Source organism: Phyllobates terribilis, unplaced genomic scaffold, assembly GCF_046119375.1.
Source record: "Phyllobates terribilis strain yellow unplaced genomic scaffold, ASM4611937v1 Scaffold_11__3_contigs__length_659146591, whole genome shotgun sequence".
NCBI lineage: Eukaryota > Metazoa > Chordata > Amphibia > Anura > Dendrobatidae > Phyllobates > Phyllobates terribilis.
Window position 1 is genome coordinate 414,171,085 of NW_027362771.1, and position 54,409 is coordinate 414,225,493.

The 54,409-nt window shown below is 46.5% G+C and overlaps 2 protein-coding genes across 2 annotated transcripts; one reads left to right on the forward strand and one right to left on the reverse strand.

Annotated features, from left to right (window-relative positions):
- Nucleotides 1-207: 207 nt before the first annotated feature.
- On the reverse strand, nucleotides 208-34,224 carry SLC30A4 (solute carrier family 30 member 4). Its single transcript, XM_073653092.1, has 7 exons — nucleotides 33,356-34,224; nucleotides 29,364-29,510; nucleotides 21,164-21,317; nucleotides 20,093-20,294; nucleotides 19,044-19,149; nucleotides 12,822-12,956; nucleotides 208-691 (listed from the first exon to the last, which is right to left on the reverse strand). Exons 1-7 carry the CDS (start codon nucleotides 33,708-33,710, stop codon nucleotides 543-545), a joined length of 1,248 nt encoding a protein of 415 aa, XP_073509193.1. The 5' UTR covers nucleotides 33,711-34,224; the 3' UTR covers nucleotides 208-542.
- BLOC1S6 (biogenesis of lysosomal organelles complex 1 subunit 6) lies at nucleotides 33,915-53,992 on the forward strand. The gene is made up of 5 exons (XM_073653094.1): nucleotides 33,915-34,335; nucleotides 40,079-40,223; nucleotides 43,500-43,587; nucleotides 52,125-52,211; nucleotides 53,087-53,992. Exons 1-5 carry the CDS (start codon nucleotides 34,263-34,265, stop codon nucleotides 53,204-53,206), a joined length of 513 nt encoding a protein of 170 aa, XP_073509195.1. The 5' UTR covers nucleotides 33,915-34,262; the 3' UTR covers nucleotides 53,207-53,992.
- The last annotated feature ends 417 nt before the right edge of the window (nucleotides 53,993-54,409 follow it).

Genomic DNA, 54,409 nt, shown 5'->3' on the forward strand with positions numbered 1-54,409 from the left:
AAAGACTTTACAACTGCGGTCCTGAGGCTATAAAGATACATCATTAATCTCTTCTGTGTGGCGACATGTAGTATAGAAGTGCATGCTCTGCAATGAAGTCCCGATACATTTCCCCCCTTGATGTGTAAGTAGGGAGAGCTTATGGGTCAAATGGGTTGACCTTCTGTACTAACCTCTATTATGTCAGTTAAACAATATTGCATTAAGTAAAGTTAAACCACATTTATTAATAAAACTAGTGTCTGGATAGGATTACCACACAAGATACGTTGTGGTCTCAGGAAAGGGCTTCATTTTTGTCACCCTTTGTGCAAACTTGCTTAAATCTGTAAACAGCACTTCAGAATTGGTCTGAATGTCCACATTGGAGCATTTATCATTTCTTCTACGAACGTTAAGAATCACAGGTTCCCATAGAAAAAAAAAGTGTGCTTCGGCTGACGACACGTACTGCAACATACGCCATACCTCCTCAGATCGCTCCGAGGACATGTGTATTGCTGTATTGTGGAGGGTGTGTGGCATGGCGGCAATCCACAGGACTAGGCACTGGTACAATTAGCGCAGGTCAAGTTCTCTTCTTGTCTATAACTCTGCATCTGTATAAAGCACTTGTACATCCCGTATGTATTCAGCAGGATCTGCCTGGCTTTGCTTTGCACTTCTTCCCACTTTGATGAGGACCCTGGACCTACATGAATAGAAAGCGCACAAATTTCAGAATAAATGCAAACTTTTTTTTTTTATTAACTTACCAATCTAATTTTATAACTGTTGACTTAAAACTAAAGTGTAGTGATGAGCGAGCACTAAAACGCTCGGGTCGAGCAAATTGGAATACTCGGGTGCTCGACCCGAGCAACGAGCCCAATGTAAGTCTATGGGAAACTCGAGCATTTTTCAGGTGGCTCCCCCCGGTGGTCTGCAGAGGGTCTAAAAATTGCCCAAATCGATGGGAACAGTGCTCAAATGACATTGGGAAGACCCCTGGAAGTATTTCTGACTCCCAGGTCACTTCTCTCAACAACATTGTCAGAGGTATTACTCCACTTTTACGGACTCACAATAAAACATACAAAAACAAAACCAAAATGGATTTTCCTGGAAAATATGTTAAGGAACATCCTTTCCAGGGTAATGACTTGTATATAAGGCAAAATAAGTATACAAAAACAAAAAATGCTCCTCCAGACGTAGCATTTTTGATGCTTTTTTTTTTCACTTTTGCATGGCTTTCAACCGTGACAAATGCATTCACCAGGAAATGTCATTTTAACATTTTACAACCTTATCTGGCCATGTGGTGTGTGAGATCATCAGACACAGTGTTTCATTTATGAAGGAGGGACTCCGAAAGTCACAAAGCCTATTTTTATAGGGCCATCAGGCGGCCTTTACTATTCTTAAAGGGCCAGCAGTCGGCCCTCACTAGTCTTAGAGAGCCAGCCGCCTGCTATGTTTTATTGTTCCCATTACTAAAGAGTGGGTCTCCTATACTGTTATTGCAGATGCAGTGAGTGCCAGGGCTGCCCAAAATTTGGATGCACCCCAATACCCCTTTGAAGAGACTTAGAGGAGGGCCTCCTGAAAACAATGTTCCCATTATTAGGAAGTAGGCCTCCCATTGTGTTTGCCTACGCAGTGAATGCAAGGGTTGCCAAAAATTTGGACACTCTCCAATGCCACTTGGAAGAGACGTGGATTAGGGCCTCAAACTGTTCCCATTAGAAAGGAGCAGGCCTCCTATACTTGTAATGCCCATGCACTAAGTGTATGGGCTGACATTTATCCCTGGGGGGTATACATGCACATACTGTATACATTTTTTTTTTTTTTAACGGGCATTGTTCATTTTTATAAGAGTCAGCCTGTCAGGCGCATCCGCCTATCAACTGAAAATGCTATCGGTTATAATTCCACCGGCGGCACTAAAAACCCGCTCTGATAAAACGCTGGCGGCAGGGCAGGCCAGGACCTCCAAGACAGCCAGTTCATTCCACGTATCCAGCTTGGATACCCAATAATTATAAGGCACAGAGGAATCACGGAGGACGTTGGTGCGGTCGGCAAGGTACTCCCTCATTACTTAGCACTCCTTGTGAGAGTACCCCACGCCTCAGGGCTTGTGCAATGGGAGGAGCTGAGAAAATTCTCCCAGAACTTTGACAGTGTTCCCCTGCCTCTGCTGGATTGAAGTGTCTCTCTCACCTGTACTCCTTGGTTGTCCAACGAACTGTGCCCTCTGAAAACGCTGGCGGCAGATGGGAATTTTTTTTAATAGTTCCGCAACAAGGGCCTTCTGATACAGCCCCATTTTTGTAGACCTGTCCGCCTCAGGAATAAGAGATGGAAAGTTCTCCTTGTAGCGTGGGTCTAGAAGTGTCACCAACCAGTAATGACTGTCACCCAAAATTTTGAGAACGCGAGGGTCACGGGAAAGGCAGCGTAATAAACTCAGCCATGCGTGCCAGACTACTAACAGGCAAGACTTCCGTGTCCTCACCAAGAGGATGACTGACCATGTTCTCCTCCTCCTCTCTGTCCTCTGGCCATCCACGCTGAACAGACAGTATGACAGCTATGCAGGTAGTACCATCTATAGCTCATGAAACTAGCTCCTGTTCTTCTTCCTCCTCTTTCTCATTGTTCCCCAATCCACGTTGGGATGAGAGGAGGCTGGGCTGTGTGTAATCACCTGTATGGTTCCTTTCTCCATCTCATCGTGCTCCGCCTGCAATGCATCCTCTTTGATCATGCGCAGAGAGCGTTTCAGAAGATAGAAGCGGGATGGTGACGCTAATTAGGACATCATCGCCGCTCACCATCTTGGTGGAGTCCTCAAAGTTTTGGAGGATGGTACATATGTCTGACATCCATGTCCACTCCTGAGGTCTTATGTGTGGAGTCGGACCTGAATACCGACGACCTTGTTGATGCTGGTACTCAACAACTGCCCTCACAAATCCTTCCTAACATCTGCAGTGTAGAGTTCCAACGCGTGGGGACATCACACACCAGTCTGAGCTGGAAGCTGCAAACGCTGCTGAAACACAGGAAGGGCGGCGGAAGCTGTAGCTGACTTTCTAAAAAATGGGTACACAGGCGGCGTACTTTAGCAAGCAGATACGGCAGCTCCGGGTAGGATTTGAGAAACTGCTGAACCACGAGGTTAAGCACATGGGCCAGGCATGATACATTTGTGAGCTCGCCTCGCCTCAGAGCCGCCATCAGGTTCCGTCCATTGTCACAGACTACTATGCCTGGCTGTAGGTTCAGCGGTGTGAGCCACAGATCTGCCTGCTCTTTCAGCATTGTGTGGTTTGTCACCTAATCATATTGGCTTCAGCACAGCCTGTTGCCACTTGGCCGAGGCAGTGCTTCCAGCTTGTGACTGATGTGGTCATTTCGGAGATGGAGGCTGTAGAGGAGGAGGAGGAGGCTGAGGTGCAGGAGCTGTAGACCGTGGGGGCAACCCTGATTGACCTAGGGCCCGCAATCCTTGGCATCGGGAGGACGTGTTCCGTCTCAAGGTCCGACTGGGTCCCGGCTTCCACTATGTTAACCCAGTGTGCCGTCAGCGAGATGTACCGTCCCTGCCCACAAGCACTTGTCCATGTGTCCGTGTTTAGGTGGACTTTTCCCAGTAACTGCGTTGTTGAGGGCACAGCTAATGTTTTGGGACACGTGCTTGTGTAATGCGGGGACGGCACACCGGGAGAAATAGGGGCGGCTGGGGACAGAGTACCGAGGGACGGCCGCCCCCATCAGGTTGCGGAATGCTTCAGTCTCCACGAGCCTAGAAGGCAACATTTTGAGCGCAAGCAGTCGTGAAATGTGAGAATTTAGTAGTGTGGCCTGTGGGGCGTTGGCTGCATATTTGCGCTTGCAAGGACTGGGGTATGGACAACTGAATGCTGCGCTGGGACAAGGACGTGCTTCCTGATGCTGCTACTTGAGAGTGTGCAACGACATATGCAGGGCAGGAGGCATCTTCGCATGCACCATGGACAGGGGATTGGCTTGCATGCACAACAGCAGAAGCAGCAATGGTGCCACCTGCAGACACTGCTCCTGGACCCTGGGGTTCAGCCCACAAAGTCGGGTGCTTTGCTGCCATGTGCCTGATCATGCTGGTGGTGGTCAGGCTGGTCATTTTGCCACCCCTGCTGATGCTGGCCTGGCAGGTGGTGCAAATGGCCTTTTTGGTGTCTTTAAAAAAACAGACTCGGGAAGACCTAACAGTTGCACTGGCTACTTCCTTCGTGTTGGCGTTAGGGGGAACGGTTGCCTGCCTTCGGTCTGCGGCCACCACACTGCTTCTTTCCGCCTGTTGGGGTGCTCTGCTCTCCTTGCTCTGCATGTCCTCCTGCCAGTTTGGGTCAGTTACTATATCATCCACCAACTAGTCTTCCACTTCCGCCCCCGGGGCCTCCTCCTGACTTTCTGGCAATTGTGTCTCATCATCATCTACCTCGTGACACTTTCCCACCGTCGCCTTCATGTGACCGTGGCTGCTCAAATATTTGGGCATCGCTACATGCGATCTCCTTTTTGCCTCGCTTCAAGTGGACCGGACGAGAGGCCCGAATCTATAAATGGAAAAGTGAACAGCTCTTCAGAGTGTCCAAGTGTGGGATCATTTGTCTCCGGGGACTCGGCGTGGTGGGAGGAAGGAGGATCAGGGTGAGGAATATGCGGTCCAGACTCACGGCTACTGAGACTTGACCGTGTGGAAGACAGGGTGGTGGTGGTGGCTAAGTGACTGGAAGCATTATCCGCTATCCAACCAACAACCTTTTGACACTGCTCTGGGTTCAATAATGGTGGTGTACTGCAGTCCCCTAGGAATTGGGACAGGAAGGTCGGGCGAGAAGATGTGGGTGTTTGTTGTGGCACAATTTCAGCTTGCCCACGGCCTTGGCCTCCACCATCACGTGCAGTTCCTCGTCCCTTACCACGTGCCTTGCCCATTTTAAATGGAGGACAATATCTTCCACTCTCACTACAAATGACTGAATTTGGAGCGAACTTATATGTGATCCGTGTGACGGTTTTAAATATGTGGCCTGTAGGTAACTATTTTGAACAGCAATCTGGTGTCAATTGCTTCACTGACACACTGAAACAAATTTTTAATGGAGGCCAGAAATGGCAGTATTTTCTGAAAACTTATATGTGATCCGTGTGTTGGAGAAAACACAGTTTTACATAGCTGGATTTTTAGCGCTGTAATATGGAAAGGACCTGGCTGTATTTTGCAGTGCCAACAAGCAAATGGCGCAGAAAAACAGTGTTCTCTGGATTGCTTTTTAGGCAAATAATGAGGATTAAGATCTCAAAAAAATTATTCCTGGCCCCTGAGACCTGGGCCTTTGTATAGAAATATCTAACAGCAGCAGAAAGCAGAATTGGAATGGAGCCTCTTGTGCTATATACACTGCAGTCTGCTATATACACTGCCTGCCTGATATCTCTGCATATGGATTAGTCCTCAGAAGGACTGTTTGTTGAGATGGATATGTGTAATGTACGGTTTTTCTCCCTACACTACCTAATACACAACCAAATCTCTCCCCGACGCAGCAGCACCTCTCCCTACTCTGCCTGATTCCGGAGTGACTGACGAGCACAGCAGCGCCAGGTCAGATATAGACCTGATGGCGCTGTGCGGCCAGCCAATCACTGTAATGCCACAACCACCATGGCTGCGGCAATATAATGAGTGGCAGGCAATCGCTGCATGTTGATTGGCACTCTAAAGAGCACCAAACATGCAGGGAGGGGACCCGAGCATCTCGCAAGTACTCGGCGAGCTCTGAGCATCTCGAGTACTGAGATGCTCGGGCAAGTACCAAATATTTGCGAGTATGCTCGCTCATCACTACTAAAGTGTCAAAAATGTAGAAGAAAAAGAGTAGTTACTTACCGGTAACGAAATTTCTCGGAACCCATGACGGCACCACGGAGAGAGGGGATCCGCCCTTCAAGGACAGGAAACCTACAGATAAAAAGGGCGGCACCTCTCTCCCGCATCAGTTGGTTTACAGAGCACAGAGAGGACCGCCAGGTTAGTAACACCAAATATAAATAAAAATGCCATATGTGTAAGAAAAAAGGGGAGGGAATGTACGGGTGCCGTCATGGGTTCCGAGAAATTTTGTTACCGGTAAGTAACTACTCTTTCTCTTTCCCCATGACGGCACCACGGAGAGATTGCAGAGCAGTGAAGATTAGGGAGGGACCACCGCTTCCAGAACCCTTCTGCCAAAGGTAAGATCTGAAGACAATGTTCGATCCAGCCGGTAGTGTTTAAAGAACGTGGAGGGAGAAGACCAGGTCGCCGCTCTACATATCTGTTCGATTGAAGCTCCGGCCTTCTCCGCCCAGGAGGCTGCCACTGCCCTCGTCGAGTGAGCCCTTAAGCCCACCGGCGCTGTTTCCCCGCTTGAGGAATAAGCCAGGGAAATGGCTTCCCTTATCCACCTTGCCAGGGTTCCTTTGGAAGCTTTCTGTCCCTTCAGAGATCCCTGGAAGCACACAAAAAGAGCCCTGTCCTTCCTACACTCCCGTGTGGCCTCTAAATATTGCATAATGCACCTCCTGACGTCCAAGGTGTGAAGGGCCTCTTCCCCCTTGTTTTTTGGGGCTGCGCAGAAGGAAGGGAGGGTAACCTCCTGTGACCTGTGAAAAAGGGACCCCACCTTAGGAAGGTACGCAGGGTCGGTCCTAAGCGTCACTCTGTCGTCTAGTATTTGTGTAAAAGGGGGTGCTGCGGATAGTGCTTGGATGTCACTAATGCGGCGAGCCGAGGTGAGGGCTACCAGAAGGGACGTCTTAAGGGACAAGGTTTTAAAGGGACGCTTCCCCTAGAGGTTCAAAGGGGCCTCTGGTCAGGGCTGAAAGAACAAGATTTAAATCCCACGGAGGAGCCTTCCGGGAGGGGATGGGCCTGCATCTATGAGATGCTCTGATGAACCTGGAGACCCATCTATCCCTTGCCAGGTTGCAGTTATACAGGGCTCCCAGAGCTGCCACCTGAACCTTCAGCGTGCTCGTGGCCAACCCCAGCTCCAACCCCCTCTGAAGGAACTCCAGGATGGTAACCACGGGGGCCTCCCCCACTATATCCGTACCTGCAAAGGAAAGGAATTTCTTCCAAGTTTTCCCGTAGAGCCTAGTAGTTACAGGTTTCCTACTCTGCAGCAAGGTAGAGATTAGATTGGGGGAAAACCCTTTATCCCTCAAGAGTGACCTCTCAAATTCCAAGCTGTCAAGTGCAGGTTTGTTACCTGCGGGTGGAGTACTGGACCCTGAGACAGCAGGTCCGGAACTTCCGGAAGGACCCAGGGGTCGGAGACGGACATGATCCTCAGCCAGGAAAACCAAGGCCTTCTTGGCCAGAAAGGGGCGATCAGGATCGCATTCGCCTCGTCTTCCCTGATCTTCCTCAGAACTGCCGGAATGAGAGCAATCGGAGGAAAGGCATATACTAGCTGGTGGCCCCATGGAATCAAAAAAGCGTCTAGTGCTACTGGGTTCCCCCTGGGGTCGATCGAGCAAAACGTGTCCACCTTTTTGTTTTTCCAGTTGGCGAATAGGTCTATACATGGGATTCCCCAAGCCCTCGTGATTTTTTTGAACACTAGCTGGTTCAACTCCCACTCGCCCTGTCTCAACTGGGTCCGGCTTAGGAAGTCCGCCGTGACGTTCATTGACCCTTTTATGTGCAGAGCTGATAAGGACTCTAGATTCCTCTCTGCTACGTGGAGGATGGAGCTTGACGCCTGAAGAAGGGAGATGGACCGGGTACCCCCCTGGTGATTTAGATATGCCACCACTACTCGGTTGTCCGAGAACACTCTCACGTGGTGACCTTTTAACACGTTTAGAAATTCCAAGAGGCCATACTCCACCGCCAGAAGTTCTTTCATGTTGGAGGAAGAACCTTCCACCCCCTTTGCCCAGACTCCCTGAGCCACTCGGTCGTCTAGATGAGCCCCCCACCCCCTGGGGCTTGCATCTGTCGTCAGAATCTGGGGCGACGGTATTGTCCATGGGACGCCCCTGCCTAGATTTTCTTCTTTCTTTGTCCACCATGTTAGGGAAAGTCAAGTTTTTGAGGATAAGGTCAGTCGACCTTCTAAGTGCCCTCTTAAGAGATTTTTCCGCCCTCAAAATCTCCCATTGTAAGACCCTGGTGTGCAACTGAGCCCAGCGGACCCCCGGGATGCAGGCAGTCATAGAACCGAGGAGGGACATTGCTCCCCTTAGTGTCATAACCGGATGTTTCCTCACATAGGACACACGGGCTATCATATTTTGGACTTTCTCTTCCGGAAGATGGCATTCCTGACTTCTTGAATCTAACAGGATACCTAAGTATTCCTGTAGCTGAACTGGCTCCACTCTGGATTTTTTTAGATTTAGAAGCCATCCCAAACTTGTCAAAGAATCCATGACTACTGCTAGCTGGTCTTTGCAGTGGCTGAACGAGTTGCCTATAACCAGTAGATCGTCCAGGTATGGGACTATCAGGATGTTCCTCTCCCTCAGATGAGCCATGACTTCCGACATCACTTTCGTGAAGACTCTGGGGGCTATTGCTAACCCGAAGGGAAGGGCCCCATATTGGAAGTGTCTGATTGTGCCCCTTATTGGTATAGCTACCCTCAGGAATTTCTGGTAGTCCCTGTGAATGGGGACATGATAGTAGGCGTCTTTTAGGTCTAAGACCGTCATGAAACAGCCTGGAAACAGTAATTTCACACAAGTTTTTATTGACTCCATCTTGAAAGGTTGTATATTTAGAAACTTGTTTAATTTCTTCAGGTTTACGATAGTCCTGAGTGTACCATCCGGTTTTCTCCTGAGGAATAGTGGGGAGTAAAACCCCTCGCCTGCCTCCTGAGCTGAGACCTCCTGCAGGACTGCTCTGTCCACTAGGTCTAGGACTTCCTGTTCTAGAGCCAACTGCTCTACCGCTGAGGACCTTACGGGGGTTACTGTGAAATTTCCTCGGGGAGTGGAGAGGAACTGGAGTTTTAGCCCAGATTTTATCAGGCCCAAAATCCAGCCCACATTTGAAATCTTTTCCCAGGCTGGGAGGAAATTGAGCAGCCTTCCCCCCACCTGGGGCTGCGTTTCATTGGGCGGGCTTCTTGCTGTCACTAAGGGGCCTGTTGAACATAAACCCCTTGGCTTTCTTCTGTCTCCTATCTTCCCACCTGTCCTGATCTTTGGGGGGGCCTCTTTCGCATGAATTTTTTGCTCCGAAAACCCTTCCTGAATGATGAACCGGAGAGGACCGGAAATCGCTTTTGGTCATCCCCGGCTTTATCCAGGATGTCATCTAGGGTAGATGCGAACAAAAATTCCCCTTCACACGGGATGGAGCACAGTTTGGATTTTGTTTGGAGGTCGCCTGGCCAGCATTTGAGCCATAGGGCCCGTCTAGCTGCATTTGAAAAACTCCCTGCTCTGGCTGCCAGTCTGACGGAGTCGGCTGAGGCATCCGCCAGAAAAGCCGCTGCGCCTTTCATCACAGGGATGGCCCCTATAATATCCTCCCTTGAAGCCTTGTCTTTTAGTGGAGATTCCAGCTGGTCCAGCCAAACCATCAAGGATCTGGCTGTGCAAGTGGCTGCCACTGCAGGTTTTAACCCCCCCCTGCCGCTTCCCAGGCTCCTTTCAGAAAGGAGTCTGCTTTTTTGTCCATAGGGTCTTTGAGTACCCCCATGTCTTCAAACGGCAGGGAATATTTTTTAGAGGCTTTGGCTACCGCCACGTCAATTTTTGGTGCTTTATTCCAGAAAGAGCATACAGGGTCCTCAAAGGGGTATTTCCTTTTTGGGGTCAACAACCCTTTTCTCTCTGGCTTCTTCCATTCTCTCTTAATCAGGTCGTGTACCTGATCATTAAGAGGGAAGGATCTCTTTCTTTTCTGACCTAAGCCACTGAACATTATCTCTTGGATGGACTTTTTGGGATGAGGGTCTACAAACCCCATGGTGGACCTAACTGCTTTGATTAAGCCATCTGTTCCGTCTATAGGGAAACAGTTACGACCACCGTCCTCTGAAGATGAGGAAGCAGATGATGAACAGGATGATTCAGACCCCGCAACTTCCTCATCTGATTTACTAGACTGACTCCGGGGAAAGGTGCCTAGTTTTTTATGCTTCTTCCCCCCCTTTTGGAGGGATTTAAAGGTATCTTCGACTTGCGATTTTATCAGGGATCTGAGCTCGGTAGCAAACTTAGGGGTCTCCTCACAGATGGTTTGCTCGATGCATGAGCTACATATCCTCTTTTGCCATGTGGTGGGTAGATCTGCTGCGCAAAGTGCGCAGGCCCTGTTTTTAAACTTCCCCGTGCTCTTCCTTCCCTAAGAAGAAAAGAGAGGGGGGAGGGTCCGAATTACAAGTGAACTTTCACGAAGATCACTTACCGCCTATACGAAAGAGAGAGAGGGAATACCGCATTCGAAGAGGAACCTGCTCTGGTAGCTGGGTCTTTCGCCGAGGCCGATGCCGTGCCGGAATCTTTGCCACGCTGAGAAGACCTGCCGGACCGACCGCTTCCTCCATCACCTTGAATATGTTGACGCGGAGGGCCGCTGGAGGGTCCTTTCGTGCGTTTCCTCTGAGGTGATGGAGATGGTGAGTGGGGGCGCAGGGACTGCACCTCCTGGGTCTCCTGGTCACTCATACTGCTGATTTTCACGTATGCCAGGAAGCATTTTTCCTTTGCTTCCCTGGCAATTTAAGCTATGCAGGTGACCGCCCCCTCCAACACCGATGTGGGGAGCGCCCCCCTCTGGCCAGGGCACCGCTGTGTCCTCCATGTTAGGCCTTTCCCACGCGCGCGTTTGAACTCGCCGCTCCTGCGGCCGCGTCACTTCCGGGCGCCTCCCGCGTCACTTCCGGCGCGCGCTCTTGGGGGAGCGTCGGTGTGCGCGCGCACCCGCCCAAACGCCGAATCGCTATCCGGCAAGCATGCGGGGCGCGCGCTGCACAAGGCCCAGACCCTGACCCAGGGCTCAGGCCTACTCCCAACCTGAGCCCGACGCCACAGGAGACCGCGGCTTGCTTCGCGTCTCCCTGCCGCCCTAGAGGCCCACTGACCCCAGCTGTGGCGCTTCAGGACACCGCACCAGCCGAGGCAGGGAACCCCCGCTGCCTGAGCCGGACTGGTCGGGCCTGGTAAGTAAAATCTTCTTTCTTCTTTTCTTCAGGATTTCATCCGTAGGTCCCTGTCAAGGACAGGAAACCAACTGATGCGGGAGAGAGGTGCCGCCCTTTTTATCTGTAGGTTTCCTGTCCTTGAAGGGCGGATCCCCTCTCTCCGTGGTGCCGTCATGGGGAAAGAGAAAAATATTAATTCTGCAAATAAGTAGAAAATGGAGTCATGCACTTAAATTCCATGCAAGGTTAGTAGGTATGGGTTTATAGCAATTAGGACGTCTACCCCAAATCATGTCATCATTATAGGGGGAGCAGTTATCAAGGAACATCACATTACAAAGGGAAAGAAGGACAAATTTGGCATACACTCATTTTTTATGATGTAGCACATTCTATACCACATGGCACACTAGACCTCACTACCAGTGATGAGCGAGCGTGCTCGTTTAACCCTTTAAACTAGCACGCTTGGGTACTTGCGGAGTAGGGTCGGCGTGCTCGGCATTTCAGTTTCAGCCGCTGCATGTGTCGCGTCTGTTACGCATGTAGGGATTGCCTGTTTTTCACAGGCAATCATTGTGGAGCAATAGAGCCTTCAAGAAAGCATGTAGAAATTCTTATGCAACATTGAGCAGTCCTTTGTAATGGGATTTCATGAAATCTTTTAGTTTTGTAAAAATGTTTCTAGCACTGCTGTTGATCACCCAGAAAAGTGACGCACATCATAGGATTAAGCCAGGCAATCATGGCACAGCCCCGGAGGACATATGACAAGGCAGTGATATGTGTAACGGATGGCAAAAGGTTTTGCTACTGGAAAAAGACTAAATATATTCATTTTCACTTCAGAAGCTGGTATTCCCATAATCCACTTAGATTTTAGAAAACCTGTTAGTAACCTAGTGCACATTTCAGGCGTTTCCAGATTCAAGTCACTAAAAGACATCAAATCCAAAAACAAAAAGGCCCTGCTTACAAATACCTGGTCACAATAGCAATACACTGCATGACGTATACTCCTTTTATCATATAGGCCTGTCTGCATCCTACAGAATATAGGAATTGTGACCAGGTATTGGCAACTACGGCTGCTTTTTTCTGTGATGTTTTCCAGTTTCAGCAGGCAAGTTATGCAACATTCTTATACACTTTGTTACCCAGTAGTTCATTATTTTTAAGAGCTCTGCTTCTATGACCAAAACCTTAATTCTGGTCATGTGCCCACAATAGATTTTCATCCTCTCCAGGGCTCATGCAGACGTCTGTGCAACATGTCCGAGCAGGGACCACAATGCACAGACTGGCCGAGGGTCTCCTGATCTAAGCTTGACAGCCTCATAGAACTATATGTAGCCGTCACGCTCAGGTCAGGAGTCCGGGCTTGCACGGTGTTGCACGGATGTCTCCATGAGCCTTTAGAAAGTAAAGAATGCAGTTTCTCATTCAATGACTTGAGATTTTGAAAACCTGGAGTAATTGTTCCTAGGTGACCGGATTAAATAAAATGTTGCAGCTTTAATTAAGAAGTAAATACGCTTTATTTGCTGAAACTGAATTTTAATTTAGGGAGGGGGAGGGAATTTGGCAGATGTACTTTCCTGCATTCCTGGTAACGTTCTCCGCTAGGAGGGTACTTACTCAGTTGTAAACGGATTATGGCAGTGGACTTTCCTGTCGTCAGCGACCAGATATTGACGTCTTCCACTGAATGCACATCATCTATTTTCATTAAGTCGTCTTTGATTTGATCCACATTTAGGTGTTTTGGAACGCCTGGAAGGAATTATTCATGCCAAGAATTAGTATTCCGTGTGTCTGACAAAGTACTTGCAAAACTAGTTTCATCACAAACATAGCAACAAATCTCGTGCAAGGTTCCGGATGTCAATAAAAATTCAAGTTAAAAGGGGTTTTCCACTGCTTGGACAACCCCTTCTTACATCCTATATTTCCCAGTGTAAAACAGATACCTGTTGCAGGGTTGCCAGTGCCATTAGCGTGTGAATGTGCCACGTGATCCCTGCAGCCAATCACCAGTGGCTGATGGGCTGCTTCACTCGCACTTCCTTTGGAGGAAGCTCATATGTCCAAAAAAAAGTGTGAACTGCAGCACATTAGTGGCAGATGATTGGCTGCAGGGCTCACGTGGCATATCACGGGAGACACTGCGCCAGCATTGTTGGAATAGTGTTAATCTGGGAGTTGAGCAATTTATTTTTATTTTACACTATTATTTTTAAAAAGGGGTGGTCCACATGAAAAATCAGTTTAAATCTCTCATTTAGCAATTTATGGGCACAAACTGCAATACAAGAGACACTGAGAAGAGATGTTATTAGGAAAGGAAGAAAAAGTAATGGAGTTAAGAGTGGAGAAAACCAGAGTATGTCTTGTAATGATGGCATATTGATTGCTGGGACCACCACCTCAAATTAGAAGAGCAGTGGCACTGGTAAAGCACTGTGGCTTCTTGCACGTTTTTAGCCTGCATAGATCTACAACCCAGACCAGTTTACTTATATGGAGCAGTGTTGCATTTCCCAGTGCAGCAGGTAGTGTGAAAGAACATGTATCTTTACAGGTTAAAAATCCTGAAGTACAGACCCCCATTGATCAAAAGGTCATAGAACATCCCTGTGATATGCTATAACATTCCTATTAAAGAAGTTGTCCATGGTTAAAACATGTCCGCTTTCTTGCAAAAACAGCGCCTCACCTGTTGATAGGTTACATACTGTACTTCAGCCCAACCAAATTCACTTTAGACCAAGAGGCTTTTGTTATGTCGCTGAGTGCCATTGTAGCCTATCGGTAACCTACAATTTCATTGCAGAGTGCCAATGACCTGACAAAAGAAACCTCTCCCTTTGTACAACACCTCAGATGCTGTGATTGCTATTGACTATAGAATCTAAGGGGTGCAACTACTGGGATTTGAGCCAACTCCCATCCCGGGACACTTGCGGTAGGAACATGGCTTTGTTACAGCTGTAGTCCTGCAAAGTGACAGCAATCAGAGCGCTGTAAGTGTACAAAGAAGATCCTCTGAAGTCAAGATGCAATCATAAAAAAAGTTAATGATCTGAATGAAAAAGACAATCACTGAACAAAGCAATTACAGTACTTCTATGGGGCTAAAATAATCCATTTCCAACTGAGGCAACTCCGGTTGTCACGTTAAAGGGGTTATACAGGACTATTTTTTTTTTTTTTACTATGGGCCTAAGAACTAACAGGCAGGTAGTTGATGGTCTGTTCTACTGGTGCAGAGCAGTCACAGACTGCTTATAACAATAATCATCTTCATTTATATAGCGCCAACATATTCCACAGCGCTTTACAATTCAGAGGTTCATATACAAGAGTCATAAGTAACATCACTAAAGATAATACAATAATTGAAGCAAAAAAATGACAACTCTGCTCATAAGAGCTTACAATCTACAATGAGGTGGGGGTGACAGTACAGGTGCTGGTGAATTAAGGATGGACTGGAGAGGGGAGAGGCCAATTAATAGAGAGTTACAGTAGTCAAGGCGGGAGTGGATCAGGGTAACAATGAGGGTTTTTGTTGTTTCCATGGTGAGAAAGGGGCGAATTCTAGAGATGTTATTCAGGTGCAAGCGACAAGAGCGGGCAAGAGATTGTATATGGAAGGTGAAGGAAAGATTGGTGTCAAACAACACCCAGACAGTGCGACTGCTGGCTAGGTGTTATTGTGGTGTCAGAGGGAGATGTCAGATTTATGGAGGTGAGTAGACGGCGGGAGCAGATGTTCAGTTTTGGAAAGGTTGAGTTTCAGCGAGAGCAGACATGTTGGAAACTGCGGACAGACAGTCACTGGTGTTCTGTAATACAGCAGGGGTAAGGTCAGGGGATGAAGTGTATAGTTGTGTGTCATCAGCATAAAGATGGTGCTGAACGCCAAATTTGCTGATTGAGTGTCCAATTGGGGCCGTGTAGAGAGAAGAGGGCCAAGGACTGAACCCTGAGGAACCCCAATAGTGAGAGGAAGGGGGGAAAAGTGGAGCCAGTGAACAATACACTAAAGAGCGGTCAGATAGGTAGGAGGAGAACAGGAGAGACACGCGTCGTTTATGCCGATTGAGTGGAGCATAGAGAGTAGGAGATGGTGGTCAACAGTGTCAAAAGCTGCAGAGAGGTCAAGAAGAATGAGCAGAGTAGTCACACGCTCCAAGAGTTTAGCGATGAAGGGGAGATTGGAGACTGGTCTGTAGTTTGAGCAGCAAGGGTCAAGAGAGGGTTTTTTTTAATAATTGAGTAATGATAGAATTTTTGAAGGAGGAGGGGAAGATACCAGAAAAGAGGGAAAGATTGAAGATTTTAGTTAGGTGAGTAGTGCTGACTAGGAGAGTGACTTGAGCTAGTGTGAGGGAATGGGGTCTGTAGTGCATGTAGTAAGACAAGAAGAAAGGAGCCTGGAGACTTCTTCTGTGACTGGGTCAAATGTGGAGATTGAGCGAGAGAAGATCTGGGGAGGGATGGGAGTCACGGCACTTGGTGGCTAGGAGCCGATTTCCTGATGGATATTCTCTGTAAAGTAGGAGGCCAGATCATCAGCACAAATGTCTGCGGTAGGGACCTGCGCTATAGCACTGAAGAGGGAGTGATAGGTGTCGAAGAGTTTTTTTGGGTTGTTGGATAGTGAGGAGATCAGGGTGGTGAAGTAGATCTGTTTAGCGAGGTGAAGGGCAGAGTTATAGGTTCATAACAAATTTCTAGTGGATAAAGTTTTCTGGTGTGCGAGTTTCTCTATATGCATTCGGCACTCCTAGAGTATCGCTGGAGAAATAGAGTTTACAGTGTGAGCCTGGGCAGTTTTAAATCTATTGATGGAAGAGCTTGGTGGTGTGGACATCAGAAGAAGGGAATGAGACTGATGGAACTGGGGATGGGGGGGTGACCTGGAAAGTGCAACGTGGGCACAGGAGTAAGCCGACTCCACCACCAAGTCTGTTCGCATGTCTTGGGGAATGGGAAAAATGTAAGCCGCCATGAGAAATAGCGGCAGGGGAAACCGTGTCAGAATCCTGAATCCAGGTTTCAGTGAGGACCAGCAGATTGAGAGAGTTGGTCAGAAAGTAGTTGTGCAGGAAAGGAATCTTGTTGCATACAGACCGTGAATTCCAGAGTGCACGGTTAAAAGAGGGAGATGAAGGAGTACAACTAATGTTAATAAGGTTAGCAGGGTTTCGATGTGAGGTGGGAGAGGGGTTGAAGTTGTCAGCGGGAGGACCGGGGTTAAGAGAGACATCCCCTGAAATAAATAGTAGCAGTAAATAGAAAAAGAGCAAATAGTTTTTGGATTTGTGACATGGTTTCTTGTGGAAGTAAAGATGGATCCAGCTCAACACACCAGGCAATTGATTAAAATTCAACAATCTTTATTGGCAAATCCTTTTAAAAGTTTGTAGAAAAAACAGAAAATGGATATCTCAGACGACAAAGCATATATTATGGGGTGGTGTGTATAAAAAATGCCATACGTGTTTCGAGTAAAAAAACTCGAACACGGGCTATGAAAAAGAATATTCTAAACTGGACTTAAGTATACTAACAAATAATCATGGATACAAAAAACAATCAAGAAAATACCAATCACAGAGAAGACTAGACTGCTCCATGCCAGACTGGGATTATATCTCAGGGGTGAGCTGAAATTTTCTCTTTATTCACATGGTATCTTGTGCAGTATCTTTGGACAAGATGGGCTAAGATTTATCAGGTAGTTGAAAAGAGTATTGGAGACGGAAGAAGAGAGGGGATGATGTGAAGTGGTGATGGAGGGGGGATAGGGCGGTAAATGTAGATGACACAAGCACACAGGATGATGGACTTAGAAATAAAGCACATAGTTAAAAGAATACAAAGTGTGGGTTACCCGACTCCTGCCCTGACTGACTGCCATTGAAATGACTGCTAGACACTTGGCCACAAGAACACTTTCTTTAAGAGGCCACGTGCACGCACCCCACACACGTGCACCTCTAATGGTGCTTCTAGATTTATAGGGCAGACTTTAGCATCAGGTGATTGGGATGGTGGGAGCTAGTTTAGGATAGAATAACAGCTGGTCAGCACACCAGGAGATGACTAGCTGATCAAAGACAGAACTAACACTATGCCTGGCTTCATCTACACAGTATAACACCTTTCAACAGCAGATAAAGTCTACAGTGAGGTAAGGACGGGCATATATTAGTGAGTATTGAATAAAATGCAACAGATAACATAGCAGAAATACAACAAGCAGAGATGTTATACCATGAAATAGTTTCAGGGTGACAAAAAGGCAGATGACCGATACTGCCGGCAACTCTGCAGCTTCACTGTCAACTAGGTGTGAGTACCCATGTCATGCTGATTGACAGCCAGCTTCCCACAGTTTGACGGCTGGTTCCCCATGCCTATCAGCATGATATTGGCTGACACCCCATCAACAGAGCAGAGTGGAAGACAAGCAGCTGCTCGGTCAACGTGACGTCAACAGAAGCTGCAGAAACAGTAGGAGCGGTCTGTGACCACTGAGTCAGCAAAGATCAGCAGCGGGCAAAACAGCCAGGTAGTTAGTAGTTATTCAACATGGACATAATCTATTCAGCCATAATTGAACAATGGCCAGATTGGAGACAATGGGCCTCAGCCATCAAGCAGTTTTCACCAAAATTATGGTGTAACGCAGTTTGAAATGTAGTCATCTTTGGAATTTTTGAAAATTGGTCACTTGGGGTGAGAACAACTATTCCTGACAAATTCATCATAGTTTAAGTCCGTGTTTCCCAAACTCCAGTTCTCAAGGACCCCACAGGCCATGTTTTCAGGATTTCTTTAGTATGGCACAGGTGATGGAAGTATCATCAAGGCATCAGGAATTCTCTCACCTGTGCAATACTATGGAAATCCTGAAAACATGACCTGTGGGGGTCCGTGAGGACTGGAGTTTGGGAAACACTGGTTTAAGTGATGTAAATTATGATAAATGCACACTAGCCCCTTGCTGTCATACACATCTAGCGATCGAACACGGCAGATGAAAGATGTGCCAAATTTATTAAGGAGGCGCACACCTCTTAATAAATTCAGGGCATCTTGCTCCAAGGTTCCCTTCATTAAGACAGATATGCCAAATGCCAGTCTTAACTTTGCCAAAGACTCCTAAATGACTTCCTGTAGTCAAAGAATTTCAGAAATCTAAACAATAGACATAAAATCCTACAAGCGTGATGAAACAAGGTGCAATCACAAACCAGGTCATCTATAAGATCTCAGTCACGTTCCGCCAGTCTATTAGATCATCTTCATTACAGGTTAGTAGTGAGCGGTCAGGCTATTTTAGAACGTAACATTATCTAGGTTGAGCCTCATTAATAGTAATCAATTAAAATTGCAAATCATCAACTGTTTTTCACACCCCAAGGCCAAATTAGGACATCTGTGAAGCACACTACATGAATGGACCAGGGCGTGTGGACTGGTCGCTGTTGAGTTTGGTTCAGGAGATGCCCGGTCAGTCATACAGGAACCAAATTTCATGGATGTCCAAATTCAGCTTGGGTGTAAAAAGTAATTCCTAAGAAAAATCCTGACTTTTAGCAGACTTTTCCTGACACAGATTTTGCCACGGTGAAAATATTCACCAATTCAGAACAAAAATTTTCAGGTTTAATTTAATAACCCAAAAAAACAACAACACAGAGTTAACACCTGTCCTGACTTTTTTCCTCCATGTGTGGATGGTATTTTTCAATTTGTCAAACCCTTATCCACATATGTTTGAACTGCAAGATGCTTCAGATTTGTCTAAATGTATGCAAATTGTAAAGTAACATTTATACTCACCTTCAAGTATGATAAGTACAGTGTCCCTTACAAGTCGTACTGTGGTGAAAAGGACAAGTACCGAAAATACGTAGGTACAGATTGGGTCTGCAATTTTGTATTCTGGCTGTAGAGAGAAGTAAAAAAAAAAAATAAAACAAAAACACATTGTATGTTATTCAGAATTTAAGCGGTCATGGACGTTTCAATAAATCAATAGTACAAATATAATAAAGTTTTTGATTTTCCACTCCTACATTCTGAACTCATCATAAATAAGCTCAAATCCATATTTGTCAAAGTAAAAACAGACTGCCAGCACAGTGAGGGGTCAGGTTACACCTCCTATTATAGTCTGCAAAGAGGGGAGTAGGAGAACACAAATGGAATGGAAGCACACAGAAATCCAGCAGCAGCTTTGCGGCAAATATTTAGCATCTCCCAGGAATATATTCACAGCTACACAGCTTAGTACTGCTGTATCAGGTCCTCTGTGCTGCTGCTGCTTCTGTTTGCTACAAAGTGTGGGTGCGTGGTAAAGCAAAAATCCCACTGGTTTTGTGTATTATAAATGGCAGAAATCAGAGCAGCTTGTCTCCTCCCACCAGCTCAGAGAAGATTGAAAATCAGACAGCTTGCAGGGGGAAAATGTTGGATATAAGTCTTATCATGACCAGGAATAGTGTTATTCCTCATGTATACACACAAGACAGGTTATTCTGAAAAAAAATCTAAAAATGACAGATACACTTTCAAAGGATGACTGTATATCACCCGTCTATGTTATCATTCTAACAGCAATATGTAACACAACTGTGAGAACCACATTTAGTAATGAAGCCCAAAATAAAGGCTCAGATAAAGTTTTTGTGTAGGGCGCGGTGACCTTCCCTCTCATTGTTATATAACAAGTAATCCTGAAACTGATATGCACTCCTGATGCTCGGTACACACTTACGTCCATAGTCTTGGATCTTACATCGTCCTGCTAACATAACAGAGCCAAGAAAAAGACAAATCCATAGATTCTTATTTTTCCTACATATTTAATTTGCAGATGGAACTCTTACCTTAAAACGAATGATGTATGCAGCTATGAGTACACCAACACTTTGAGCAAGGTCCCCTAGTGCATGTACAAACGCGGCTCGTACTGCTAGGCTACCGTGACTGTGGCCGTGACCATGGCTATGACCTGTGGAGGGTGGATTTGTAGGACCACCATGCGAATGTGAATGAGCATGGCCTGCCTGATTCAATAAAAATCCCATTCTGAAAAAACAAAACAAAAGAATGTTAGGAGATGAAAGGAAAACTTATCCCAGAACCAAGGCTCACAACAGATAAACAGGACTGTGCCAATACAATGAATATTCAATAAACAATATGGATAAGATGACTGTCATAGCCGTACGAGAACTCTTGAGGGATGAGTTTTAGTTTTGAATGTCAGTTTTCACTTTACCATATAAGATGCTGAAAAACCTTGTGTGGTAAAATCAAAAACATTCCACTATTGTCTTTTGGGTGTTCACAGTCCAGTAAAAAGCACATGAAAACTTGATTCTCCAGTTTAGATAAATACATTTAAAAAAAAAAAAAAACAACTATTAAAAGCAGTAAGCTTTAAAATAAAAATAAAGATTTAGCACTGTAAAAAAAATAAGTTGGTGTCTCCATTCTTTAAGACCCATATCTTTTTCTGTCAATGGACTCGTGTGATGGCTTGTTTTTTTGCATAGTAAGCTGTAGTTGTGACTTTTACTGTTTAGGGTATAATATAGATATATATCTACATACACAAGTTTTTGATCACTTTTCTTTCTTTTTTTGGGGGGGAAGACCCAAGGAAAATGATGAAAAAAAAACCCTCCAATTTTGGCTTTTTTCCCCCCCTCCAGCTTTTACATTGTAGCTAACAATTTGTAAAGACTTTCATAGAAGTGACAATACCAAAAATATATAATGTGAATTGGAAACAGATTTTTTTTTTTTTTTTAAAACTTTTTTCAAATTCACAAAATCCCCTCTAAGCATCATTAGGATTTGGCTCCTCAGTGCTGTGAGTGTGTGTAGTATATATCACTTCATACAGAGTACAGGAGATTGTTTCATTATTACTGGTCAAGTATTTCACTTACATGAGGTTCACCGCAACCCCGACAGCTGCAGTTATCAGCATTATATCCCCATTAATAGTGTAGTCCATGTGAATTGTTCTCTGAACGGCTTCATACAGCAAAAATCCAGTGAGAACGTATATTAGTAATACACTGATGATGGCCGATAAAACCTCTGCAAGGACAGTAAGACGATTAGGGAAATGCCAACACACCAGACAGCACATACATTGGCAATTTGTGGCAAAACCCCTTTAAAGAGGACTGGTCACCAGGCAAAAGTGGACAGGTTTTGCTGTTATTTTATTCTTGCTTTTCCCGAGTGATCGTTTTTGTTTTTTTTAAGCATCACTCCAGCATTTGTTCGGTTTTCACCGCTGAGTGGTGCTTTAAACCTAAGCCCCTTGCCCCTGGTCATATACTCACCCTCCGGTATCTTCATAGTTTTTTGGTACCCCTCCGGTCCCCCCGCGCCATCTAATGACAGTAGCTTCTGACTGGCCGGAAGTCAGAAGCTACGTCACACGCTCTCAATACAAGTCTATGAGAGCCAGAACGAGTCTCTCATAGACTTGTATTGTAAAGTGTCCTCCGTGCAGCTCTATGAAACAGTGGAGCTGCCAGCAGGTCACTTTTCACCAGAGACTAATGGGAGCGACGCTGGAAATGGATGAAGACGGCAGCAGGCGAGTATCAGACAGGGGTCTTACATTTAAAGCACCACTCCAGCGATACAGTAAGAATAAACGCTGGAGTGGTGCTTTAAACATCAGCCATACAGTTCTAGAGCTATGGCTGCTAATTGATGCTATTTGTTATGGTCTTTACCAAGGGGGCGGTATCTTTAGGCTGCTCTGCGTAATTACCATGTGAGGCATGGCCACTTAGTAAAGGCCATGAAAATTATCACTAAACAAAAAAGCCCATATCTCTGGAACCGCATGGCGGATTTATAATAAGAGAACCACTCAGGGGAGTAAAAAGCAAAAACTGGCCACTTGACCTGGTGACCGTGCTCATTTACATCAATGGAGTGTCTGCATTTCAGGGCAGAACGCTCCTCCAGAACAAAAGACTGTCTTTAGAATTGTCAAAAAGTGAGAATTGTGATTCCGTGGTGCAGATTTTGTAGCATATTACATTGTGGAGATGTAACTTTAGATTTCACTACTTTTATTTCAAAGGGTGAAAATCAGCAACATAGTGTCATATTGCAGACATCAAATCCGTTGCACAGATCAATTTGTATATTTTCTCTGCAGGACCAAAATACAGATTCATCAGCACCATTTCTGCAAGGTCACAGACTAACTGATTACACATCAGTCATGAAAGGGTTAGATTATTGAAAAATGTTTAAAGGGACACTGACAATATTTTCATTTGATAACCAGGCGCTGTAAATTTGCAGCCAAAAGTCCATCTTTTGACACTTGTGGCCTCTGAACCAGGTCTCCTCTACTTATACATTTATAAAAAAAAAAAAATAAAACGCATGGACACTGTATGCATATACATAAACTAGCTATTGAACCCGTTCTATGCCCAGGTGGCGAGCATTTTTATTGGTATATGGTCTCCCATGCTGGTATGTGCTGCCCCCCTCCTGTGTTCCCCTCCTAGTATTTGTGCAATCAGGTAAGTATGTATGGAGCCGGAGATCACAGTATGTGTTCAGTGTCTACGCATACCGCGATCTCTGGCGCCATACACTCTTCTTATCTGTAACGGCTCCATGCGTTGTTCTGTCTGGAGCCAGAGGCGTGTCGCGCTTGCGCAGTCTATAAAGACTTCAGACAGAGGTATGCATCTACCATTATACTATATATAGACAAAAGTTTGGACACACCTGTGCACACTGTAAATACAGGCTGAAGGCAGCAAAACCACACATATGGAGATAAGTAAAATAACACATGAACAAACCGGGATAAGTGCTAAACCTTAGATTCCGCAAAGTACCCCCCTTTTACTCTGATGAAGCTTTTGCATTCTCTCAATCGGCTTCATAAAATAGAATTAGTCCTTACCACGACAGCATTGGAGGATGTTGTCCACGCACTATTGGGGGACAGGAACATGGAGAGCTTAAAAGCCCCTCCCCACAGTCAATCCCTAGTGTTTACCAAGATCACCTGGAAAAATGGTTACCTGACAGTTATATTGAATCCATAGGGAGGGAAATTCGTGCTGTCGTGGAAGGCTTCTAGAAACCGAATTACCTGTAAGGACTAATTCTATTTTCTCAATACGCCTTCCACGACAGCATTGGAGGAATACCAACGATATTTTATTAGGCAGGGACAATAGCTTGTAGGACTTTCCTACCAAAGGCTAAATCCCTAGTGGATGATAAGTCTAATCTATAATGTTTAGAAAATGTATGAAGGGAAGACCATGTAGCTGCCCTGCTGCAAATCTGCTCAGTAGCAGCGCCCGCTCTTTCATCCCATGAAGTGGATGTGGATCTGGTAGAATGAGCCTTTAAGGAAATCGGTGGATTCATTTGTTGATCGCTATAAGCTTCCCCAATTGCCTTTTGATCCAGTTTGCTATAGTGGATTTAGCGGCCTTCCTTCCTCTGTTCTGCCCTGAGTACTGTATAAATAGGTTCCCATCCAATCTCCAAGACTCAGTTTGTTGAAGATAATAAAGGACAGCTCTGCGGCCATCTAGGAGGTGGAACTCTGCTTCCTTTGAATTGGAAGGTTTCTGGCAGAAGGAGGGAAGGATAATTTCCTAGGAAGGATGGAAATCCGTAACCACCTTTGGGAGAAAGTAAGGGGCCAGGCGAAGCGAAATTCTATCTTCGGTCACATTCATGTAAGGTTCTCTGATGGAAAGGGCCTGTACTTCTCCTACTCTCCGTGCTGAAGTGATGGCTACTAAGAAGGCAGTCTTATGAGAGTCTGTATTGTGCTAGAGGATAGAGGCTCAAAGGGAGAGAGGGTTAAACCCTTGAGTACCACATTTAGATCCCAGGATGGGACCTGAGACTGAATTCTTGGGTGAAGTCTGAGTGCCGAAGTCATGAATCTCTCTATCCATCTGTGAGAGGCCAGATCTTGGTCGAATACAAGTCGAGGAAATATTGACTTTGAGAGAGGCAGAGGAGGTTTCCCATGATTTTTTAAGGACGCTTTCCATTTTGCGGTCCAATGGATCCTTTAATTGGGACGAGTCCTCAAAAGGGAAGTGAAGTTTTCCTCACTACCCTAGCCACCTGGATGTCCACCTTAGGGACTTCCCACTCAAATCCTTCACTCTCTAGCAGAAATCTATGTTTTAATTCCGAAGGGGTGGTGAGACGATTTTCCGGGGATTCCATTCCTGTCGGATGAGATCTCTAATTACTTCATGGACTGGAAAACCAGTCTGCTTTTTTGATTTAAGGCCCCTAAACATTTCGTCTTGAACAGAACAGGGAACCTCCATTTCCTCCAGCCCCATAGTGCCTCAAACTGCGTCCAGTAGTTCCTCCAAGTTGTCCGAGGAAAAATAATATCTACCGGTTTCTACTTTTTTGGCAGGCCCTACGGATGCCAATTCCTCAAAATCATCAGAGGCTGAGTCACTAGCGTCCATAGAGACCACATCTGAATCTAATTCTTGAATTTTTCTCTTCTTAGGGGGAGAGGGCCTGGAGGAGGAATATACAGGCAGGGCAGCAAAGGAAGCTTGGACCTCCGGTCTAACAACCTGGACCTCCTGTTTAACGAGTGATCTGAGCTCCTCGATCAGTGAGGGGTTTTCTTCTCTAATTTTATCCGTACAGGGCTGACACAACTTTTTCTTATAGGATGAGGACAGTTTTTTTTTGTACAGATGCCACATCTACGGGGCTGGTCTTTATCCTTTTTAGAAGCAGGGGCCTTGTCTTCCTAAGAAAGGTGAAGAGAAGGGAACCCATGTAACTAGAAGGAGGGGAGATCTAGTGTCATCTAAAAAAAGGAGGCTGAGATAACCCCATAGTGACCACCCAGGTACTACTGACTGTAGCAGAGGGCATGCTGGGCTCTGCAGATGCAGGTATACTGGACCTGTCACCTTCCATGGTGGGAATAGCCTTACCTTTTGGTGTCTTCAGTCGGGTTTTAAATAAAAAACTGTGCCTCCCAGCAAGGGACCTCAGTCCCCTCCCCTTTCCGGTCACTTAAGGGCCAATCCAGGGTTGGTATGGGCCTTGACGGTCCTGGATCAAACATTCAGCGTCCCATGTGGAACGCCCCGACCGGAGCGATGGGACCCGCAGTGACGTCACCCGGCACGCGCCCAAACCGCCTGTCGGCTCCCAAGCGCCCCACCACACATATCAGTGTGGAACGCTCAGGACGGAAGCGGCAGGGCCTGCGGCGACGTCACTTCCGGTGCGCGTGCGGGGATGCCCCCTGCACGCGTCGACGTCCACGCTCCCCAGGCCGCCAGGAAAGCGGAGATGCCGGAGAGCAGGAGCGGCATGAACGATCCCCCGGCTTGCTTTACCATCTGTGGGGCGCAGGAAGCCAGGATGGTCCCAAAAGGGAGCAGCATGGAGGGAGCACCCCGACCGACCACTGCCCAGCAAATACAGGTAAAAATACAGCGCTGCCCTGCCGGCCCAACAGCACTGCAGGATCTCTCCATGCCCCAAGGGGGACAGGAAAACACTGCGGATTGACGGTGGGGAGAGGCTTTTAAACTCTCTATGTTCCTGTCCCCCAATAGGGCGTGGACAACATCCTCCAATGCTGTTGTGGAAGGCGTATTGAGAAAGTAACACTTAGAATGGCTTCCAATGAACAGGTATGCCTCGTGAAGAGCATTTGTGGAATCACCGGCCTTCAGAAGGTGTGACAATCAGGTGTATTTTGCAGGCATAGTGTTGGTCCACAGATCTATACAGAACTGAACCCTATTCCTCAACTGTTCCAAGCTAAAATATGGCAAGAACCACACAACTAAATTGAAGAGAAACGACAGTCCATCATTACTTTAAGACAAAGGTCAGGCAATCCAGAAAATTCCCAGAACCTTGAAAGTATTCTCAAGTGCAGTCATGAAAACCATCAAATTGCCATGATGAACCTGGCTTTCATGAGGACCACCCCAGGAAAATAGAATTAATCTTACCGGTAATTCGGTTTCTAAGACCCTCCACGACAGCACCACCTGGAGGTTGCCTCCCCATGCTAATTAGGGACAGGAAACACAAGAGGTTAAATAGCCCCTCGCCTATACTATGCCCAGTGTTTTCAGAGGACCACACAAGGTGAATGCTTCAATAATATTTTATTAACACTAAGGAGTTTCTCTCATAAATCAAGAAAGGGCGGGAATTACCCGTGCTGTCGTGGAGGGTCTTAGAAACCGAATTACCGGAAAGACTAATTCTATTTTCTCCAATACCCTCCACGACAGCACACCTGGAGCAATACCAAAGAATGAATTTTAGGGAGGGACAACCGCCTGAAGGACTTTCCTTCCAAATGCTAGGTCTCTATTTGACATTACATCCCATCTATAATGTTTAGCAAAGGTATAGAAGGATGACCATGTAGCCGCCCTGCAAATCTGCTCGACGGATGCGCTAGGCTTTTCAGCCCAGGAGACAGACATAGCTCTGGTGGAATGAGATTTCAAAAATTCTGGAGGAACTGCTACACAGAAGCCTCTACTAAGAACTGCAACCAAGAAGAGCCTTGTTTAAGACGAGCAATACAAAGACTGGAGATTAGATCAGTGGAAATCTATACTGTGGTCTGACAAATTCTAAAATTTAGACTTTGGTACCAACCGCAATGTCTTTGTGAAATGCAGAAAGTGTGACCAGATGGTTCCTACAGCTTTGCTGCCTAAAGTGAAGCATGGAGGAGGTGTGATGGTGCTGTGCTGCTGACACTGTTGACGATTTATTCCAGACTTAGGCTGTGTGCCCACAATGCGTTTTTTAAGCGTTTCCGCAGCGGCAAAAATGCTGCAGAAACGCTTAAAAAACACATGGTAGAAGGCCTGCCATGTTCCCCAATGATAATCCGCATGTGCTGTGCACATGCTGCGGAAATTTCCGCTGCGGATTATCATTGCGGAAAAAAAACACAGCACTACCAATTATTTTGCGGAAGTGCTGCGTTTTCGCCGCCATTGACTTGCATTTGAACGCGCAAATTCCGCAAGACTGCATCTGTACTTGCGTAATTGGCGCGTTCTAATGTGCGGATGGTACCTGGGTGTGGAGGAGAGGAGAGTCTCATCCACACCCAGGTACCATTAAAAAAATCTGTAAAAAAAAAAAAAAAAGAATAAAATAAAAAATAAATATATACTTACCTTCTGGCGGCCCGCGCTGCACTCCTCCTTGCTTCCCGGCACTTCGCGGTGGATTGAAGGACCTGCGCTGACGTCAGAGTCATGTGAAGGGTCACGCGACGCTGACGTCGGCAGGTCCTTCAATCCACCGCTGCCGGCAAGGGACAACGGAGTGAGCAGGACACCGGGGGCCATCGAAGGGTAAGTATACATTTATTTTTTTATTTTTAACCATTCTTTGGGGTCACACTATATAAATCCATGCTGTTTGCATGGATTTATATAGTGTGACGAAGTTGACAAGCACTTTCCAAGTGATGCTAATCGCTTGGAAAGCGCTTGTCAACCCGCATGCGGAAATGCATGTGAATAATGCTTCATTTCCGCATGTCCCTGGCAGGAAAACACATGTACAATCCGCATGCGTTTTTTTCTGCCAGGGAGATGCAGAAACGCTCAGGAAAAAATCCTGAGCATTTCTGCATCGTGGGCACATAGCCTTATCCAGCATGGCTAGCCCAGCATTTTATAACAGGCCATCCAATCTGGTTTGCACTTAGTGGCACCATCATTTGTGATGCATGCAACAGGACAATTACTCCAAACCAAAGAGGGATGGAGTGCAGTGTCAGATGATATGGCCTCAATCACCCGACCTCAACCCAATTGTGATGTTTCGGGATCAGCCGCACCATAAAGTGAAAGCAAAAGCAGCCAATAAGTGTTCAGTACCTCAGGGAACTACTTCAAGGCTGTGAGAAAGCCATTCCAGGTGACTACCCGATGAAGCTGCTTGAGAGAATGCCAAAGGGATGAAAAGCGGTCAGAGTAAAGAGGGGTATTTTGAGGAATCTAAGGTTAACATGTATGTTGGTTTGTTTCACACACGCTTCTTTACTCATTTCCATGTGAGTATTTTCGTGATTTTGTTGCCTTCAGTCTGAATCTATAATGTGCACAGGCGTGTCCAAACCTTTGACCAATACAGTTTAGAATTACAGAGTGATTAGAATATATTTATTATTAATTATTATATAATTTGAAGATAGATCTCATTAGCAAAAAGTAAGACAGGAAAAAAAAAAAAAAAAGATTTTTCATATAAGATATATAATAAAATGTAACACATGGAGAATTCATTCAGTTGGTTATTTGGTTTAAACAGTGAACAGTACAACAATATACTGTCTATATAAAAAAAATATATAAACAAAAAAGTCAAACAAAACAGTAATTTATAGGTACCCCAAAACAGGGATAATAAATACTCCAATTTGTGCTGCATAAAACAAAACCTCAAGCAGCCAAATCTGTGAAAAAAAATAAAGGCTGCAGAAAAATGGAGAGGCAAAAAATAAAATGCAACTCATTAAAGGGAATCTATCACCAGGTGTTTGCCACCTAATCTGAGATCAGCATCATGTAGAGACAGAGAACCTGATTCCAGCAATGTGTCTCCTACTGCGCTGTTTGCTGTATTTATTTATAAAATCACTCAGCAGAAGATTGTCATTGGAGGACTAGTAAACCTGCTGTCAGGTAGTCAAGAATATTTATAAGTTCAGTATAACTCCCGCCCCCAGCACTGATTGGCAGTTTTTTGTGTACACTGTACATGGGCAGAAAGCGGCCAATCAGTGGTGTGGGCGGGGTTATACAGCGCTCAGCATTCTCAGCACTGCTAGATCTGCAGCAGATAAACTGTGATTTTATCAAAATGACAGCAAGCAGACCAATAAAAAATCACTGGAATCGGGGTATCTGCCACTACATTATGCAGCTCTCAGATGACAGATCCACGTTAAGGCCCTTTCAGGCCTGGTCATTAAGGAGTTAAATGAAACATTATCAGTCAAAGGTCAGTGATTTACAACACCCAGTGAGGATATGACCAACACCAGTTTCATGTTATTTAGCTAGTCTAAGCTAAACTTACCCAAGCGATGGAATCCAAAGGTAAAACGCTTGTTTGGAGACTTTGCAGACAACCACAGTGCAAGCAAGGTCAGAATAATACTGCTGAGATCAGTAAGCATATGAAGCGCATCAGTCATGATCGCCAGGCTGTTGGCAATATACCCACCTGTTATAAAAGGATTAAAAAGTTAAGTACGCAGAAAGGAATTCTTTCATAAGATGCCACCAGGAAGAACACTTATGTAACTCGTGCAGCCACAGATGAAATCGCGGAAACACATAATAAACAGCAAACTGATCACAGGGGCCCAGCAGCTGGAACCCCCAGAGAGCGGGGAAGACGATGGCGCTCAGACCTCTTAATATCTCCCACCTGGTCAGTAGAGGTGCAACAGCACTGGGCAGCATAGTGACCGAAATACCCATGCCTTGCCCAGCAAGTACCAGGCATGGGTTCCATTAATGAGAACAGGGCCATTGTATGATGCTCACTAGATGTGAGCGTATATTACAGACCAGGTGATCTGCCGGAAAGAGTCTACGATGTTCCAATTCTACAAAACCTGTTTGATGAGAACATCGGTGATATTTTCAGAGGGAGAAGCCTTCCTGTTACACAAGATGTATCCTAGGTTTATGTAAGACGGCAAGTAAAGAAACCTCATGCACTTATTCCAATGTTACACTGGGATGAGAAAACAAAAGCTAAGATTTGTAAATTGAGCAAGGACTTCTAACTAAGGTGAGGTCCAGACATCATCTTAAGCTTGGCCGACAACCATCTCTGCTGACCCCCCACCACCCCGGCCCGCCACATACCAGAATCACCTGACTGACTTATCCCTGTGCCGAACAAAAGGATCAATTTGAATGAATTCCTATGATGCAATCCTTATTCCTACCAACATAATCTGCAGGGGGCAGTTGGGCGGCCCCCATACACATTAGATGGTCGATTGATCCTGCCAAAATTGGCAGATTTGGCCACTTATCTAATTATTAGGACAGCCTTTAGTCAGTCTGGTGAGGCCCAGTGTGAGAAGACCTGGTCTAGTTGATCACTGGTTAAAGGGGGTTTCTAGACTATTAGAATTATACTTCATACGGCACAGAGCAAAAAGATTCACCAATTCAGAGCACCACGAACCAATACAATCGCGGACGGCCCCATCTACCCTCACTGGTCAGTGACTGGCTGAGCAGGTGCTTCCATTGTGGCAGAGACAGGACCAAGAAGAGCCCGACCTACCAGGAATCCCTGACACTATAATTTCTCTTACTGGTAAGGGATATTCCTCTTTAACCTAATCAACTGGAAAACCCCTTTAAATATTCCAACATGGAAAAATCCTCAAATATATTAGGGATATGAAGTAGAGCACTGCTGATTGCGGCTTGTATCTGTTGCAGGTAATCGCACCGTTCTCCATGGACATCACATGCCAGTCCTACATCTCTGGGGTCAATCAGATCCTACAAATACATATGAAGGGTATGCGACGGGCCCCTAATATAATGGGGATCACCGCATTCTCCATGTGAAATAGTATGATGGACCGCGCCGCCTATAGGGGAGCACCGCATTGCACCTCGAGCGTGATGGACCGCACCGACTATAGGGGGGCACCGCATTGCCCTTCGAGCGTGATGGACCGCACCGACTATAGGGGGGCACCGCATTTCCCCTCGAGCGTGATGGACCGCGCCAACTATAGGGGCGCACCGCATTTCCCCTCGAGCGTGATGGACCGCGCCGACTATAGGGGCGCACCGCATTTCCCCTCGAGCGTGATGGACCGCGCCGACTATAGGGGCGCACCGCATTTCCCCTCGAGCGTGATGGACCGCGCCGACTATAGGGGCGCACCGCATTTCCCCTCGAGCGTGATGGACCGCGCCGACTATAGGGGCGCACCGCATTTCCCCTCGAGCGTGATGGACCGCGCCGACTATAGGGGCGCACCGCATTTCCCCTCGAGCGTGATGGACCGCGCCGACTATAGGGGCGCACCGCATTTCCCCTCGAGCGTGATGGACCGCGCCGACTATAGGGGCGCACCGCATTTCCCCTCGAGCGTGATGGACCGCGCCGACTATAGGGGCGCACCGCATTTCCCCTCGAGCGTGATGGACCGCGCCGACTATAGGGGCGCACCGCATTTCCCCTCGAGCGTGATGGACCGCGCCGACTATAGGGGCGCACCGCATTTCCCCTCGAGCGTGATGGACCGCGCCGACTATAGGGGCGCACCGCATTTCCCCTCGAGCGTGATGGACCGCGCCGACTATAGGGGCGCACCGCATTTCCCCTCGAGCGTGATGGACCGCGCCGACTATAGGGGCGCACCGCATTTCCCCTCGAGCGTGATGGACCGCGCCGACTATAGGGGCGCACCGCATTTCCCCTCGAGCGTGATGGACCGCGCCGACTATAGGGGCGCACCGCATTTCCCCTCGAGCGTGATGGACCGCGCCGACTATAGGGGCGCACCGCATTTCCCCTCGAGCGTGATGGACCGCGCCGACTATAGGGGCGCACCGCATTTCCCCTCGAGCGTGATGGACCGCGCCGACTATAGGGGCGCACCGCATTTCCCCTCGAGCGTGATGGACCGCGCCGACTATAGGGGCGCACCGCATTTCCCCTCGAGCGTGATGGACCGCGCCGACTATAGGGGCGCACCGCATTTCCCCTCGAGCGTGATGGACCGCGCCGACTATAGGGGCGCACCGCATTTCCCCTCGAGCGTGATGGACCGCACCGACTATAGGGGGGCACCGCATTTCCTCTGTAGCGTGATGGACCGCACCGACTATAGGGGCGCACCGCATTTCCTCTGTAGCGTGATGGACCACGCAGACTATAGGGAGGCACCGCATTTCCTCTGTAGCGTGACGGACCACACAGACTATAGGGAGGCACCGCATTTCCCCTGTAGCGTGACGGACCGCGATGACTATAGGGGGGCACCGCATTTCCCCTGTAGTGTGATGGACCACGATGACTATAGGGGGGCACCGCATTTCCCCTGTAGTGTGATGGACCACGATGACTATAGGGGGCACCACATTTCCCCTGTAGTGTGATGGACCGCACTGACTATAGGGGGGGCACAGCAATTCCCCTGTAGTGTGATGGACCGCACTGACTATAGGGGGGGCACCGCAATTCCCCTGTAGTGTGATGGACCGCACTGACTATAGTGGGGGCACCGCAATTCCCCTGTAGTGTGATGGACCGCACTGACTATAGGGGGGGCACCGCAATTCCCCTGTAGTGTGATGGACCGCACTGACTATAGGGGGGGCACCGCAATTCCCCTGTAGTGTGATGGACCGCACTGACTATAGGGGGGGCACCGCAATTCCCCTGTAGTGTGATGGACCGCACTGACTATAGGGGGGCACCGCAATTCCCCTGTAGTGTGATGGACCGCACTGACTATAGGGGGGGCACCGCAATTCCCCTGTAGTGTGATGGACCGCACTGACTATAGGGGGGGCACCGCAATTCCCCTGTAGTGTGATGGACCGCACTGACTATAGGGGGGGCACCGCAATTCCCCTGTAGTGTGATGGACCACAATGACTATAGGGGGGCACCGCATTTCCCCTGTAGTGTGATGGACAGCACTGACTATAGGGGGCACCGCATTTCCTCTGCAATGTGATGGACCGCACTGACTATAGGGGGGGGCACCGCAATTCCCCTGTAGTGTGATGGACCGCACTGACTATAGGGGGGGCACCGCAATTCCCCTGTAGTGTGATGGACCACAATGACTATAGGGGGGCACCGCATTTCCCCTGTAGTGTGATGGACCGCACTGACTATAGGGGGGGGGCACCGCATTTCCCCTATAGTGTGATGGACCGCACTGACTATAGGGGGGACCACATTTCCCCTGTAGTGTGATGGATCCCCTGATTAGCACCCCATGGTACCAGCCCAGCTCCATCACTAATCATACAGACGGATGCTGGGAGTTGTAGTCACCCTGCCGCACTCACCGATCAGCTCGGCCACCATGAAGAGCAGGTAGAGGACGGCCGCCAGCCCCAGCCTCCTCTTCACCAGGCGCTGCCCCGTCCTCTCCCGCTGCTGGCGGCAGCTGTCGCACGGCTCTGCCCGGGTCTCTCTTTCCAGCAGGGAGTCGTCATCCGAGGACGGGGTCGGAGGTCCGCCATTTATCGCTGGGACATCATCCGCCACCAGGACCCGCAGCTTATTGAACCGTGGGAGCTCGTCCTCCGCCGCCACCTCATCCGGGTAGTCGAAGCCGGCGTCATCGCTCAGGTACGGGGGCTGCTCACCTCTGCGGAGCTTGACACGTACAGCGCTCCACCAGGCGTGAGGCCGCCACATGGCAGCCGGCCTCCAGCACCCTCACAGCGGAGACCCGTACTCTCTCTCTCCCCGATGTGCCTGTCTGACACTGCTACTTCCGTGTTTCTATTCCAAACAAGCCGTCACATGACCCCATGGTAGCTCCGCCCTACTAAGAGGCGGTCAGATGATTTGATAAACCTGTTAGGTCACATGATTCGCGGGAACGCGCACCGCTCACAGCTGGAGGATTTTCCTTCCTTCTCGTGCACACGCTTGAAACAGACTCACGTGACGGGGACGCGCACAGCGTACCAGTGACTGATGGCTCTGAGTAGTCGTCTGAGACTTGTAGTGCCGCCGGAGCCTGGCAGCCTGGTTCTCTCACAGTCTATGCGGCAGTAGAGCTCTCTACTGGTGGATTCGCGGCACAGGTTTAGTGTTTTTTTTCTTTCAAGCTGTATTGAAAGCAGTCTTACAAGAACAATAACGTTAGGAGTAAGTAAACGCGCTATATCCGGGTCCTGGAATCACGTGTCGCAGGCTGAGCAGCTGTATGTGTCCTCCCCGAGGCTGCAAGGGCTGGACTTCATGGAGGAAGGAGGGAAGAGGAACGATGAAGCGCTAGAGGGCAGCACAGCCCCCCGGGGGCACAATGTGACAGGTAGGTGTGTGGGGTCGGCTCATGTGCACACTGCATGGCTGGGCTAAGAACCGCTGGCCGCATCCCCAGGTCAGACACATTGTGTTTTTTTCCGGGCATCAGGATATAGGCTGGGGGTCGCTCCCTACAGGAGGGTCTATCACCAGATACATCAGGGGAGAGCTTCCCAATATGTTGCTAAATAATAACCCCTATCATTCCCCGACATCTACACAATGTAAAGGCATAATGGGAGTTATAGTTTTGCAGAGGCTCTGGAAACCTCTGCCAGGTGATCGAACCGCTCCCCCCCCCCGCCAGGTGATCGAACCGCTCCCCCCCCCTCCCTCTGCCAGGTGATCGAACCGCTCCCCCCCCCTCCCTCTGCCAGGTGATCGAACCGCTACCCCCCCCCCTCCCTCTGCCAGGTGATCGGACCGCTTCCCCCCCCCTCCCTCTGCCAGGTGATCGGACCGCTCCCCCCCCCTCCCTCTGCCAGGTGATCGGACCGCTCCCCCCCCCCTCCCTCTGCCAGGTGATCGGACCGCTTCCCCCCCCCTCCCTCTGCCAGGTGATCGGACCGCTCCCCCCCCCTCCCTCTGCCAGGTGATCGAACCGCTCCCCCCCCCCTGCCAGGTGATCGAACCGCTCCCCCCCTCCCTCTGCCAGGTGATCGAACCGCTCCCCCCCTCCCTCTGCCAGGTGATCGAACCGCTACCCCCCCCCCCTCTGCCAGGTGATCGGACCGCTTCCCCCCCCCCCCCTCTGCCAGGTGATCGGACCGCTCCCCCCCCCCTCCCTCTGCCAGGTGATCGGACCGCTCCCCCCCCCCTCCCTCTGCCAGGTGATCGGACCGCTCCCCCCCCTCCCTCTGCCAGGTGATCGGACCGCTCCCCCCCCCTCCCTCTGCCAGGTGATCGGACCGCTCCCCCCCCCCCTCCCTCTGCCAGGTGATCGGACCGCTCCCCCCCCCCCCTCCCTCTGCCAGGTGATCGGACCGCCCCCACTGCCATCTGAGCTGGCACACTGTAATGAAGAGGACTTGTCTGCACCGCTGTCACATGGGAGGGCAGTGTATGAAACACTATCTGCTGTGTCTTCCCACACAATTGGCCTTTTGTGACAGTGGATGATTCATTTCACTGCAGTAGTGAATCAGTGCACAACTGAATTCTATTAAAGCGGATCTGTCCACACATGAAACAAAGTTTATATTATTAAGTAGTTTTTAGACCTGATGAAAATCAATGTCAGAATGGTTGTATAATCCGGATATTGCATAATGAAATGGCTCAAGAGTGTATTAATTTGGAGAGCTGTAATTCAGGTTTAATAGGCGGTGATTGAGTTTGAACCTTCAGAAAGGATTATGCAGCCATTCTGACATATCCCTAACATAAGTACACCGGCCACTATCACCTACATAAGCACACCAGCCACGTCAGATCCAAGAGATCTATTTAATAACTTTCGCAGTGTGTATTGCAAAATTTGGTGATCGATCTCATTTAAAAGGATTTCCAGTACTTGGACAAACTCATAAAATGCTGTAGTCCCTCAAGTAAAATAATAAAAAAAAAATGATACTCCGTCCCGCACCAGCAGTGATGGCGCTCAGTCTCCCGATGCTCTCTGGATACTGCTATATCACCAAGGGCTATGCAAACTTTCTACGGAGGTCTCAACACACAGACCAAAGTGATGTCTGTGGTCGCGGTCCATGCTTTCAGTAATATCATAGAATCATAGAATGGTAGAGTTGGAAGGGACCTCCTGGGTCATCTGGTCCAACCCCCTGCTCAAAGCAGGATTCACTAGATCATCTCAGACAGATGTCTGTCCAGCCTCTGTTTGAAGACGTCCATTGAAGGGGAACTCACCACCTCTCGTGGCAGCCTGTTCCACTCATTAATCACTCTAACTGTCAAAAAGTTTTTTCTAATATCTAATCTGTGTCTCCTCCCATTCAGTTTCATCCCATTGCTTCTAGTCTTTCCTTGTGCAAATGAGAATAAAGATGATCCTTCTACAATGTGACAGCCCTTGACATATTTGTAGACAGCTATTAAGTCTCCTCTCAGTCTTCTTTTTTGCAAGCTAAACATTCCCAAATCCTGCAACCGTTCCTCATAGGACATGGTTTGCAGACCGGTCACCATTCTGGTCGCTCTTCTCTGAACTTGCTCCAGTTTGTCTATGTCTTTTTTAAAATGTGGTGCCCAAAACTGTACACAGTATTCCAGATGAGGTCTGACCAAAGAAGAGTAAAGTACGATAATGACTTCACGTGATCTAGACTGTATGCTTCTGTTAATACATCCCATAATTGTATTTGCCTTTTTTGCTGCTGCATCACACTGTTGACTCATGTTCAGTCTATGATCTATTAGTATACCTAAGTCTTTTTCACATGTACTGTTGCTTAGCTCTATTCCTCCCATTCTGTATATGCTTTTTTCATTTTTATTGCCCAGATGTAGTACTTTGCATTTTTCCATGTTAAAAACCATTCTGTTGGTTGCTGCCCACTGCTCCAGTTTATTTAGGTCTTTTTGAATCCTCTCTCTCTCTTCTCTAGTGTTAGCTATCCCTCTTAGCTTTGTATCATCAGCAAATTTAATCAGTTTACCCTCAATTCCTTCATCTAAATCATTGATAAAGATGTTGAGCAATACAGGTCCCAGGACGGAGCCCTGTGGTACCCCACTTGAGACATTCATCCAGCTGGATGTGAAGCCATTTACAACCACCCTTTGAGTCCGATATCTCTCAATTTTATTTTATTTTTTTGCATCCCAAACTCACTATAACATTAAAATAAGTGTAAAATGAAGCAATTCTATTACTAAATATCACCGTAGCCATAGACAGGATTGTGCAGCATATGATCCCTTCTCCGACATCTGCCACCCCAGCAGCACTTACCTACAGCTAGGGGGCAAGAAGCTCTGGTTTAGTCAATGCCAATAATGGAGCATCTTGGAATTAATGTGTTTATTTTGATTAGAGTTTCACTTTAAATCGTTTTTTATTAAGTTCTAAATGGGAATCTCCAATAAAAGCTTCTTCTCCTTCATTTCTGCTAATAGTGATTAGATTTGTGCTCCTTTCTTACTGCTGTTCAGTGTCGTTCCACATTATAAATCAGTCTTTTTGTAGTACATAATAGGAAATAATAGTACATGTCTGAGCACTGTTCCCATTTATTAGTAGGGTCTGATCTGTAGTATTAACAAAGTAGCACTCTGTATCGCTAAGTATGCAAACATGAAATATATGAAATTTGAATAGCATTACTGCTCTAGAAAATAGGAATAACTGAGAAATGTTAGCGCATAAATTGGCAAATTCATGTGTACCCAGCAGCCACAGTAAGGCGTTTCTCGTTGCCAAGAACTTAGGCTTTCTCACTGAACACTCCGCCCCTAAGGCAGTTTTAATTACAGCAGGATCTTACAGGTGCTTCTCACTAAATTAGAATATCATCAAAAAGTTAATTTATTTCAGTTCTTCAATACAAAAAGTGAAGCTCATATATAGATTCATTACAAACAGAGTGATCTATTTCAAGTGTTTATTTCTGTTAATGTTGATGATTATGGCTTACATCCAATGAAAACACAAAAATCATTATCTCAGTAAATTAGAATACTTTATAACAGCTTGAAAAATGTTTTTAAAATCCGAAATGTTGGCCTACTGAAATGTATGTTCAGTAATGCACTCAATACTTGGTCGGGGCTCCTATTGCATCAGTTACTGCATCAATGCGGCATGGCATGGAGGCGACCAGCCTGTGGCACCGCTGAGGTGTTATGGAAGCCCAGGTTGCTTTGATAGCAGCCTTCAGCTCGTCTGCATTGTTGGGTCTGGTGTCTCTCATCTTCCTCTTGACAATACCCCATAGATTCTCTATAATAGATTCTCTATGGGGTAAAGGCCCCATCACACTAAGCGAGATCGCTACTGAGTCACAAGTTTTGTGATGCAACAGCGACCTCAGTAGCGATCTCGCTACGTTTGACACTTAGCAGCGACCAGGCCCCTGCTGTGAGATCGCTGGTCGTGTTGGAATGGTCTGGACATTTCTTTGATCGTTGAGGTCCCGCTGGGTAGCATGCATCGGTGTGTTTGACACCTTACCAACGACCTTGTTGACGACTCCGACACAGAAACACATAGGCGTGCATCGTTATACTGATCGTTACGGGTCGCCGCATCGTTGTCCCTGACAGGTCGTATCGTTGTCGGGATCGCTGTAGCGTCGCTTAGTGTGACGGGGCCTTTAAGGTCAGGCTAGTTTGCTGGCCAATCAAGCACAGAGATACTGTTGTTTTTAAACCAGGTATTGGTACTTTTGGCAGTGTGGACAGGAGCCAAGTCCTGCTGGAGAATGTCATTTCCATCTCCAAAAAGCTTGTCGGCCGAGGGAAGCATGAAGTCCTCTAAAATTTCCTGGTAGACGGCTGCGCTGACTTTAGTCTTGATAAAACACAGTGGGCCTACACCAGCAGATGACATGGCTCCCCAAACCATCACTGATTGTGGAAACTTCACACTAGACCTCAAGCAGCTTGGATTGTGGCCTCTCCACTCTTCCTCCAGACTCTGAGACCTTGATTTCCAAATGAAATGCAAAATTTACTTTCATCTGAAAACAACACATTGGACCACTGAGCAACAGTCCAGGTCTTTTTCTCCTTGGCCCAGGCAAGACTTTTCTGGCGTTGTCTATTGGTCATGAGTGGCTTGGCACAAGGAATGTGACACTTGTAGCCCATGTCCTGCATTCGTCTGTGTGTGGTTTCTCTTGAAGCAATGACTCCAGAAGCAGTCCATTCCTTGTGAATCTCCCCCAAATGTTTAAATGGCTATTTCTTAACAATCCATTCAAGGCTGCGGTTATCCCAGTTGATTGTGCACTGTTTTCTACCACACTTTCTCCACTCAACTTTCCATTAATATGCTTGGATGCAGCCCTCTGTGAACAGCCAGCTTCTTTAGCAATGACCTTTTGTTGCTTACCCTCCTTGTGGAGTGTGTCAATTACTGCCTTCTGGACATCTGTCAAGTCAGCAGTCTTCCCCATGATTGTGGAGCCTACCGAAACAGACTAAGGGACCTTTTTAAACGCTTAGGAAGCCTTTGTAGTTGTGTTTGTTAATTATATTAATTTACTGAGATAATGACTTTTGTGTCTTCATTGGCTGTAAGCCATAATCATCAACATTAACAGAAATAAACACTTGAAATAGATCACTCTGTTTGTAATGACTCTATATAATATATGAGTTTCACTTTTTGCATTGAAGAACTGAAATAAATTAACTTTTTGATGATATTCTAATTTAGTGAGAAGCACCTGTACCTTCCCATACACATGCAGGCTTTAGTCTCTGAGAGGATTCACATTAGGTAGGTTCCCGGCAACGAGAAGCGCCTTACTGTGGCTGCCAGGTACACATGAATTGGCCAATTTATGAGCTAAGATTTCTCAATTATTTCTATTTTCTAGAGCAGTAATGCAATTCAGATTTCATATATTTCATGTTTGCATATTTAGCGTTGCAGAGTGCTACTTTGTTAGTTGTATATGGAGATGGCTATTCTTAGTAAGCACATTTACACACCTGTTTTCTGTTTTGGAAGTGATGGTCAGTCTGTTTTGATATTTGATCTGTAGTATTAGTACATGGTCTGCTTTCAGAGTGGTGTGAACCACAGAATAATGGCTGCTGATGTTCTCTTTTCTCAATTCCTGCAGGAGAAAGTCCTGAAGTTATTGATGAAGGATTACCAGACGATCTGTCTTCTTTGGACTCAGGCGCTGTGGACCAGCTAAGTGAAGGGCTCATCTCCCACTATTTGCCCAATCTTCAGAACTCAAAGCTTGCATTACAAGAACTCACGTATGTATGAAGGAGTCTGCTGTAGTCGTCTTAGGCTGTGTGCATTTTGTACGTTTTTGTGGTGTTTTTTCCGCACAGAATTGGCCAAACACGCTAGGGATTCAGTATGCCGGCAAAGTCTATGAGAATCCTGAAGTGCTGTGCATATGATGAATAATTTTACTTTCAGGATTTGCAGTGCGTTTAAATCTGCAGCATGTCAATTCTTTGTGCGTTTTTGCCACATTTTTCATCCATTGACTTCAATTGAGTCAGTCAAATCTGCAGTAAAAATGGCGATATAAAAATATTTGGGGATTTGCTGCAGATTTTTGCTGCAGATTTTTGCTGCATATTTGACTGCCTCAGTTGAAGTTACTGGGTCAAAAACGCAGCAAAACACAAAGAATTGACCGTGAGTCACAGGCATCAGCTGATGAGACTACTCCTCCCATCAGCCTACGGTTGCTGTCCCTGATTATAGCGAGAGCAGGCGCCGCTGATGAGAGTTATCATCAGCCGGTGCCTGTGCTCAAAACAATGAAAAAAAAAGTTTAAATATTGAAATAAAAAAAACACATTATACGCACCTAACTCTTAAACCCTGAAGCCCTTGTCCCCTGTAAAAAAAAAATAAATAAGAAAGCAAATTTATACTGACCTTACACCTAATCCCCGATGTCCATGTCACCTGTAAAAAATCAAAAATAATAAACCACCATATATCTCGCCTATCTGCTGTACTCCATACTGTCCCACGACGATCTCACTTGTAGAACAGTCACATCAGCAGATGTGACTGTTCTACCCGTCAGCCAGCTACACACTGACATGAGCGTAATCGCTCCCGCAATGTATAGTGCTGTGCTGCCATGAGAGAGGTCACAGGAGTTCATCAGCTAATGAGCTCCGGTGATCTCATTTACGGCACCGCTGCTGCATGAGAAAAGTTTCACACAGGGTCGGTGATGTGAGTGAGGTCACAGGAGTTCATGAGCTGATGAACTCCTGTGACCTCTCTCACAGCAGCTCAGCTCTACATGCTGCCTGTGTCAGTGGGTAGCCTGCTGTCATGTAGAGCAGTCACATCAGGTCGCTGTGGGACATTAGGGATTATTTCATCATGTTGGACAGGTGAGGGATATGGTTGTTTTTTCTTTTTTTACAGGTGTAAAGGGCTTTGGGGATTAGGGGTTAGGTGAGTATAACTGTGTTTTTTATTTTCAAATAAATGAGTAAAACGGTATTGGCTTTTATTTATTATAAAAGATTTTTTACATTCTGTGTCTTTATTTACAAACTTTTACTATGAGGTTAGTAATGGGGGTGTCTTAGACACCTCTCCATTACTAACCCCTGGGCTTCATGTCAGGTGCCAATACAAGGCTGACATGAACTTCAACCCTATTACTCCCCTTGCCACCGTACCAGGGCAAGTGGGAAGAGCAAAGACTAAGCGCCAGATATGGCGCATCTTATTGATGCGCCATTTCTTTGGCAGCTGAGAGCTGATGTTATTAGCCTCGGAGGGGGCCAGTATTCATGGCCCTTTCTCTGGCTATTAATATCAGCCCGCAGGTGTCTGCATAGCCTTTGCTGGTTAGATGTTATAGGGGGACCCTACGTTAATTTTTTCCTGGGGCGCCCCTGTAGTCTAGCCAGTAAAGGCTAACCAAACAGCTGTTCATAATAGCCAGGGAACATAATGGCCCCTTCCTAGGCTAAAAATACCAGCCCTCAGCTGTCCCAGAAATGGCACTTCTTATTTGAAAGGGATTAGGGGTTGGTTTCAGCAGCTGTTGCTGACACCAAGCCCTAGGTTTAGTAATGAAGAGGTGTCAGCCAAACACCCTCATTACTAAACCTGTAAGTAAACTGTTAAATAAACACACACACCAAGAATAAAACACTTGAAATAAAACAGACATATTCTTTAATCATTTAAATTAACCCAATATACTCACCCCAGGTCCGACGGTAATCCAAGGGTTAAAGCAATGTCCCACGTTTCTTTTTTCAAATATCTTTATTTAGCTCCAAATAGCATTCATTGCTGTACCAAAATGCATGCAAAACGTTCGTTTTTTTCCACAACCTTTTTGCTGCCAAGAGATGCAGAAACGTTGCAATCAAATACTCAATGTGCGCACATACCTTTAGGGGGGAAGAACTATAGACTAGTTCAGTTTTGACTGTAGCAGTCTGCAGCCCAATAATGCAGATTGCCATAAGCCTACCTAGGACTTCTGCTGCTAACCACTAATGGAGAAGTCACTCGGCAGCATGAGCTTACTTACAAGGGTAGGTTCACATGACCGATTTCTCCACATCCGAGAAAAATTGTTCTATTATTCCAATTTTTCATTCTATCAGTCCACACTCGTATGTCATCTGTATGTGATCCGATGTTTTTCACGGACCCATAGACCTGCATTGCCAAATTTGATCTGATATGTCACGATTTTTTTCCTTGGACCACGCAGTCCGGAGGAGAAACTTGGACATGTGCACAGCCCCATAGAATATAATGGGTACGAATGCTATCCGTGAAAACCACAGATAGCACCCATCTGAGATATTTAGTCGTGTGCACAAGCCCTAAGCGAGATGTTCATTGTTGTATGCAACTTTTTCACAAATTGCACAAATAAGAAGCGGGTAGAAGAATTTCTGCACATTGGCTGCCAGCAGACGTTTTTGGCCGCTTGTAGCTATCAGATAGGCTATGGGCTTATTCCTGCCATAAATTTAGGTGTCCACCGTTGGAGATGGATTATTAAATGGATTGTCTGCTGAAAACAAGTAGTCACCTATCCACAGGATAAATGATAACGTATTGATCGGTGGAGTCCATCTGCTGAGACCCGCACTGATCGGCAGAACCGGGCAATTTTAACGCTGTTAAGATGGAGCGGCAGTTCGCATATGCAACTGCTGCTACATTCATTTCCTATGGGGCTGCCGAGCGCTGCACTAGGCTTGTTATGGCTGCCCCATAGAGAATTATTGGGTATCCAACCTGTCACTCCTTTTTGTAACTGAGATAAAATGTTTCCCTTCGAGATAAAATTCTGCTGATCGGTGCAGGTCCCAGAAGTTGAAAAACGCACGCACGCACACCCACACCCACACGTGATTTATCACCTATTCCATGGATAACTCAACATCGCTGGACAACACCTTTAATTAACTTGACATCACTGAAACCAAACCTTATATAAAGTTTAGAAATGGCTCTAAATCTTGCAATATTCCATAATTTTAATATTTAACAATGATTTATGTATTTTGTTTCAGGCAAAATCAAGTGGTTTTGTTAGACACCCTAGACCAAGAAATTTCCAAATTTAGAGAATGTAATTCAATTCTTGATATCAACGCTCTGGTAAGTTTCATCAAAGTGCATATGGGAACGTAGATACTTTGTGAGACACGGTTCAGCAATACCCTCGACAGAGGTTTTCTTCTGAACTTAAAAAACAGTTAGTCCACATTAAGGTTTTTTTTCCATTTCATTTTGTTTTCAAAGGTAGTAGCGATTATATGGCCATCAAAACCACAGAACCCAAGATGGAAACCTGTGGAATACATGGTAGATCTGTTATAGAGGTCATAGCACCAATATGAACAGCCTTGATAGTAGTGTGAACAGGACCTAAAGATTTTTTTTAATGCAGTTAGTCTCACATGGGTAATAAGTAGATCCCCTTGAAAATTAGTAAAATATCTGATGTGAAAAAATCCTGAATATCGACATGTCTAAGTTCTGGAAACAGAAGAGTCATCTGGAATCGTTTGGGTCTTGCAACAAACAGACACCATTGGGTGAGCTGCTGCCTGTGGTATTTGGCCAATAAGATCATAGTAGATAAAGGAATCTTAAATTTCCAGCGATAACCTGCTGAATACCACCGTGGTGTGCTTAACGGAGAGCTCCCAAGATGTCATTGGTCAGAGCGCTCTAACTACAGTGGCTTTCAAAACTATTCACCTCTTTTGCAATTTTTCATGTTTTGCTACCTCACAACCTGAAATTTCACTGTTTTTTTGAGGTTTTGCATTAGTTCATGTATAGAACATTCCTACAACTGAACATTTGCTATTCTTTTTATTGTGAAGCAAACAACAAATAGGACAAAATAACTAATCTACTTTGTAGAGCCTCTTTTTGCAGCAATTGCTTACCATTTTTGCCCATTCCTCAAGAAAAAACTGTTTCAACTCCTTCAAGTTAGATGGTTTCCTCTGATGAACAGCAACCTTCAAGTCTGACCACAGATTCTCAGTTGGATTAAGGTCTGGGCTTTGACTAGGCCACTCCAAATAAAATTTCAGTTTTCCCCTGTCACACTGTCACAGAATACTGGAGGTAGGGGGCCTAAGCTGACCCTAAGCTGGGAACCTGACTAACCCCTCAACCTGGAGGTACTGTTAAAGGTACAGAGGTCCAGGCCGCCAGCGTAACCCCTACCTCCTGAGGATCCCTGCACCTAAGTAATCTAGTCCTGAGAAGGACCCCGATCACAACAATAGGGAACCAGAAATAATATGCCCACACACAGTATTTAGACGAACGAGACAGTACAAGGGAAAAACCAAAACCACCTTGCATACAACTTCTACACAACTACAACAGAGGGAACACCAACGGGAAAGGAGATAAATGATAAAGCGAGGAAAGGGAAAAAACACTTCCAAATGCACTTATCTCAGCAACTCCAAACACCACGATCCGCTCTGTAAGTCAGAATGAAAAGCTTTCACCGACACCTCCCAAACAGACCTGCAGGAATATAAAGGAGTCTCACTAAAGAAGCATTGATTGCAGCTGGGCGAGGCTGGACCTCAGCTAGCCCAGAGAGAGAGAGAATTAACTCCTACACTGCCGAGAAAACACAAAGCACCAACAAGTCAGCTGCGAGAAGTCAGGCTGTGTACTCGTGACGATCTTCGTGGCAACACACCCGTGACAGTACCCCTCCTTCTACGAGGGGCCTCCGGACCCTCAGGGCCAGGTTTATCCGGGTGAGTCGAGTGGAAGGCCCGAACTAATCGGTCTGCGTTAATATCCGACGCAGGAACCCACATCCTCTCCTCAGGACCATACCCCTTCCAATGAACCAAGTACTGAAGGGACCGGCGATTAAAGCGTGAATCAATGACCCTCGATACCTGGAACTCCAAGTTACCATTGACAACCACAGGAGGGGGAGGTAAAGGTGACGGTACCACCGGCGCCACATACCTCTTAAGCAATGATCTGTGAAACACGTTGTGAATTTTAAACGTAGGGGGGAGGTCAAGACGGAATGCCACCGGATTAATAACAGAACTGATTCTGTACGGCCCGATGAACCTGGGACCCAGTTTCCAGGAGGGAACCTTAAGTTTAATATTCCTGGTAGACAACCATACCTGATCGTTCACACTTAGGTCCGGACCAGACACTCTCCTCCTATCAGCCATACGTTTGTATCGGTTCCCCATAGTATTCAGATTCTTCAGCACCCCTCTCCATACTGAAGCGAGAGATGAGGAAAATCGTTCCTCCTCCGGAACCCCCGAAGAGCCCCCCCTACTGAAAGTACAAAACTGGGGGTGAAAACCATATGCCCCAAAAAACGGGGACTTACCAGTGGACTCGCTCCGCCTATTATTGAGAGCAAACTCTGCCAGAGGTAGGAAAGAAGCCCAGTCCTCCTGGTTCTCTGACACAAAACACCGAAGATATGTCTCCAAGCTCTGGTTCATACGTTCCGTCTGACCATTGGACTGAGGATGAAAAGCCGACGAGAATGACAAATGCATCCCCCGCCGAGCACAAAACGCCTTCCAGAACTTGGACACAAACTGAGACCCCCGATCAGACACCACCTCGGAGGGTACCCCGTGAAGCCTCACAATCTCCCCAATGAATACCTGCGCAAGAGTTTTAGCATTAGGAAGAGCCGGAAGAGCGATAAAATGTGCCATCTTGCTGAACCTGTCCACTACAACGAGTATGACCGTTTTACCCGAAGACGGAGGGAGGTCCGTAATAAAGTCCATAGACAGATGAGTCCAAGGACGCTCCGGGATCTTCAAAGGTAAGAGGGCCCCAGACGGACGGGTATGTGAGGTCTTAGAGCGCGCACAAACCCCACAGGACGCGACAAAAGTTACCACCTCTTTATGTAAGTTAGGCCACCAAAACCGACGCGAGAGGAGATCCACAGTTGCTTTACTCCCCGGGTGTCCTGCAAAAACTGAGTTATGGTGTGCCTCGATCACCTTTTGTCGCAACTGATCTGGAACGAACAGTCTCCCCGAAGGTCCAACAGGGGCGTCCCCCTGAGCCTCCAATATCTCCTCCTCCAGCTCAGAGCATACTGTCGAAACCACCACCCCCTCCTGAAGAATAGGAATCGGGTCGTCCGTATTCCCGGCCCCAGGGAAACTGCGAGATAAGGCATCCGCCTTTACATTTTTAGACCCAGGACGATATGTAACGACGAAATTAAACCTGGTAAAAAACAATGACCACCTAGCTTGTCTGGGATTCAGACGTTTAGCGGACTCCAGATATAGCAGGTTCTTGTGATCGGTGATGACGGTGACCGGATGAACTGCCCCCTCCAAAAAATGGCGCCACTCCTCAAAAGCTAACTTAATGGCCAAGAGTTCCCTATTGCCGACATCGTAATTCCTCTCAGCGGACGACAACTTTTTAGAGAAAAAGGCGCATGGATGCCACTTACCAGGGGACGAACCCTGTGACAATACTGCTCCCACCCCTACCTCGGAAGCGTCTACCTCTACAAAGAATGGCTGAGACGCATCAGGTTGAATGAGTATGGGTGCCGAGGCAAAACATTTTTTCAAGGAGGAGAATGCTTGACAAGCCTTGTCAGACCACCTAGAAAAATCCGTCCCCTTTTTAGTCATGTCTGTGAGAGGCTTAACCATGGACGAGAAATTACGAATGAACTTCCGGTAATAATTAGCAAACCCCAGGAAACGTTGTAGTGCCTTAAGATTCTCCGGCCGATCCCACTCAAGAACTGCCCGCACTTTCCCAGGGTCCATACGAAAACCGGACGCTGAAACCAGGAAGCCTAAAAACTGGAGTTCCTGTACAGCGAACACACACTTTTCCCACTTGGCATACAGTTTATTATCCCGCAAGATCTGTAACACCTGTCTAACGTGCTCCTGATGAGACACCAGATCCGGCGAGTAAATTAAGATATCATCCAGATATATGACAACAAACTGTCCCACCAGGTGGCGAAAAATATCATTAACAAAGTGTTGAAACACCGCCGGGGCATTAGTCAGACCGAATGGCATGACAAGGTTCTCATAATGCCCCTCCGGAGTGTTAAAAGCCGTCTTCCACTCATCCCCCTCCTTCATCCTAATCAGATTGTACGCCCCCCTGAGATCCAACTTAGAGAACCATTTGGCGCCCACGATCTGATTAAAGAGATCGGGAATAAGTGGGAGCGGATACGGATCTCGGACCGTAATCCGATTAAGTTCACGGAAATCCAGGCAAGGGCGTAGGCCTCCATCTTTCTTCTTAACAAAGAAGAACCCCGCGGCCACCGGTGAAGATGAAGGTCTAATATGCCCCTTAGCCAGACTTTCAGAAATATAATCCTTCATGGCCTGCCTCTCAGGACCAGAAAGGTTATACAACCTAGCTTTAGGTAACTTGGCCTCAGGGAGCAGTTTTACAGAACAGTCATACTCGCGATGAGGAGGTAGTTCCTGACACCCATTCTCTGAGAATACATCCTCAAAGTCCGCCAGAAATGGAGGTAAGACCCAAGGAGTAACCGCACCGATGACCGTGTTCATGCAGTTTTTATTACAGAATTTACTCCATTGGCTTATCTCTCTGGTTTGCCAATTAATAACCGGGTTATGCTTAGCTAACCAAGGAAGGCCCAACACTATAGGAGTGGGAAGACCCTCCAACACGTAGCAAGACAACAGTTCTTTATGTATTGCCCCCACTTGAAGTTTTACACCATGCACAGCTTGCAAAAAACTTCCCTGACCGAGAGGCCTGGCATCGATCGAGAATATGGGGATGGGTTTAGCCAACTCACTCAATCGCATACCTTGAACCCGGGCAAACCGAGCATCAACCAGATTAGCCCCGGCCCCACTATCCAGAAGAACAGATATCCTCTCAGTTCTCGTACCCACCACCACCTCCGCCGGTACGAGAAACTGAGACGAACCTAGGGACGAAATACCTACTCCCAGATTGCCGTCCACCACACAACCTGGGATCAACAGTTTTTTCGACGACTCTTTACTCTGCAAGGGACGGGATGGACACCCCCCAATAAAATGTCCCTTTTTCCCGCAGAGGAAACACCTTCCTGTCTTATGGCGCACCACCGGTCCCCTTCCCCGAAATGATGTCCCTCCTAATTGCATAGGCTCCTCCGGACTGACCAGGGGAACCACCATATGAGGGGACCTTGTAGGAGGTGGAGACATTACAGGGGGTAGAGTTATCCCGCACCTCTCCCGAAGCCGTCTGTCAACACGAATAGCAAGGGCCATAGCGGCTTCCAGTGACGCGGGAGAGTCATACTGTGCCAACACATCCTGTAATTTGTCGGATAAACCATGACAAAACTGGCTCCTAAGAGCCGGGTCATTCCACTGGGTGTCCGTGGCCCACCTACGGAACTCCGAACAGAATTCCTCCGCCGGACGATCTCCCTGCTGAATCCTACGTAACTTAGACTCAGCAAGGGAGATCCGATCTGGGTCATCATATACGAGTCCCAGAGCAGCGAAAAACCTATCCACTGACTGGAGAACCGGGGAGCTTGGGGGAAGAGAGAACGCCCAAGATTGAGAGTCCCCTTGTAGGAGCGAGATGACAATTCCCACCCTTTGTTCTTCACTGCCCGATGACCGAGGCCGCAGCCGAAAGTACAATTTGCATGCCTCCCGGAAAACAAAAAACTTGTCCCGCCCCCCAGTGAACCTGTCAGGGAGAGCTACTTTAGGTTCTGGTCCGGCTTGCTCCGGAGGATGCAAAACCTTGGACTTAACGTCCGCCAGCCCCATGGACAAACTCTGCAACTGCCGAGCTAGACCGGCTACTGGATCCATGGTAGCTGGAGAAAACTAAGATGGTCGGTGAAAATGTCACACTGTCACAGAATACTGGAGGTAGGGGGCCTAAGCTGACCCTAAGCTGGGAACCTGACTAACCCCTCAACCTGGAGGTACTGTTAAAGGTACAGAGGTCCAGGCCGCCAGCGTAACCCCTACCTCCTGAGGATCCCTGCACCTAAGTAATCTAGTCCTGAGAAGGACCCCGATCACAACAATAGGGAACCAGAAATAATATGCCCACACACAGTATTTAGACGAACGAGACAGTACAAGGGAAAAACCAAAACCACCTTGCATACAACTTCTACACAACTACAACAGAGGGAACACCAACGGGAAAGGAGATAAATGATAAAGCGAGGAAAGGGAAAAAACACTTCCAAATGCACTTATCTCAGCAACTCCAAACACCACGATCCGCTCTGTAAGTCAGAATGAAAAGCTTTCACCGACACCTCCCAAACAGACCTGCAGGAATATAAAGGAGTCTCACTAAAGAAGCATTGATTGCAGCTGGGCGAGGCTGGACCTCAGCTAGCCCAGAGAGAGAGAGAATTAACTCCTACACTGCCGAGAAAACACAAAGCACCAACAAGTCAGCTGCGAGAAGTCAGGCTGTGTACTCGTGACGATCTTCGTGGCAACACACCCGTGACATCCCCTTACACCACTCGAATGTTGCTTTGGGTCATTGTCTTGTTGGAGGTGAACCTCCATCCCAATCTGAAATCACTGATAAACTGAAACAGGTTTTGTTCAAGAATATCCCTGTATTTCTCACCATCCATCTTTCCTTCAACTTGGATCATTTTCCCTGTCCCTACTGCTGAAAAACATCCCCACAGCATGATGCTGCCACCACCATGTTTTACTGTTGGGATGGTGTTCTTGAGAAGATTAGCTGTGTTGGTTTGGTACCAGATATAGCGTTTACCTTGGTGGCCAAAAAGTTAAATTTTGGTGTCCTCTAACCACAGCACCTTCCTCCATATATTTGGGGAGTCTCCCACATGTCTTTTAACAAACTCAAAATGAGCGTTACAATTTTTGTGTGTAAGTAAAGGAGTGTATGGCTTATTGTGGTCATATGGACAGATACTCCAAACTCTGCTTGGGAACTCTGCAGCTCCTTCAGGGTTACATTTGGTCTCTGTGCTTCCTCTCTGATTAATGCCCTCCTTTCCCAGGCTGAGAGTTTTGATGGGCGGCCCTCTCTTGACAGGTTTGTTGTGGTCTTTCCATTTGATAATGGATTTAATGGTGATCAGAGATTGGAATATTTTTTTTATAACCTAACCCTGACTTGTAGTTCTCAACAACTTTGTCCCTGACTTGTTTGGAGATCTCCTTGGTCTTCATGGTGTTGTTTGGTTAGTGGTGCATTTTGCTTAATGGTGTTGCAGCCTCTGTGACCTTTCAGAAAAGGTCTGAATATACTGACAGACCATATGACACTTAAATTGCACACAGGTGGACTTCCTTTCTGTGACTTATGAAGGTAATTGCTTTCACCAGAAATTTTTAGGGGTTTCATAGCAAAAGGGGTGAATACATATGCACATGGCAATTTTTAGTTATAGGCAAAAATTAAATTTATGGCATTAAATATTTTTCTCATTTCACTAACTTAGACTATTTAGTGCTGATGCATCACACACAAATCGGATTACAAAAATATTTAAACACCGGTTGTAATGTAACAAAATAGGTAAAAAGTTAAGGAGGTGAATACTTTTGCAAGCCAGTGTATGAAGTCGTTAATCTTTCTAAATTCAGTGTCAGATATGTAGTATTCTACAGCACTTGCCTGCAGGAATAATGAAAGCCCAGGCTGTATTTCTCCTGTGTTTGCTTTGGACATGTGAATACAGATCTCCCATTACTGAAATAAGAGATGACAGCCGGTGCTCATACGGTTTAATGGAGAACTGTAAGTATTGTACCAGGAGAACGTGTAACAGAATGTCTGTGCTTCTTACTCCTCCTCCTTCTTTCTGCATACAACTTTATGAGCACCAACTGTCATCTATCTCAGTAATGGGAAAATCTGTACTTAGTATAGCGACTCGCAAGATAATGAGGACCCTTGACGTGGATTGCTAGCTTGTGTATTTTGCCCAAAATATCGACTAATACCTCATGCATTACATACATCTGTTTTGCATGTTTTTTGCAGGGTGCAGGCCAGACCCTCCATAGTGGCTGGGAAATGTGGGGTGTCTGGCCTGTGGGTGCACATATGGTATTGGCAGCCCGCCTGATGTAATAGTAGGGGGTGTTGGTAATATGTTGTTATACGGACAGAGGTGCATCTCACGTAATGTTGTGAATGGCCCCTATGTAGGCCTGTGTGTATTCTGAATACTAAGCAGCAGCCCCGCAGATGTCTGCTGGGTTAGTAAGTGGTTTTTCTATTAGTATTTGGCACCTGTGCTGCCCTCGTCTTTATCATGGGGTTCTGCTGCATCCTGTTGTGCATTTGTGTCCGGACGTCGTATTGGAAGTATGGCTGCTTTTTTTTCTGTGAAATCTCTTATTAATTTTTGTCCTTTTTTCAGTGAATTGAGAACTTCTATTCACTGAATACAAAATGTACCCATTAATTGAAAGATCAGTCCAGGAGGAGATGGAAGCAGATTTCTCTGATAAGATATATTAAGTTTCTTATTTTCACATGTACAATTGATTTATGAAATACAAATGAAAAGGATGGTTACTCTTTAACCCCTTCCGTGTTACCATTTACTCAGTGCTTACCTGAATAAGTCTAGTTTTCCTATTTATTTTGCTTAGTTTTCAGAAGCAAAGTATTACCAAAACAAGTTGGTGAACATTAGGAAGGAAATGATTTTGCTCCATGAAAAGACCTCCAAATTAAAAGTAAGTCTTACATTGTAGAATGTCATTCATAAAATCTATAAAACCAAATCAATCATTAGCGTTTTCATGAACACAAGTCCTTGGCAGAAGAACCAAGGCGTCTGCCCTTTATTCCTGGAGCAATTGATGCCAGTAAGAAATTGTAGACATTCCTAATTGTTTTGTAATGGGAATTATTTTGGGACCACCTTTATAGGGGTTATCTCACCGCAGATATCACTTTTTATTGTCTCAGGTGAACTGAATTTAGGGAAGCTGCAAGCCGGCAAATATTTCCACTGCAGTTATCTGCTTGGGAAATATAATATTACTTAGTGGCCTATCAGATACATAGACGGCTGAAGTCCGCCAGTGCCGGAGCTCATCATACAGATTGGATTCTCACTTCGACTCATAAAGGTCTCCTATATAGAGCGTATGGAAAGGGGTTGTGGTCATGACACAAGCACCTCATAGGGATCTTGTCACGTTGTACATGCCATCCGATCTGTGGACAGCATGGTATAGAGAAAGAGGAGCTAAGCAGAATGATACATTGGTTTATTGGAAAAGGTTCAGTATAACGTAATTTATTAATTGAAATCTCTGGAGTCTGTAGGAATATGAGTCCAGTGGGCGGGCCTATCCTACTCCGTGATTGACAGCTATCTCGGCATACACAGTCACACAGGGAAGACTGTCAATCACTGAATAGGACCGCCCACTGGACTCATCTATACAAACACCAATGATTTCAGGAAATGAAAGGTTTACTAAAGCTTTTCCCACAAACATGTATCCAAGTGTGATCAGCTCCTCCTGCTCTGACATCCTGCCTGCAGCTCAGACACCATTTTCAGGGTCGTGATACTGATGATGATCATACTTTATTACAGAAGCGAGCTCTGAAGCTCCAGCAGAAAAAGCAGGAGGAAAACCTAAAACAAGAACAACAAAGAGAACGGGAACTGGAAAGAGAGAAACAGTTAACTGCTAAACCGGCCAAAAGGACATAATATATAGGACAGGCTTCAGTGAGTTCATCCACATCTCCTCAACTTCAGGAGACTCCACCGACTCAGCTTCTATTATGCTATATTGCATTTACAGACCCGAAAAATAGAAGATTTTAGACTTTTTTTTTGTTTTCTTCTGGTTTCTTTTACCTTGTCATTTCTCCCTTGCTTACCTAGGCTGCACGGCATAGAGGCCAGGTAGAATGTCCTCTATCTCAGGACTACAATCTGTATACTGTATAAAGCTGTTTAAGAAAAGCCAATTTTTGCAGTCGCATGTTCTTCAGAATATAATTTTCCACAAGGTACAAGTTCTACGAGACTGTCTGCATGTGACAGCGCTCATGTCTTTTCTGACCCTAGACTTCAGATATCTGCTTATCACCTTGTCACTTGCAATTTTATACCAAGGTGAAATCATGTTGCAGTACATAGAGCACAGTCACATAAAGGAATGAAAATGTCCCACGGAAAAAAACATGCTTTACATATTATTTATTCAACCAAGTTCAAGCCTCCAGGCAATTACAATTTCTGGTGATATCAAGATCACAAATGTAGCTTCACATATGATCTGTGCCCAATACACTGCCCAAACACCCAGAAGAAGGTCATTGTGGTGGTTACTGGGACACGCGTTGCTCCTACTGAACACTAGGTGGCACACTTTCCCTACAGATTTACTACTTGGCGTATTCTGACTGTATCTGCACGGTGAATAGAGAACAATCTATTTTACTGTCTGAATATTAAGCCTAAAATAAATGTTGCTTCATAGTAACAATATCCTTCTGTGTATACCAACATTTCTTCTGTATGTTTACAAAGGTTTATGTGAAATACAGAATTGTAGGTTTTTCCAATTTCTTAAAGTGATTTGCTGGTTACACCATATTGATGACCTGTTATTGTAGGATAAGTAATTACTATGAGATCCGGCATCACCACATATCGGGTATTTGTTCTGGCAGTGGCCGCTGTGCATTACATAGAGCTGCACTTTGCTGCTTTGTTCCATCCAGAATCTGCCGGATCTTATAACAACTGTGGTGGATGCCAGGAGTCAGACCCCACCTAGCTGATAGTGATTACCTATCCTGGTGATAAGTCATCAATGTGTTGTTACTGGACAAGCCCTGTAAATGTGATAGTAAAATGTTAGTTATCCCTGGATTCCAACTAGCTGCTCTGTATTTTATATGA

Excerpts from the sequence above, each read along its gene's own strand:
- BLOC1S6 (XM_073653094.1), top strand. The coding sequence starts at position 34,263 with ATGGAGGAAGGAGGGAAGAGGAACGATGAAGCGCTAGAGGGCAGCACA. Across the intron at positions 34,336-40,078 it reads CCGGGGGCACAATGTGACAG|GAGAAAGTCCTGAAGTTATT; the intron begins GTAGGTGTGTGG and ends CAATTCCTGCAG. Across the intron at positions 43,588-52,124 it reads TTCTTGATATCAACGCTCTG|TTTTCAGAAGCAAAGTATTA; the intron begins GTAAGTTTCATC and ends TATTTTGCTTAG.
- SLC30A4 (XM_073653092.1), bottom strand. The coding sequence starts at position 33,710 with ATGTGGCGGCCTCACGCCTGGTGGAGCGCTGTACGTGTCAAGCTCCGC. Across the intron at positions 29,511-33,355 it reads CATGGTGGCCGAGCTGATCG|GTGGGTATATTGCCAACAGC; the intron begins GTGAGTGCGGCA and ends CTTTTATAACAG. Across the intron at positions 19,150-20,092 it reads CATACATCATTCGTTTTAAG|CCAGAATACAAAATTGCAGA; the intron begins GTAAGAGTTCCA and ends TTCTCTCTACAG.